Below are 70,602 nucleotides of genomic sequence, written 5' to 3'. Positions count from 1 at the left end.
TTGAAGGGATAGAATCGATGCCCATTACAGATTGATGAGGCATTATTTCGTGAAGAATCCCACATACCCGGAGTCGTACTTTCGTCGCCGGTTTAGAATGAGCACCGAGTTGTTCAAGCGCATTGCAGAGAAACTAACGAGCCATGACCGGTTTTTCAGCAAAGGAGGAATGCCACCAGAGAGCTCGGGCATATCACCTTTCAGAAGGTGACAGCCGCTTTGAGTATGTTGGCATATGGTATCCCGTCTGATCTAGTTGATGATCACTTGGCTATGGGTGAGAGCCAAGTCATCATGTGTGTCAAGCGCTTCGCAGTCGGAATTGTCCAAGTGTTCGTCCAGGAGTATTTAAGATCTCCCAATGCTGAAGACGCCGCAAGGCTATTGGAGATGAACAAAGCTCGTGGCTTCCCAGGTATGCTTGGCTCAATAGATTGCATGCATTGGAGTTGGAAGAATTGTCCAAAGGCATCGCATGGGCAATTCCACGGCCAAAAAAAGGGTTCCACTATAATCCTTGAAGCGGTGGCCGATCAAGAGACTTGGATTTGGCATGCTTTCTTTGGAATGCCTGGATCTTTGAATGACATCAACGTTATCAACCGGTCACCACTGATGAATAAGATTGCAAATGGTGATTTGCCACCAGTGCAGTTTGTAGCAAATGGCCGTACGTACAACTATGGCTACTATCTTACGGATGGCATCTACCCAAAGTGGCAAACATTTGTGAAGCCATTGAAAAAAACTGGAAGGTAAAAAAAAAATCTTGATTTCCACAATGCTCAGGCGGCGGCTAGAAAAGATGTGGAGAGAGCTTTTGGGATTTTGCAAGCCCAATTTGCTATTGTGAGAGGACCGGCTAGATTTTGGGATCAAAAGATGCTTTGGTACATCATGCACGCTTGTGTGATCATGCACAACATGATCATCGAGAATGAGCGTGGCCAAGATGTAGACTACTCTCTGTATGAGCTCTTGGGACATCCCGTGCGAGTGCGACGGAGGGCTGAAAGGATGGCCCGTTTTGTTGCCTCCTATCATGCCATTCGACGTCCCGCAGCGCATGATGATCTTCAGAAAGATCTCATTGAGGAGTGGTGGGCTTGGCATGGCCGACAATGAGCATCGTGATTTGTGCGTTTGATGTTGATTGTTGAACTATTTGTTATATTATTATTGAACTATTTGTTGTATTGAACGATAAACTATTTGTTTGTGAGTTGTAATAACAAAATTGAACTATTTTTGTTGATTTTTTTATTTGCGTTTGATCTTTTTGCTTGTGTTCTGAATACATATGTTGTTTGTGCGTGAGTCGCGCACGCTGTATTTTAGTGTGCTGCTGAAGCTACACGCGCGCTGTATTTTAGCGCGGCTGCTGGAGCCAGCGCTACCCGCCGCGCCAAACCAGGCGATGGGCGCACGTCAAAGTAGTTTTTAGCGCGCCACGCGTTCGGAGGCTGTTGGAGATGCTCTTAATCGCAGAAAAATGGCCTCGAAGGCATCTACAGGCCATCAGTCCCATAGTCCGACAATGTGTGATGTGGCATAATCTGCAGGTACAGGCATGCATTATGCCAGGTGGGTCCCGCAGGACAGGGTGATGTGGCAAGTAAAAAAAGTGTCAATTGCATCTTGATACAATTTTGTTTCGCAAAAGGACCCCTGAAAAAAGCAATCAGATCCTCCAGGACCTTCATCTTCCACCAGTTCGGCGGTGGACGCTGGCGGCCACTCCCTCCCCGTGCGCGGCCGGCGCATCTGCTGCTTGCTCCGGCAGCAGGGCACAAAGGAGGTCTGGCGTGGTCGGTGACGGGCAGGACGACTCGATTCCTTGGCTGGCGAGGGTGAGGAAGTGGTCGGGTTTGCTGGGCGGACCGTCAACGGGAGCCAATGGCTCGATTCCAGATCGGATCCCGTCGGAACCAATACGGGTCCGAGGAGGCTGGGGAGCGGCTGTTTTGGGCGCGAAGGAGACTGGGTTGGCGGCGTCGCCTCCTTGATCCAATCATCGACGACGGTGACGAGCACGACTAGACTGCGCCGGTGGAGCCAGGGTGCACGGCGACGGCGGTGGGTGCATCTGCGGCAACGGATGGCTCCGGTTTCCGGCTGTCCCGGTGGCCACGGCCCGCACGCCGGCTGCGGAGGCCGCTGCTGTTGCTGCTAGCCCTCCGTTCCAAACTCGCGATTCCCTCCTCTTTTTTTATGTATTTGTCTATACTTATATATATTTCTTTAAACAAAAAATATATAGGAAAAGAAAAAGGAACAACAAGAAAAAGAAGGTCTATATATAACAATAAAAACTAGACGATGCCCTGCGCTTTGTTGCGGTAATTTTGTTTAAAATGCATAAATAGTTGCTAAAAATAACTACATCTAATGAAAAGAAAATATATGCTTGATAATGAACAAAAAAAAGTGTATAAAAATAAAGCTTTTGAATTATAAATAATGTGAAGGATGACTAACATGCATGTGTGATGTGACGGCGTTACATGCATAGACTAATGCAAATATAATTGTAATTTACTGTGGACATCACGTTAGTCTGTGCATGAGCCCGTTTTGTCCCATGTTCCGTTGTCGTAGTGCGGCGGACAATAGAGGGATATGCTCTTAGAGAGTAGTGAATTGGTTAGTATCTGACTTGCACTATCTGTAAACGTGCATGTGTCGATACAAAATCTAGTGAAACCAGATGATATTCATTATATTTATAACCAAAATGATGAAATTTAATAAAGTTCAACCAAACAAAAGGAAATTACCAAACCAAAACTAAACCAAGTGAGGTACCAGATGATTACCTCATAGGCAGGGATGGCGGCACCACCTCCTTGCCATGCCGTAAACGGCGCGACAGGTGACGTCAGCTCCTCCTTGATGCGGTGGTGACATCGGCTCTTTCTTGGCGCGACTCTGATTTCAATGCCGCGGTTGGGCAACACCGCCCCGCGATTGGAGGGTGCCGCTTGAGCTACCGCGCGTACTCGTCATCTATCCAGGCGACCTCGGTAAGGAGAGCACCACCTCCATCTTGACCGTCGGGGCGGTGGTCACGGATGGGCCTTGGGACCGTGGGCGGCAGTCCCATGATTCGAAGCTTTCCGTGGATCCTCCTGCCAATGTGGACTTGGCTATCGTGATAGTGTGCGGTAGAGAGGAGAGGAGAGGAGAGACGAGGAGGTTATGTGGTAGCGCGGCCGACTTGATTAAATAATCGGGGTAGGTGGACCGGCGCTGCTTCAATGCCCATTATTATTAAGATATTTCATTCTGTCCATAATTTTGATCTTTACATTTTTGTACGGGCAAAAGAAACCACAATTTAGGGGCAAAATAGAAAATAATACCCTCGACGCTGCAGAACTGGGGGAGGATGACCAATCTAATCTGGCGCGTCGTCTGGAAAGCTCTGCTGTACAGGTTGGTTCTCTTCTCCCCTTCTTCCTCGCTCGCTCGCGCCGCCGCGCCGTCCTGCTCTGCGTCGACGTCCCGGATCTGCGCTGCTCTGGCGTGGATGCGGACGGGGAGCGAGAGTGAGTGCTCGCGCGCGCCGCCGCTCCCTTGCTCTGCCTGCCCCGGTCTGGGAGAAGGGGAGGTTGCAAGCCCGGCGGCTCGCGAAAGACAAGCCCGGCCGCCGCCTTGGTCTGCCTGCCCTGGTCGTGTCAGATGCTCCGCTTGTGCTGTGTGAGGGGCGGGAGAGCAGAGTGTGTGGTTTCAGATCTGTCTGCTGCTGCTGCCGCTTGATGCCTCTGCTGACAGGATAAGGAGTGGGAGATAATGAGGAGAAATTGATGCTGCTGCTGCTCTACTTGTTTCGATGTTCATGTTATTGTCCCTGATGCTCTTGTTTGTTTCTACTGATTCTGCAGCTTCTTTCTTCATCACAGCCAAATGATTGAGCCATCCACCTATTTTGTGTTTGGGGAGAGACAGACATACAGAGGTTTGATGGCTATATGGAATCAATTTGATAAAAATGTAGGTGTGTGACATCTGCTAAATGGGTTGGCCTGCACAAAGAAATAAAGGTGTGTGACCTATTTTGTGTTTGACGGCTATCTCTGGATGTTGGTGCTCGAATGAGTATTCAGTGAGTGAGATTTGGTGACTTGGTTGGAGTTGCTCTCAGCAACCATCATTCCGATAATTAAACGTCAACTACCATGGCGGGGGCTGTTGTCGGGCAGCTGGTGGTCTCCCTTGGTGCGGCGCTGGCGAAAGAGACAGCTATCTTTGGCGGGGCACTGCTCGGCAAGGAAGCCGCCGCCCTCAGGGGCCTCTTCGGCAAGATCCGCGACTCCAAGGTGGAGCTGGAGAGCATGCAGGCCTACCTGCAGGAGGCGGAGCGGTTCAAGGACACCGACAAGACCACAGCCATTTTTGTCGGCGAGGTCAGGGGCTTCGCCTTCCAGATCGAGGATGTCGTTGACGAGTTCACCTACAAGCTGGAGGAGTGCAAGCACGGAGGGTTCGCTGGCAAGATGAAGAAGAGGCTCAAGCATATCAAAACCTGGCACCGCCTAGCAGCCAAGCTCCAAGAAATCAAAGCCCAGCTGAAAGATGCCAAGAGGAGGAAGCAGGATTACGCCGTCACTGGCAGATTTGCTTCTTCTGCCAGATCGATAAATCAAGGTCAAGCTCTTCACTTCACCAGGGATGAGGACCTTGTGGGGATAGAGGAGAACAGGGACAGGTTGATACGGTGGCTGACCATCGGCGGTTGTAGTGGTCATGGTCTAGAGCAGAGCAGCAGCAAGGTTACCTCGGTGTGGGGGATGCCTGGTGTTGGTAAAACCACTCTGGTTGCTCATGTGTACAACACTGTAAAAGTGGATTTCGACGCGGCGGCGTGGCTAACTGTGTCGGAGAGTTACCGTATCAAGGATCTGCTGAAGAAAATTGCCGCCCAGTTCGGCATCACAGTCGACGTCGCCGACATTGAGATGAGAGACCTAGCAGAGTCCATCCACAACTACCTTCAAGGTAAAAAGTTCATCATGGTCCTGGATGATGTTTGGGCTGCGCGTGTGTGGTCCGAGATAAGGAATGTCTTCCCAACGTCTAACTGTACCGGCCGATTTGTTATCACATCAAGAAAGCATGAAGTGTCACTGTTGGCAACTAGGGAGTCTGCAATTCACTTGGAACCGTTACAACCACATCACTCCTGGGTGTTGTTTTGCAAAGGGGCCTTTTGGAATGATAATGTCAATGAGTGCCCGTTGGAATTGCAAGAATTGGCTGGGAAGTTCATAACAAAGTGTCAAGGCTTGCCTATTGCTATTGCTTGCATTGGCCGCCTACTCTCCTGCAAATCCCCAACTTCTGCTGAATGGGAGGATGTGTACAGGGGTTTGGATTCACAATTGGCGAAAGATGTGATCCCCGATGCTCATATGATCCTAAAAGTCAGCTTGGAGGACCTTCCGTATGATTTGAAGAATTGTTTCCTACACTGTGCATTGTCTCCAGAAGATTATGTATTAAAGAGGAGGAAGACAATGAGGCTCTGGATCGCTGCGGGGTTTATCAGGGAAAAAGATGAGAGCAAAACATTGGAGGAAGTGGCAGAGGGATACTTGGCTGAGCTTGTGAACCGAAGCCTTTTACAGGTAGTAGAAAGGAATTATGCCGGACGACTGAAATACTGCAGGATGCATGATGTCATACGCCTTCTTGCCCTCAACAAAGCCAAGGAGGAATGCTTCGGTAAAGTTTATAATGGCTCTGCTACTGGGGCATTCTCTGTAGACGGTGCACGTCGCATATCGGTCCATGGGGGAAATCTTGAACAACTGAGCCGATCTGGCACAACACATCTCCGTGCACTCTATGTATTTGGGAGGTATATCGAGGTCGATTTGCTGAAGCCTATCCTAACATCTTCGAAACTGCTGACGATGTTGGATCTTCAAGGTACCTGTATCAAAATGCTGCCCAGTGAGGTATTCAACTTGTTTAATCTGCGTTATTTGGGTCTTAGAGCTACTGGGATGGAAAGCCTGCCTGAAGCAGTAGTGAGGTTGCAAAACCTGGAAGTCTTGGATGCTTCCAAATCTAAGTTGACGTATTTGCCAAACAGTGTTGTAAAACTTAAGAAGCTGAGATACCTGTATGCATGGTCTGTTGTTACATCTGAGGAATTTGAAATTGGAAATCTAAGTGGAGTCAAGGTGCCCAATGGCATACAACAGTTGGCAGGACTGCAGGCTCTTCAGTCCGTCAAAGCTGCTCCAGAGTTTCTGCGTGAAGTTTCAGCTCTGACAGAGCTGAGAACATTTGGTGTCTGCAACGTGAGAAGTGAACAATCTGCTGATTTGAGCAATGCTATCACCAGAATGAGCCATCTTGTTCATCTCGAAATTGTTGCTGCAGCTGAGAATGAGGTATTGCAGTTTGAAGGTCTATATTTACCTCCAACCCTTTCTTCGTTTGGTTTAGCAGGGCAGCTAGAAAAAACATCGATACCTCAGCTTTTCTCTTCTTGGTCACACCTTAATAGCCTCACTCGATTGCACCTGGCATTCTCCAATATTGATGAGCAAACCTTTTCCTTTCTGCACATGTTACGTGGTCTACGCTTTCTTGAGGTAATGAAGGCTTTTGAAGGGAAGAGGTTGGAATTTTGCGCAGGGTCATTTCCTAAACTTCGATTTCTACACATATGGGGCGCAGCACAACTCAACCAAGTTAGAATAGAAGAGAGTGCGCTAAAAATCCTCGCTGAGCTATGGTTCACAGACTGCCCTGAGCTAAAGTTTCTTCCAGATGGCATCGAACACCTTTCAGCCCTTGAGAAATTAATTCTGAAAGACACGTCAGAAGTGCTGATAAAGAAGCTCCAGCAGAAGAGAGATTCAGATGAATGCAGCAAAGATGCAATGAAGATTAGCCACATAAGGAATGTTACAGTTGCACTGAGCCATAATGGATTTGAGGAAAGGATTAGGTGATCGTCAACATTCCCAAGGTCAGGGTTCACTGTTTTGTTTTCGTGCATATATATCATATGTTGGCAGAGTCAAATTAGCAATTGGTAGCTACTAATGACTGATGTGATTCTGTTACTGAATTTGCCTCCTCAAGCTACTTAATGTGATCCCCTTCTCCATGTTCATGTGTATCTTTTTCACCTAGGCTAGAATTATGCAACTATATAGCCTGTAACTGGTAGGACTGATCATGCTTAATATAAGTTCCAGTTCCTCCTATCAGCGTGCTATTCGGTTTAAAGTCTGGCAAAGAAAATGGATGTATGCTTACATACCTGTGCATGCACTCCCGTTTAAAAAGATCCATCCACTCTGTGATAATTACAGATTCTGTGCTGCAATGTCAAGCACAATTTGATCCCTCCTCTATTGGTCTGCCAGATTGCTCCGTATTAAGGCGCTGATGGGGCGAGCAGAATTCAAGCTGGGCAGGCCATGAGGTGTTGCACTTGTTGCTCAATGAAATTCTGGGCCATTCCTTCTTACTGTACTTGCTCTATATCAAAGACGACACAAGACAGATGGCTGCAAATATTCCTTCTTACCTGGGCGTTCTTGCTCTGCGATGTTGGTGTGATGTTCTTCCGCTCATCAGTTAGTGGTGGTTTCTGTTGCCTACCTATATCTACTTCCTTTGGCATGGTGAACTTTTGCTGCATGCAAATTATAAAGACCGTATTCAACTTTGTCAGTGTTGTGGTGGATCACATGTCCAGAGCAATTTTGTAAGTGAGCTGAATTTGTTGATTCAGTTTTATATACTGGCTCAGGAGTCTGAATATTTGAGTATTCGTGGGGCTTCTGAGGTTGTAATCAAACTGAGTTCATGGCAAGCAATTAGTGCTGTTGCTGTCCGAGTGTTGTCTATCCTAAATAAATATTTCTGATGTGGAAGCAGGCAACACGACTGAAGTGTTGTCAGTTGTTCCAGTGTCAGTATGTTTTCAGATGAACCAAGTGGATCATTACCTTCATTCTCCATGATGCATTTCACTGACTGAAGTTCAATTGAGGCGTTACATTTTCAGTTTGACTTCCATCATCACGATCGGTTGATTAAAGGCCGATCAAGTGAAGCATTACACTAGTTCAGAGCTGCCGATTGGGTTGGGACTGTTAATCCACTGATGAGGCGTTGCATTTTAATCTCTTATTGACACGAGTGCAGTGCCATCCTGAAGCCTTGGCTTTGATATGTAGTGTCATCGTTTCATCAAGAAAATACCACGTAAACATCTTCAACTCTACCAGCTCCAATGGCAAGGCCGCGTGTCCCTCCTGGTTTCCTATGGCAAGGCCAATTGTTTCTCAAAACGCATTTGTGGAGAAAAAGGTTCACATCTTGACATTGTTTCAGTTATATAGTTAGATGTCAGCAAATGCAGGCAATTATCGTCTAGAGTAAGTACCAACTCTGTAGTCTGTACCATTACCTGCTAACCTGTTTAATTAGAAAAAAAACTAGTTCACTGGTCTAAAAATTTTAGTTACACTGATCAAATAGTGTAGTGAAGTATGGGATGAAAAGTGTACTGAAGCTTGGCAGGTCCCATGATTGCTGTTGGTCTATGACTATGAGAATCTGGGAACAAGGCGGGAGACGAGATTGCAGAGGGAAAAGGCTGAACCTGAAAGACGATTGCGTCCCTTGCAGAGGAGAAAGGTCCACTGTTCGGCTCTGCCGGCCCAAGTCAGTCATTGTCGCGGCTAGCTGCCGGCCGAAGTATATATAATCTAGTACGGCAGACGTCCGAGTCAAGGGAAAATGTACTACCTTAGATCTCCCTAATTTTGTTTGAAAGGCCTCCAAGTGCTACTTAGAGCAGCATCAGGGATCGCTAATTAAGGTTGTACATCTTATTTGGATTCAAATTTGCTCCAGATGGCAAGGTCTTCAAATAGTCATTCTAGTCGTTCTTGTGACGTGATAATTTGAGTTAATAAAACACCCTTTATGGGGAAAAGGCCATTCTTCTCATCCTGTAATCAGTTGATGATGGTAAGCATTAGCATTCTTTATCCTTATCAAGACGAAGTGGCAAGGACTACCGATCAGCAGTTATTTAAGTAAATGTACGAGTTGCCATTTGGCGACCGTACACGGTTCTATTACCATTTGAGTATGCAGGTGTCTCCGTGATGAGGATTTCCGACCACAACGTTCCAGTTGCTCAATACCATATTATTCCACTTGCAACACAGCGCCTCTCTTCCACATTAGGCCGTGTGAGATGAGTATTCTGCTCATCAGTTAGTGGTAGTTCCTGTTGCCTGCATACTTCCTTCAGCATGGTCAACTTTGTTCTTGAGAGCATGGCCATGTGCTGTTGGAAACTCAATCTGGAAACGATGTAGCTGTAAATTACAAAGACTATTCAGTTTCATGATGAAACTGGGGAGCCAAGCTATATTCCTGTTATCGATTTGTTTTTGGTCTTATTTGTCACATCGGAAGCAGAGTTAATTGCCTTCAAGTGTTTGTTGATAGCATGAGTTGGACATTGATTGAAACAGTCGTTTTTATATACAGTATCATAGTTGAATATGAAACGTTTTTTCTAATACAGTATCATAGTTGAACCGCCTGCCATGATTGAAACAGTTTTTTATTTACAATATCGTATTTGAATATGTATTGATTGAGACAGTTTTTATATACTACAGTACTATTATATGCAGTTTTTTTATAGGTGAAGCTGTTTGTCACAAACTCTCTTCACCGTAACAGTGTACCACTGACCAAGTTTATGTTATGTTCTAAGATTATCATTCTCATGTTATGATATTATATTGAATGTTTTTTGATCTGTAGGTGGTTAGTTGCCCTGAAATGCCTAGCCTATTAACCTTCTTATTTGTTTAAACTTTGGATTGGTAAGTATAATTCCAGTTTTAAAATTTAACAGTGTGAAGAAGTATGTCATGAATTGCTTGCTGCTACTCATCTCTAATCATTCCATTGATTAGGTAAAAGTTCAGTTACAATCCTCCAAGGAAGCATGGGGTACAAAAAGAAGGAGCAAAATGAGTGAACATCCCAGGTTGTGGCAAGTACTGACATGAGTGAAGTGTTATCCAGAAGCAAGACAGTGTCGTTGAAGCCTCGGCCTTGGCATGCAGTGCCATCGATTTATCATGAAGGTACCACTTAAACATCTTCAGCGCTACCAGCTCCCAAGGCAAGGCCACCTGTCCCACCTGGTTTCTCAAACGCATTTGTGGAGATTTTTTTTTCAGTCTCAGTCGTCCAACGTTGCGCTTGAACCAAAGGTACATCTTGACATTGTTGTAGTTAGTTAGATTTCAGCAAATGCAGGCAATTATCATGTAACTAACTCCGTAGTTTGTACCATTAGCTGCTAAACAGTTTTATTAGGAAAAATACTACTTTACTTACTTCCATATTGTCTCTGATTGATGTTCGTTAGTCTAAAAAAGTGTAGTGAAGTATGGGATGAATTGCCGCTGACAGTTTTTACTCGCATCCAATGGATTCATCTCTTTTTATTCAATCTCTCATTTACATGTGCGCAACATATATAGCAAACTAATAGACTTATCCCTAAGCTTGTCCAACGGCCCAGCGCCTCCCTCCTTGTGGCGGCCCGTATAGTGCTGCCCCCAGCCCCACATGACAGAGACACTGTTTAACTGGGGTAGCCAGTGAAGGCGGATATTCAACTTGTGTTTGCAGGAATATATGTAATGTTGCTTCTCTGACTTCAAAAAGGGACTTCTATTGTTATTTTTAACATACGGGACTGATAGTGACATGTTGATTTTACTAGCGACAACAACAACAACAAAGCCTTTAGTCCCAAACAAGTTGGGGTAGGCTGTTGATTTTACTAGCCCGATCAAGAAATTTACAGTTTAAAGTATCAGCTCAATTAGCATCATTAGCCCTATTGAAGATGGAAAACAATAGAAAATCACTATTTTTTTACCCTCATCTGAAGTTTGTCATCCTAATTTAGAGTTTCATCGAGACTCCTCCACCTTGTGCCATCTCCATACAATGCTTACCCCGTCAGGTTAAATTTCCTACTTCAGCATGTAGTTCACAGATATAATTTTGGGCTACCAGAAGAGGTCGACTCGTACTCTGCAGATGAAAAGGTACGTGGTATACAGACTCACTGAACAAACAATGAAACATATATATTGGCCTGTAAATTTTCTTTTCAAGCTATTCAAAACATACTTCCAATGTACAGATAAGATAATATTTGAAAACAGTTACAAAAACCAAGTGTGTAATTAAGTTGGATGTCTTCTTCTCATTGGCCACTCATTTCACCTTGGTCCAGATAAAACTGATGCTTGAGGTTGAACTGAATATGCGGTCGGATTATCTTCCAGGGGCAAGACTGTATTTGTATTGAGAAATCTGTGAAGAATAGTGGTTTCTATGCTCATCCCACCCTCTAATACCTTTATCACCGTTGACATGGAAGGCCTTTGACCACCATCATTTAGCAGGCACCACATTCCAAGCTTCATCATTTCAATCACTTGCTCCTGGTGTGAGAGCATGTCTTGACTATGTTTGTCAATCAGATCACTCAATTGATTATCTCGAGCCTTTCCTCTGAACAAATTGATGAGGTGAGAACTCTCCTCAGGCAAAGAATTATCAATATTTTTTCTCCCACTTATTAGCTCCATGACAACTACACCAAAGCTGTAGACATCAACCTTTTCAGTAATTTGTGAGGTTAACCATTCAGGTGCCATATACCCAGGCGTGCCTCTCATCATCGTCATTACCTTGCTTTGATCCCTGTCTATTAGCTTAGATAGTCCAAAATCAGCCACTTTAGCATTGAAGTTCTCATCTAGGAGAATATTTTGTGGTTTGATGTCCAAATGAGCTATCTTTCTCCTGCACCCCTCATGAAGATAGCACATGCCTTTGGCAATATCCAGAATGATTCTACACCGCGTGCACCAATCGAGTGGTGCGTTGTTGTGGCGGTAATGAATCCACCTATCAAGTGACCCTCTAGGCATATATTCGTATACTAGAAGCCTCTGAGATTTCTCTGCACAAAAACCAATCAGCCTGACAAGATTGATGTGTTCGATGCTTCCAATAGTCTCCACCTCTGCCAAGAATTCTTTCATTCCTTGTCTAGCACCTTCCAAACGTTTCACGGCAACTCTCTCTTCACCTAATTTCCCTTCATAAACAGATCCAAATCCACCTTCTCCAAGCTTTTTATTGAACCCTTCAGTGCATTCTCTCAACTTCTGAAAAGGAAACCTGGTTGGCATTCTAGCAAATTGACCAAAATTTAATTCTTCATCTTTCTTAGCATACGCTCTCCTCCTCTCTAGATAAAGTGTGACAGCAATAGCAAGTAATACAATAATAATAATAGTGCCTAAAATGACCTTGCTGTTGTTCGCCGAAGGAGCAGAAGCAGCAGCTGAGTTGGAAGGGCTAAGCTGCACCTTGATGAAAACAGAGTTATTGTAACCAACGGGTTCAAGTTTTATTGATTGCATGGAGAAGACCTTGGTCACTGACCAGCAATAACCTTTGTTTTCAGTCTGGTGATTGTACTGTCTGAAGCTGACGGCCCTGCAGGAGCAGTTTTTCAAGCAGGCTTGTTTACAATCATCTTGGTTGGTTACATTCACAATGGGGTCGCTCAAATCGAAGTAAGAAACTTCGTTGAGGGTTAAGATCTGATGGCGTTGCATTTGTTAACAAGAGATTGGGCACACGGTTGGGAAAGCACACTCACCATTGTCTGGCTGCATTACATCATACACATCATGCCACATGTCTTCTGCAATATGCCATTCATACATCCTCAGGTGGCCATCAGACATTAGTCTCATGTGCTGGCCGGTGTTGGGTGTTGGCAATGAGATGCTATTCGAATCTGGATTTTTTGGTTCGAGAAAGATGCTGAGGCTGCCATTCATGAATGTAACCTTTGTTGTATAATTTCCTGTCTTTTCTTCGTTTGATCTCATCGCATAGTACAGCTGTGGTGGTGCGGATGCAATGCAAGCATATAAACCATCGGGGTGTACAGTGACATACAGTTGAGTCTCAGTCCAATTTGTATCAGAGGTACTTGCTGTGAGCCTCATGCCATCTACAAGTGACTGTCCAGGGACCAATGCATCGGTAGGATGATCAAATGACTGCCATATAGTTGCCTTCATCAGATCAAATAGCACCAGATTGCCGATGTTGGTGATCACCATGCCAGCTACCATCCTCCCTGAGCTACCGGTCGACCAGACCAGGCTACCATCAGCATCACAAAGGACCAATTCTCCATCTAAAGTTAGCTCAACGGTGGCATTCTCCCTAAGAGGATGAGCCCGGTTGGCAGACCAGACCACCTGTGGATTCCCTTCAACGATATTGTTGCTAGCGTCAGTTTGGACAATGAACACGCCAAAGTAGAACATGTCGCAAGGTGGGGCACAGAAGAACCCTGTGGCAAAGGAGGTACTTTGCGAACAGAGGAGAATGGGGCGCAAGACAAAACCTCCGACATAGCGAACATTGTGTAGGAGGGAGGCGTCGCTGTTGACCCACTGTGTTGAGAGGTTGGCTGTCGGATAGTCCAAGCCCTGTGCCACGGAGAGAAATGGCGCCGTGTTTGACACGAAAAAGGAAAGAACTCGCTCATACAAAAAGATTGAGGTTTCGTATAAGCGTCTCCCTTGACCCTAGGTATAATGTGTTGCGGGCGTGCCAGTGTACAAAGTACGCAAATACAAGAAGAGGAAAAGAAAATGTGTGGGGCCTGCTGGCGCGGCCAAAGTGATCAAATGATCATGGTCTCCTGGTCCCGGGGGCCTCGGAAAGCCCCCGGTTAATTACTCCCGCGGATAGTACCGCGGGACACCTCCAATTAAGCTGCACAGTCGTTGTCTTCGGTCTTTGCTTCGCGTTCCTCATGCATGGTGGTGGTGTGTGTATGGCGGCGACAGAGTCCATGTACTGAGTGGTACACGCGCCGTCGAAAACGTGGCCTTTGCTCCGGCCACGCCCGCCTACGCCGTCTTGCCTCGTCGGCCCTGAGCAGCGTCGATGTGGTTGTTGAAGTAGCATGCATGTTTTGGGCTTGGCTTGGACGTCGTCGATGACATTGTAGATTCGCCGGGAGTGTGAGGGGTATGCTCCGCGGGAGTAGATGTCGAAAGGAGAAGAAAGAATGGATGGACATGCGGCACATGGAGTGCACACATCCATCGATGACAGCATACACCGCTGCCCATGGCGGAGGAAGTCACCACCTTGCACCGCTCGGCACGGCCGGCGATGGCACAAGAGCCGCACGACAATGCACATGCCGCCGACACGGAGTGCCGGACCGGGAGCTGCTAGACATGAGCGGACCCCGACACGTGTGACACGTGTTCGTGCCGACGAAGAGGGAGGCCGCGAGATGCGCCTAAGCGTGTCTCGGCCCAAACCGGATGATGTCTCCGCCGCCATAGTCACGAAGAGTCATCGTGACTCGTCGAGAGCCGTGCCGCCTCCATGGTTACGACGAGTCGTCGTGACTCGTCGAGCGCCGCGCCGCCGCCGACGCATCGTCACCGAGTCCCGGCCAGCCCATGGCGCCTTCATGGACCGGCGAGGTGGCGGCGAGGAAGACCTCCATGTGATGGAGCCTTGCCCAGGCACCGCCGGTGGTGTAGGTAGAACAGGTGGCGCACTAGATTGAGCCGAGTCGGATGACGAATGTCGCCGAGTCCCGGCAAGCCCATGGCGCCTCTATGGACCTGGCGAGACGGGGGCGGGTAAGGCCTCGCGATGTGGCTGTGCCTCGCCTTGGCGCCGCCGATGGTGTAAGTAGGAGGGGGCACACTAGAGTGCGCCGAGTCGAACGATGTGTGCTGCCGAGTCCCGGCACAATGGCGTTGCCGGCGGACTCGGCGACGGAGGGTGCGCCGGAGGCCACGCATGGTCGGCGGCCCCGGGACGTCGTCGTCAGGTGCGGAGAGTGCGCCGAGTCGAACGATGTGTGTCGACGAGTCCCGGCCAGTCCATGGTGCCTCCATGGACCGGTGAGACGGGGGCGAGTAAGGCCTCGCGATGCGGTGGTGCCTGGCCCTGGCGCCACCGATGGTGTAAGTAGAACGGGGCGCATTAGAGTGCGCCGAGTCGAACGATCTGTGCCGCCGAGTCCCGGCATGATGGTGTTGCCAGCAAACTCGGCGACGGAGGGTGCGCCGGAGACCGCGCATGGTCGATGGCCCCGGTACGTCGTCGTCATGTGCGGAGAGTGCCGAGGGAGCCCAGCCCCGGCACGTCACCGTCGTGAGTGGCGGGCGCGCCGTAGGCCGCGCAAACACGGCGGTCCCGGCTCGTCGTCTCCAGCGGGGAGTGCACCGAGGGCGCACAGCCCCGGCACGTCGTCGTCGTGAGCGGCGGGCACGCCGGAGGCCGCGCAAACACGGCGGTCCCGGCTCGTCGTCGCCAGTGAAGAGTCTGGCATGATGGTGTTGTCGACGGACTGGGCGGCGCGGGGTGCACCGGGGACCGTGCGTGGACGGTGGCCCCGATACGTCGTCGTCCTGCGTGAAGGGTGCGCCGGGGGTCGCGCATGGGCGGCGCCCCGGCACGTCGTCGCCGTCTTCGCAGCAGTCGTTGGTGAAGGATGCGCCAAGGCCACACCCGAGCAGCAGCCTCGGCACATCGTTGTCGTCAGCGGTGAGAGGTGCAGCTAGCCGCCGGTCTGCTCTCCGACCGTGTGGGCACAGCTCCGGTGGCCACCATCAAGATGTGCGGAGAGAGAAGGGATGAAAGAGATTAGTACTGGATCTCACCTTGGGAGAAGATGATCGGCATAGTAGTCGTCGGGTGTTTGACGCACAGCTCGTCGTTGTGCTGCGCGCCGACTCGCCTTCCCTTCCCGGCCGCCTGCACGAGAAGGAAGACGAGCGCACGTCTGGCCGTCTCTCCCGATCAGATGCGATCTGAACGAGCTCCCGCCGCCTTCCGCGTACTCAGGCTCCTGCTGAGCGCCTGCCTGAGTTGTGACGAGAGATGGCTGGCGGATGGATGTTTGCGTGATGCCTGGAGGTGTGTGCGCCGTGGATGGCCAGCTTGTGAGTTGTGTGCGTGCCCTCCTTCCTCCTGGGATGGATGGACGGGGTACTCCCTCTGTTCCATAATATAGTGCCTATAGATTTTTGCAAAAGTCAAACATTACAAACTTTCATCATATAAAGAAAAGTAGGTACATCTAGAATACCGAATGCACATCATTGGATACATCATGAGTTATATTTTCAGAATGTACATGTTTAATATTGTAGATGTAGACTGTTTTTTCTATATACTTGATCAAAGTTGGCAAAGTTTGACTTCCTCAAAAATCTATAGGCACTACATTGTGGAATGGAGGGAGTAGTATTTATAGGGAATTGCAGAAGGGTAGGGCGCCGCCCCGGCCGCCGTCACGGTTCCGATATTTCTGGACGAGATATGGATTGTTAGCGTATACCCTGTGCGTACGGGTTGCAGACTCCTCGCCGTGCATACCCTGTGTGAGATGATGCCACGTGGTCTACCTTGCCATCCGACGATTCGCTGCTCATCCGCTCGCTTCGTTGGTTCTCTCGGCTCAAGCGCCCCTGCGTTCGGCTCCAAAACTGCCCCGCAGCCTCTAAAGCTTCGGCTCGGCTGGACTGAGCGCACGATCTACCGGCCGATCTGGACTGGAATCAGCTCAGGTGCCGCCGCATCCCTTGTCGCAGTTGCCGCCGTTGCTGCCGTAGTTGTCTCTGTCGTTCGCCACCGGCCGATCTTCTGCTTCCGCCGTTATCTCCTTAGTCCCCCTCTTGCCCCTTGTCCGGCACGGCATAGCAGGAGTTCGGCCGCCAGCCAGACGACGCAGGTACGTCTTCAATTCCCTTTTTCTTCTGCTAGCAGCTGCTCCCCTTTTCTCATGTTCATTGTTTTTTGTTTCTAGTGTCAATCTATTTCGTTCTAGTGGAAGTGGTGACCAAGCTGTCAGGAATCGTAGGTGTTCAGGTTTATGTTCAGTATCTAAGCTGAACATAAGCTGATGTTCACTACCTAAGCTATTCGTTATGTTCAGTACCTACGCTGAACCTAATTGTAGGTGTCAGGAAGTGGTGACCAAACCTTTGATTAATCACTGTTCAGTATGTTCAGTACCTAAGCTATCAGGAATCGTGGTGTCAGCAGAACAACCTTGATGATGCAAATAATGGCAACACAAAGGATTGTCTCACCCTCGACCAAGTCTCCTCCATGTTTTTTACTTGTCAAGTTGCGATGTCATGGATACCACATGCATACTTCACTGTCTAACTGAACAAACTTGATAATTCATTCTTTGCAGAAGAATTCGGAACTACTTTAGCATTGAAGAAAAGGAGGCTGAGAGGAAACCATTGGAGAAGATGGCATAAGAGATCACTTAGGATATATACAAGTAGCCAGAAGGTGCAATTAATGTTGATCAAGTGGAAAAATATGCAACTAGCTAAAGGTTTAGCTATAAGACTTGCTCTGAACTTTGCAACACAAGCATGTTTTCAGAAAATGGAAATACCATCAGATTGCTTGTCGTCGATCAACAAGATGAAGAGCGCAAAGCAAGACAGATTCCATACTAGCATCATTATTGATGATATCATATGTAAAACCCTGAAATTTGTCGTGTAGCTTTCGTCATGTAGATATGTCTTGCAAGGAAGCATCTCATGTTCTGGCAAAATCAGCCAAACATGATATAGGTTCCTGCTGGTATAGTAAGTACCCTGAGATTGTAAGGACCAAATGATGTAAATAATAGCTAGTGGAATGTCTCTTGATTTCGTGCAAAAAGAAAAATCTGCATGTGCTATTTGGATGTCTTCATAAATCTGTAGTTAAAAATTATAATTGTTTCTCTACTTTCTCTCATTTGCTATTCAACCACAGCGAAGATGCTATCTTTTTTTGTCTAGGCCTAAACTTCAGTTGAAGTCAGGCCTGAATGCGTCATCTTGCTGGCCTCCTTCTCCTGTCATGGTGGCCGTGTCCTCCTCCTGACATGACTTGGGCAGATCCATAGTACATGCCGTGGCGTGACATCATAGACGTCGAAAGATACAAGGTTGAGGAGCAATTGTTCTCATCAACGAGGTTTATCGTTTATGTGCTGCAAGCCAGAAGAAGAACCACCATGGTCGTCCTTGGAGGCGACGGTGTCAGATTCCGGCATGGCCACTCCCAACCTTCTCCACGCTGAGATGCCGATCAGACTGTTGCAGCACGACCCGTGGCGGCCGCGGCTGTTGCTCCGGCCCGATCCAGTTATGGGAGGGAGAAGAAAATTCATGATCTAATCGCCGCTGCACCGAAAAAGCAAAAGCTACCCGTATCTGTCGGAATCAATCGCTGCGAAATTGACGGAAGCCGGGATCGCACGTAGATGGGCAATTTTGGAGCCGAACGTAGGGGCGCTTGAGCCGAGAGAACCAACGAAGCGAGCGGGTGAGCAGCGAATCGTCGGATGGCGAGGTGGACCACGTGGCATCATCTCACACAGGGTACGCACGGCGAGGAGTCTGCAACCCGTACGCACAGAATTTTTTTCCTGTTGTTTCAGCCCCTCGTCCAAGTAGAGAAGCCGTTTAAATCTTTATCTCCTGTGGAGTCTTTAGCCGATACAAAAATTCTTGACCGAGGCCTTTTTGAGTTCCCACATGGATGGGCTAGCCGGCTGGCCTGTTATCTATACGTACGTACACACGCCACACTTGCCGGCCGGCCCGGGTATTTTGTTACGTACACATACGCTAACACTCAGAGCGAATACATGCATTCCAGCTCTGTACGACCCGGCAGGTACACATACGCATGTTGCCCGCCCCAATCAAATGTACGTATGTGTTAGTACGTAGCTCTCCTTGGTATATCTGCATGTGCATTGGTCATGCATGGGCCATGCAAGCACATGCACTAAGGGCATGCACGTAAGTAAACATCTAAACACACACACGAGGAGCTTGTGCACTTCGAAAATTCATTCATTTTCCCAGAATAATTTCATTTGCTAAATCACGTACAAAAGTACGTCAAACACGCCACAGTTGCAAATAGGAGGAAGAAGAGATTGGCAGGGCGACCCATGGTGCTTGAAGTTTTGCGGAAGTACAGAACTGCTTGCATGAGAAGCCAATAAGAAACTGAAGAGATGATGGGATGAGCTTGCAGAGGGGAAAGAAGAAGATATGATACCAGTCAATGGAGCTTGATATCTGAACGACGATCTTGAGGGCGCGGTGGTACTTGGACTCCTTAGTGCTCAACTGATCGATTATCGTCCCCCTCTTACAGTTTATAGTATTCAGGACCATAAATTAGACACACCTATCTAGGCGGTCCCACTAGTTCCAAAAGGCCACAAATATCCTCATCGTAGTGGATCACCCACTACTCTTCTTTATTCAAAACAGAACTAGGCGTGGATGTTAACATAAATATTTTCATAAGAATCTTTGATAGTACCAAGGAAGATGCTGCATACGATGTCTTTGATTTGCACTAAATAATGGCAAGTACGATGTTCTTTAGATCAAGTTATGGTTATCAACTTTTCATCCAAGAAAACAACGTTGTCTTTTCATGTACTTCCTCTGTATACTAATATAAGAGCGTTTAGATCACTAAAATAGTGATCTAAACGCTCTAATATTAGTTTACGGTGGGAGTAATAAATAATATTTGCCCCCGACACAAAAAGTTATAATATCAACGGCTTCCTGTTAGAACTAAATTGATGGACGAGTTTCCATTTGGGCGTACTGCCTGCTGCTGATCTTGTTGGGCTGCTGTGGCTGCCCAATATTTTCTATTGTAAATGGTGCTGCTGGAAGTGCCGTTCTTTCTGCACTTACCACAGACTCGCCTTGGAGCTGCAATGCAGGCGCATCAAAATTTCTTTCTACCAGGCACCTTAGTATGCAAGTTCAAGTTCCACTGGGTCCATATATATATAAATCTTCTTGAGAATTGTGGGGGTCAGAAATTGCATTTCGGCATGGATCTTTTTTAAGAGAGGGTTGGCATGGATCTTTTACTTGTTGAGGAAGGTGTGTAAAAAGAAAGAGAAGCCATTTTTTATGTTAGATATGCAAATTTTAAGTTCAATTTTCATCCACTGGCTTACTAGAATTATCTAGAAGAACTGAGGTGTGGAATCAGATAATTAGGCAATCCTAGTTCAATGGTATCCACTGTTTTACTTTTCGTGCTGAATTCAGTGTGGTATTCATGGCTGATAGATCATATTGTTGTAATGCAGAAGTACATAGTTTGTCAGAAGTAGAATATTGTGTTGCGAAATAACTTGACATTGTTTATTGGTGCAAACTGAAGATACTAATGCTTACCATTGTTTACAGGTGGAAACACGACAGTTGGCGAAAACGGCAAATAAGGTCTTTGGGCGGAAACACGGCTGGACCCCTGTGATCAGGAAGCTGGCCATGTAGTTTTGTGGGTCGGTAGAGAACTCGAGCCTCGCCTGCTGTGGTCCAAATTCTGTTGCCGTTTCTAATTTAGCTGAATGCGACAATCCTCCCCCTCCACTCTAAGGCTTAACTATGCAAACTTGAATGAACAGATATAATATATTCCTAGCCTGTGTAGTTTATCTGAAAATAACAATTGTTCTCGTACATTTTCCCCAGATGATTATGGCAGTTTTTTCATACATATACCACCAACAGTTCATCTCACCCCACAATTTCTCTGTTGACGCAATCTTGGATCAGGTCCATATCTACTGCACCTTGTTGGTTTTCGTTTGATCTTATTATTGTCCTGTGTATCGCGTGTGGTTCTCATCCACCCACGTCGTACCTTCTTTCGCCATCATCCAGATCTTAAGAAACCTGACGTACAAGGAGCAAGCACCACATGACATGGAAGGCCTTTGACAGCCGTGACTTAGCAAGCACCACATTGCAAAGCTTAATCATTTGAATCACTTGCTCCTGGTGTGAGACCATGTAGTCACTATGCCTATCAGTCAGATATTCAGATCACTCAATTGATTATCTCGAGCATTTTCTCATAACAAATTTACATTGTTTATTGATACGAATCGAAAATACTAACCAATGCAATTGCTTACAGGATGACAAAACTAAGTACAGTTTGCTTACTGCATAGAGATCTAATCTGGTATTCTGGTGGTACTGATGACTACCTGAAAGATGGGCTTGCAGTTGCCGGCATGTCATTTAATTTTGACTCCCTTGATACCACAAGCTCACAACCATACCAGGCACTGCTTCGACATTTCTGCCGACGACTTTTTAGACCGCTCTCTCGATGTCAGAAATTCCAAAAGGTTAAGTCTTTTGTCTTGGTAGGTGTCCGCCGAAGTAATCTAGTACAGTAGACGTCTGACTCAAGGAAAAACTACCTTAGATGTCCCTAATCTTGCTGTAAACGCCTGCAAGAGTGCTATTTAGAGTACTATTAGGGGTTGCTAATTAAGCTTGTATATCTTATCTGGATTCAAATTTGCTTCTGATGTCTAGGTCCCGAAATCGTCATTCTAGTTGTTTTCGTCATCCTTGTAAGCATCTACACTGGTAAGCATTAGTAGTCCAGTTGACCAATAAACATTGTCAAGAAAGACTTCCAATCAGCAGTCAAGAAACACTAGGATAATTACCTTTTCTGGACGTTGTGGAAAACATGAAATAAATATTGTTGTAAAGGTATTAGACCTAGAGATCCTACTACTGACGTGATTTTCCTATGTTCATGATCTGTAAACTTGGGCAAGACTTCAGGAAGGTGCTTTGCAGAAACTTCTGTGGCAGGGAGCTAGTGCGATGGTGAAAACGGCGAAGGAGATCTTCAGGCGGCAACACGGCTGGACCCTGTGATCAGGAGGCTGGCCATGTAGTTTTGTGCATCGGTAGAGAAATCGAGCCTCGCCTGTTGTGGGCTAATTTCTGCTGCTGTTTCTAATTTAGCTGAATGTGCAAAGTTGAATGAACTTGTTTATGATTTGATATATTCCTAGGCTGTGCAGTTTAGCTGAAAATAACAACTCTTCTTGTGCATTTTTCCCAGATGGTTGTGGCAGTTTTTGCATACATGTACCACCAATCGCCATCTTGCCCCACAATTTCTCTGTCCACGCAATCTTGGATCAGGTCTGTCGTATCTACTGCACCTTGTTGGTTTTCATCTGGTCTTACTATTGCCCTGAGTATCACGCGTGGTTCTCATCCACACACGTCGTACCTTCTTTTGCCATCATCCAGATCTTAAGAAACCTGATGTACGAGGAGCAGAGGAACTTGTATGAGCAACTCTGGGAGATGATGTTAGGCAAGTTATGCAAAGCTGAGAAATTGTCTGCTTGCTTATGAAAAACACACAATCCAATGCAGTATGCTGGCGGTGTACGTATTTATTTATTTGAGTGCTCCCTCGGTTCGCTGTCATGAATGTAGCTCTAGATTCACCGTGTACAGCATCGTCATCGCCGCGGCTCTCCCCTGTACCCTTGTGAGTCGTGATGGAGTGATGGTGTCCTTGTCGAAAACATTGCACATAATGAATGTATGGACTGTGGATGATAGGGCTAACTAATTAATTAGGTGCTTGACTCCCCTGCTGCTGATTGATTTATTTATCCTCTGCACTAATTCCCCTGCATAAATTGCCGCTTTGTGTTTTTTTGGATCGCCTCAAATATTTTGAGAATGCACATGATATCAGTAATCACCACCTTGCATCTGTCGGTTTGTTTGTCTCATGTTATATGATAGACCTTAGCTACATATGTAGTTATGCCTCTCATATACCCGGCCCATACATGGCATGGCAAATTTATTTGATGTTTGCCTTTGTGCATGTCCTAGATTCACAAAAATACTGCAAGTATCTGGGAAGGATGCACTAATTGGAGTATAAGTATTAGGTATTTGACTTGTTCAGACTAGTATTAGGTACTTGATCATTCTCATGGATGCATGCTTGAAGTTAGTGCGACTAACTAGTATTATATGTTTCATGTCCTTATCTGATATCAATCTTAAAGTTAGTTAACGAGGACTGGCCAGCTGGGGATGTCAAGGACTCTGCTAATCTGTTTACTTCCCAGCCTTCTTCTCCAAGACAATGACTATTGTCTCGAGAAACTTGACATGAAAGTTAACTAATCCACAAGCAAACGACCTTGACTAATGTTGCTAAGCACTGAAGGCGTTGCCGTGGTGTTTCAAAACATGAAGATAAAATAAGTGATTATTGGTACATGTGTTAAAAATAGAGTAAGCAGGAAGTCTATTCAATGTCTGGATACTAAGTGATTGTGCAAAATAAGTGTCCTTGACGTTAGCACTTGCCTCATGGATGATGCATTGTTATTGCCTCCCATACCCTATATATATCACTCCACGCTCAGCCAAGCAAGCAAGCAAAACACAGTAGTTAACACTGAAGTTCAAGTCATATCCATAGGTATCACGCAAGGGAGAAATGGCCGGCGAAGACGAGCTGAAGCTGCTGGGTACGTGGGCGAGCCCCTGGGTTTCCAGGGTGAAACTCGCGCTCCACCTCAAGGGCTTGAGCTACGAGTACGTGGAGCAGGACCTCGACAACAAGAGCGACCTGCTCCTCACGTCAAACCCGGTGCATAAGAAGGTGCCAGTGCTCATCCACAACGGCAAGCCAATCTGTGAGTCGGTCGTCATTCTAGAGTACATCGATGAGGCCTACGGCACTACAGGCCCCTCCCTCCTGCCCACAGACCCCTACGAACGTGCCATTGCTCGGTTCTGGGTAGACTACATTGACCAGAAGGTTTACTCTTATAGTGTTCTGTGTTGTTGATTTCACATTTATGTATGTGGTGAGCTGATTAACATTGCCATTTGGTGCATGCAGCTAGTCATCCCGTGGAAAGTGGCGTTCACGGCCGACGGAGAGGAGGAGAAGACCGAGGGGATAAAGCAGATGTTGGCGGTGGTGCAGACGCTAGAGGGGGCTCTCAAGGAATGCTCCAAGGGGAAGCCCTTCTTTGGTGGTGATAGTGTTGGATACGTGGACATTGCACTGGGCGGTCTCTTGGCATTTTTGCAAGGAACTGAAGAGCTATGTGGTACCAAGCCCTTTGACATCGCCAACACCCCACTTCTGTTGGCGTGGGTGGAGCGCTTCACCGCGTTGGACGCCGCCAAGGTGGCCCTGCCGGACGTCACCAAGTTGGTTGAGTTTGCCAAGACGAAGCGGGCTCAGATGGCTTTGTCTATCAAGAAGTGAACTGAGCTGTCACCCGAATGGTTCAGATTGGCGAATATTTATTAAGTTATGTTTTCTAAAATACATGTACTAGTATAGTTGCGTATTATCTCTGTTGGTGTCTCTGTCAAACATTTCATGCATGGAATATTTTACTGAATAAAGAAGATTGAATGATTTGTTATAATATCTTCTTTCTTGTTAATATCCTTCGACAATCAGGGTGAAAACCTTTGTCCACTTTGGCAAACACCACGGTGGCGGTGTTTACCGTTGTGTCCCTCTTGTGTGTGTGTGTGGGGGGGGGGGGGGGGGGGGGCGTCTACGAGTGTGGAGCTCCCCCAGGCGTGATGGCGTGTCTCATGTTCTTCTTTCTCGGTGACACACTTGATGCGTTTAATTGTGTATGGTTTTGCATTTTTAGCATTCTCCACTAGTTCTGTCGTGTCTTTATGTTTGATTAGCTTATGAGGTTTTCCTCAATAGCATGTATCGTTTGTCTCGGCTTTATTAATATAAAACAGGGAGAAAGCGTGTTACAAGGATGGAATTGGACTCTTCCTCCGTGATTCCAGGTATTTTTGTAAAATGACTGAATTGGTCTCTAATTTTTCGTTCTTCAGTGACCCTTATCTTAAATGTATTCTCGTGCTTATCTAATGGACGTTTGGGTCCTGGAAGATCCCTCCTTAGTTTGATTTTTCTAGTAGAGGACTTTATTTAAAAGACCTTTTAAAATGTTTTTTAAAAACCTTTATTTTTTTAAGGATAGAAATGGTTTAGGGGACTAGCGTTTTCTCTCTCCTTCCCACAATGTTAGCTGTTTATTTAAGGGAAAATTAATATTTTTTCATCCCTCAACTTAGCAATAGTTTAGAAATGATTTCTCAACTACAGAACCAAATAAGGCTAGTCCCCCAACACTCAAAGCCAGATACTTTTCGTCGCTTCTGCTGTTTTAGACGGTTTTGTGCTGATGTGGCATGGTTTTAACCATTGACCTCACCACATCATTGTCCACCTCGCAACAGCTCAACCACCTTTCACCTCTATATGAGAACGGGACCCAACAAAGCCTAGCATTCAACACACCATGCATGGCGTCCCACGTCCAAGAAGATGAGCTCACCATGAGCAGCGATGAGTTGCTCCAAGCTCAGCTCGAGCTCTACCACCATTGCTTCGTCTATGTCAAGTCCATGGCGCTCGGTGCCGCCACCGAATTGACCGCGTGCCATTTATACTGTCGACAATGTCCAACCCTTTTCTTAGATGGTCCAACCCTTTTGTTTGTTTGTTATATTATTATTTTTTTTGAGGGAGAAATTTAGAAAAAGGAGGGTTTCTATTTTTTTTCGCAACCTTATTATTTTCAGGAAAGTAGAGTAGTGCTCAATCACAGCCGTGGGATCCTGATCCAGCGGTGACTATGTATAGCATAGCAGTAGCAGCGCCACTCTCATTCGCCTGCCCCCAATCCCCCTCCCATCCGAGCACTCATCTGCCCCAGGCACTCTAGCGGAGGATCCTCACATCTCCTCCCTTGGCCGCATGGCTTGCGCTGCCCCCTCACTCAATCTCAGTCCGGCCGTCAACGCTCTCCACCGTTGGCGCTGCCGCTAGAGGAGAGCGTCAATCATCGCGGTCGTGCGTGAGACCCAGCACAACACAGGTAGGCGACATCCCCCCTTTTCTCTGTGCTGGTTGTATTGTACCTTCAGTTCAGTTTTGTGTGTAGACAAAATTCAGTTCAGTTCAGTTTTTTGTGTAGACAAAATTTAGTTGAGTTGAGAGTAAAATCCCCCGTTTCTGTATCTTAATTGGGCCGATAAACTGCATATGTACTACTCCCTCCGTCCCATAATGTAAGACGTTTTTTGACACTATACTAGACACAAGAAATGTCTTACATTATTAGACGGAGGGAGTATATACTAAAGGTGAATGTTTTCTGTGCTGGAACTATTTCCTGGGTTTCTTTTATTGCCCTTCAGAGTTGAAGACTTTCAATTCCTGATGTAAATCTATCTATCTGTCTATATCTATGCTTGTACCATTTCATGGTCAAACTCTAAAACTAGAGAAACTGAGGAGAGGCCTCAAGTAGGGGATCGTTGATAGCTAGTCTCTTCACTTCTTATTTTCTTAAGCATCGACATTAGCCAAAGGCTCTGTGGTTATTGAACAAAGCAAAAACTGAATTTGTTGCACAATATATTTACACATGAGCGAAAGAAACTGATTCACTGATTCTATCGCGATTCGCAGGACCCTTCTGATTCACTGATTCTACCTCCTTGGAGTTGGCGGCATGGCGTGCACTGTCCACTCACTATCGCGCTTCAATCTCAGTCCGTCCGTCGAAACTCTCCTTCCCCGCTGCCGCTGGAGGAGAACTTCATCAGGCCCAGCAAAGGTAGGTGACATCCTTACACCCGGCCCCTTAAGTTCAGTTGAGTAAAATCCCCCGTTTCTGCATCTTTATTGGGGCGATTACTGAGGTGAATACTTTCCGTGCCTGTGATTGAGCACCAACCAGCTTAATTAGCCGAGTCCCTCTGCTTGTGTCTTTATCTGATTTTATTTAAGATGCTGAATCGGATTCTTGTTGGCATTGAAGCCCCTGCACTTAGTGGTTGATAAGTAGTAAGCATGATGCAGAGAGATGACAGCGATGATGAACAGACAGCTGGTGCTCCCTTCCCTCGGTCTCACTTTTCACTCACATGTGAAATATCTGAAGCTGAGGAGGGAGCTAGGTTGTCTGCCCTCTCTCGGTTACCGAGGTTCATTTCACTTCCTCTCATCCATGAGAAAAGATGGTCCTTAATTTGGCTCAAATTTGCCTGGACATGCTGCTATTATGCTTTGGATCCCCTCTTGACTGACTGTTCCTACTAAATTCTTCCTACGTTCTTTCATCTGTTCTGTGACCGTGTGCTTCTAGGAGTTAACAAATACTAGATGTGCTTTCATCTTGGAGGGGCCTTCATGCAACCATGGCGCAGGAACCTTTTGTTGTATCTGTTCACTGGATGTACTATTCTTTCACTCCGATCTGGAAAACCAGATCTTAGGGTTTCCCCCAGAGCAGCACGAGTGAGTCGACAGTAGTTATAGGACAATGCCTTCCTCAAAGTAACGGCGCAGAACACCGTCATCGTCCGTCGTCGGCTCGGTTCTCACCGGCAACTATGTCTCCCCGACTCGCAACCGGGACTAGATTTCACATCTCGAGATCCGATGTAGGAGATGACCACCCAGCCTCAGGTCGACCACCTCCGATGTAGGAGATGACCACCACCGCCATTATCCTCGTGTTGCGATGCAAACCCGGAGTACTTCAGCGAGCCGTCACCGAATCCGATGAGATGCAGCAATTTGAGGACGTAATGGCAGCCTCCCGCCTAGACCCGAAGGTCCTAGATCAAGCTCGGGACGCGCCCCGGCCACCGCTGCCGCCACCTCTTGCTAATCCCCCCGGCTGCAGCCAAGCGCCCCATCGCGCACCGGCCGCCGCTGCCCGCCATCCTCATCGCAAGGAGATCCAAGTCAGGCTGCCGCCGCTTCAAATCTCGGGGCGCCAGAGGTGGTACGCCGCCCCCGCGCCACAGGGCCTGTGCCCAGCGACGTTGCCGGCGGCGGCGGCGGCAGGAGGGAGTTGTGCGGTTCCACTATGGCCAGTCTTATCTCAATATCTTGATGAGGCCACATACTTTTCCGGTACAACTAATTATTGGGACCGAGCTAGCTTTTGTACTGATGGAGCTGTACTGTTTGATTTGAATGGTTACCTATAATACTCCTATATATATATGTGGTGGTTGGAATGTCTAACAGTGGAGCATTATTTTTTAATTCATGCCTAGTGTGAAATCTATATAGAATAAAGATAGAGCAAGCTTTAGCTGCGAGCCCCTACATACACCGTGCACACGTTGGTCTGATCGCCATGACTTCCTCCTATATGTTGCTTTCCCTCGTCTTCCTCCTGGCTACCTCGTCGGCGCGCGCCGGCGGGTTCAAGCACCTCCACCTGTACATGCACGAGACCTTCACGGGCCCAAACGCCACGTTGTTTTCGGTGGTGCCGCCCCTGCACCGGGGCGACAACGCAAGGTTCGGGATGGTTGGAGTGCTCGACGACGAGCTGCGCGACGGCCCGGACCCGAGAAACTCGTCTCTGGTCGGCCGGTTCCAGTCCCTCTTCGCCTTCGCGGGGCTAGTGACGCCGCCGGGCATGCAGACGGCGACCAGCCTCGTGTTCACGGCCGGGGAGCACGCCGGGAGCACGCTGGTCATGGTGGGCAGCATCGTGAGCTCCGAGGGCCCCTACGAGACCGCCGTGGTGGGCGGCACCGGCGCGTTTAGGATGGCGCGCGGGTACTGCGTTCTGACGGCCGTGTGGAGCCCGACGCCGGAGTCCACCGTGTACGAGGTAAACCTGTTGTTGAAGCTGGGAGGAAACCTGTTGGCAAAGATGGACGCCTGGAAACGTACGTATGCACTGTGAAATGTTCAACTGTTAAATGTTACTGGGAACTATGTAGATTAAACTGTACTTATGTGATCAATCTCCGGAGCTGGAGGCCTTCCTGCCCCAAGAGCTGGCAGATCCAAGCACAGTAGATCATTGTTCCCTGGAATAAGCACAGTAGATCTAATCAGTTTCTTCATTTAATTTAGATCTTCTTCAAACTATTAAGTACTCACTTCCTGTTAATTCATATGTTCCAAAGAGATTTTCTTTTTGTGTATCACTACTTCAAGTTGATATGTTAGGTTGAAATGTTCAGGTCAATACGGCCGGGTTCATTTTCACCGACTTAAATAAATGTTTGAGCTCAACCAGGCTAAGTTTCCTGCAACAAGGGTTCATTTTCCTGAAACTTGAATATAAAGCCTTCTTTGAAAGGAGAAGAGCCCGCTGTACATATGGCATCGTCATATGTCTCCTGGCATCCATATAATATTAAATCATGAATGTGCATCCTTTTCCAGGTTGCCAGTACAATAATTGAAGTCATAAGATTCATAATTGAAGTGATAAGATTCCCACTCATGCATGTCCTTCAAAGTTTCTTTTTTATTTGTGTCACTAGCTAGCACTTACTAGTTTATATAGCACGAGAGCATATCCTGTACTCCCAAGCATGCAGTACTCCAGCTGCACCAACCACATCACAGCCGTTGGATGGAACATGTAGGTACAGGATGAAGTGTGGACGCCCCATCCGCGAAGTTTGCAGAAAACCCCCTATAAAAGTATAGAATAATTGTAACAGTCCCATATCTAGCTCTAAAAGATGTGCTTCCCAGGTTTGGAACAGAAAAAAAACAGACAGGTCATGTATTTGTTTCATGCTGACACCACTATAAGGATTCCATTCTATTGCAACAACCATGTTTTGTTGAAATAAAAGACATATTGCCATAACTTAGTATTGTCACGATAAATACTAAATTTGTTGCAATAGAGGCCTGATATTGCAACGAACCGTGTCGGTGTTGCAATATGGTGGCGGTATTGCGACAAAAAAATCTGTTGCGCGAGGGCAGTTATTTTGTTGTGATAGAGACTACGTATTTCATCAGAATAACTATTTGTGGCAATATTCAGAAATATATTGCAACATCAACGTGACGTTGAATTAGTTACACATATTGTTGCAAGAAAGTGGCTACCTATTGCAACAAACTGTATCGGCGTTGCAATATGACAGTGATATTGCAACAAACAAATTCCGTTGCGCGAGGCAGCCATTTTGTTGTAATAGAGACTAGGTATTTCAACAGAATAACTATGTGTGCTAGTATTCGAAAAGATATTGCAACATCGGTGTGACGTTGCATTAGTTACAAGTGAAACAGTGAGAAAATATATTATTTGAATTTATAGATATTAAGTTATGAATTTTGCAAGCTTTAAGAAAATATTTTTAATTGCACCGATTTCAATTTAACCAAAACATTGGGAAAATTTTATAAATGGATAGAACACACTTTCTTAATAGAAATACATATTTAATTTGTTAAATTTGAATTTGAAATGGGCAAGTTGTTGCCATTTTCAAACTACTGTATTTGGGAAAGTAGTACTAAATGGCTAGTTTTTCAGTTGGGCCTTGTGTCGCTAGTTAAAAGTAAGACTGCCAGGTTCCAACACTGACCTCTAAATTGAGGTAATCACTTACCCGCGGTGCTCACCTGAAAATAAAACTTGCCCGTGATGCTAGCGAAGGTATGGTTTATCAACTGAAATTTTACGAATTTTGTACACTTAGTACTACTTTCTCCTCGCATATAGACCAATTCTGTCTATTGCTCGCCTCGCATATATTTGGGCGGCCCTGTACGCGAACCGGGTGGTTTTCTACTGGATTTCTTTTTTATTTTGTGCAAGTTCATGTTTAATTTCCCTTTTTATTTTTTAATTTATGTTCCCTATATATAAAAGTTTCAATAATTATTAGTGTACAATTATTGTGTATTCTAAATCTCTATTCTATTTTTGTTATTTTGTACCTTGAAGAGGTAAACATGAACTAATTTTTTTACACAATAATCTTTTAATGCACGTCAAACATTTTCTAAAAACACGTTGAACAATTTCTAAAAACACATTGATAATTGTGTAATAATAATAAATTTTAGAAATGTACTAATAATGTTAAGCATGTTTGTAAATATCTAAGAATAATTTTAAACAATAATATTGGAATGCACATTGAACATTTTCTAAAAATATGTTGAACATTTTTTTAAATACACTTGAATTTCGTTGGCCGCCCTAGCCATCGGCGGCTGCAGAACGGGCGGCGGCCTCGCCGGCTGGCCCTTCTTGCCGTTCTTGTAGCTAGCCACCACAAAAGCATCCACCTGCTACCCTGCCTGCTTAGCTTGTAGCGGCTGCTGCGTACGTACGTGCACCGGCGGAAAGTACTCGTCCGGAGTGACGTCCGACGCGGGCCTGTGGCCAACAGCGGGTGGGTTCCGGCATAGTTCCATCGACGTAGCCGAAGAGCCCAGCTCCCCTCAGCTGCGGCGTAACTTGTGTTCGCCACAGGACGTAGTTCGTCCGGGAGAGTTTCTCCGTGACCTGGCCGCTGAGATTGGTTTGGGCGGCGCTGGAGGAAGACATGGCTTGGGACGCACCTCCCCGACAATGTGCGAATAGGCGGCGCTGGAGGGTTTGGAAGAGGAGGCTCTGATTACCATGTGCGAATAGGCTAAAGCGTCTTACGCTCGATGTGAGGGGGCGCGTTACATGTTATAGGCTGCAGGGGCGCACCTCCCCGACAATAGCGCATACAAGTTTGTTGGAGGAGATTACAACTTGGAAAGGAAGAGATAAAGAGATAAGAGGTTTACAAGATATTGAAGGACTTGTCTAACAACCTAGTCTATCTCCTGTACGTCTCCTGTGCGCCAACTCTGATGTCCAATGTAACATGTATATGTGGTTAACAGGACACTGTTTGAAACAGTTTTTTATATACAGTATCATAATTGAATATGAAACACTTTTCTTATACAGTATCATAGTTGAACCCCCTGCCATTGATTGAAACAGTTTCTTATTTAGAGTATCGTATTTGAATATCTATTGATTCAAACAGTTTTATATACTGTATTATACACAGTTTTCTTTTACAGGTGAAGCTGTTTGTCACAATCTCTGTACACCGTAACAGTGTATCACTGACCAAGTGATGGCTATGTAAGATTATCATCTCATATTATGATAATTATATATAAAGGTTTTTGGTCTGTAGGTGGTTAGTTGTTTGAAATGCCTAACCTATTAAACTTTTTATTTGGTCAAACTTTAGTTTGATAAGTATAATTCTGGTTTTTTAATTTCAGTGTAATGGAGTCTGGAATGAGTTGTTGTTGACAATTTTTACTCGTCTCTAATGAATTCATTTTCTTATTCTCTTATTGACATGAGTGCAGTGTCATTGAAGCCTTGGCATTGATATGCACTGACCTCGATTTATTAACAAGACACCCCTTAAACATTTTCAACTCTACCATCTCCCACGGCAAGGGCATCTTCAAATACATTTGTGGAGAAAAAGGTTCAGTTCCAGTCGACTTACATTGCGCTTGAACCAAAGGTGCACATCTTGACATTATTTCAGTTTGATTAGAAAAGAAATTTTCATCGAAGTACCAACTCTGGAGTCGGCACCATTACCTACTAACCAGTTTTATTACAAAAGAAATTAGTTTAGTTACTTCACTGCTGGACTCCTACATATTAATGTCAGAAGGATCACAGTGTAGTGAAGTGTCGGATGAATTGCGGCCGTCAGCTTTTATTCGACTCTAATGGATTCATTCGTCTTTTATCTTTTAATCTCATTGACATGGGCGCAACAAACCAGTGGACTTATCCCAAAGCCTGGCCAGCGCCCCCTCCCCTCACCCTGTGGCGTGCCATATAGTAATGGCCCCACGCCCACATATGAAGGAGGATAGTCAACTTTTGTTTGCAAGAATATATGTAGTGTTGCTGCTGAATTAAAAAAAAAAGATTGGTATTATTATTTTGAGATATGAGACTGACATAGTGACATGTTCATTTTACTGGCCTGGCCTGGCCTAGAAATTTACAATTTAATGTACCAGCTCTATTAGCATCATTAATCCTTTAGTATTGACTGTGGAAAACTTTAGAAAAATCACATAATTTTTCTTTTGTCTAAAGTTTGTCATCCTGGTCTATACTCCCATCTTTCTCCTTAGATCCCTACGGTGCTCATCCCCATCGGGTTCATAAAGTTATTTGCAAAATTCTGGAATTCAATGTTCCATATATTTATAGTGTTAGTTACATCACAGGTAATTTCCTTGTTTACCAGTTGACAAATATATTTTTGGCTACCAGATGAGGTGACTGGTACTCCGCAGATGAAAATCTATGCGGTACAACTTCACCAAACAATCAAACATATATATTTTCTGGGAATTATTCTTTTCACACTGTTTAAAACACACTTCCAAACTACAAAATGGATAAGATTTAAAAACAATTACAAACCAAGTTAATAAACGAAGTTGGATGTCTTCTTCTTATTAGGCGCCCATTTCACCTTGGTCCCGATAAGGTTGATGCTTGAGGTTGAACTGAATATGCGGATATATTATCTTGAACAGGCATGACTGAATTTGCATCGATAAATCTATGAAGAATTGCAGTTTCTATGCTTGTCACACCCTCCAGTACCTTGATCACTGTTGACATGGAAGGCCTTTGACAGCCATCATTTAGCAAGCACCACATTGCAAACTTCATCATTTGAATCACTTGCTCATGGTGTGAGAGCATGTCTTCACTATGCTTGTCAATCAGATCACTCAATTGATTATCTCGAGCCTTTCCTCGTAACAAATTGGTGAGGTTGGAACTCGCCTCAGGCAGAGAATTATCAATATTTTTTCTCCCACTTATTAGCTCCATGACAACAACTCCAAAGCTGTAGACGTCAACTTTTTCAGTGATTTGCGAGGTTAACCATTCTGGTGCCAGATACCCAGGCGTGCCTCTCATCACCGTCACTACCTTGCTTTGATCCCTATCTATTAGCTTAGATAATCCGAAATCAGCCACTTTGGCATTGAAGTTCTCATCTAATAGAATATTTTGCGGTTTGATATCTAAATGAGCCATCTTTCGTCTGCACTCCTCGTGAAGATAACATAGGCCTTTGGCAATATCCAGAATGATTCTAGACCGCGTGCCCCAATTGAGTGGGGCATTGTTGTGGCGGTAATGGATCCACCTATCAAGTGACCCTCTCGGCATGTATTCATATACTAGAAGCCTCTGAGATTTCTCTGCACAAAAGCCAATCAGCCTGACAAGATTGATGTGTTCGATGCTTCCAATTGTCTCTACCTCTGCCAAGAATTCTTTCTTTCCTTGTCTAGCACTTTCCAGACGTTTCACTGCGACTCTCTCTTCACCTAATTTCCCCTCATAAACAGATCCAAATCCACCTTCTCCAAGTTTTTTACTGAACCCCTGAGTGCATTCTCTCAGCTTCTGAAAAGAAAACCTGGCTGGCATTCTAGCAAATTGATCAAAACTGAAGTCCTCATCTTTCTTGTCATAATATGCTCTCCTCCTCTGTAGATAAAGGGTGACAACAATAGCGAGTAATACAACAATAACAATAGCTGGAATTGCAGTGCCTAAGATGAGGTTGCTGTTGTTTGTGGAACGAGCAGAAGCAGCAGCTGAGTTGGAAGGGCCAAGCTGCACCTTGATGAAAACTGAGCTCTTGTAATTAACAGATTCAAGTTTTATTGATTGCAAGGAGAAGACCTTGGTTACCCACAAGCAATGGCCGTCGGTTCCAGTCTGGCCATAGTATTGTCTGAAGTTGACGGCCCTGCAGGAGCAGTTTTTCAAGCAGGCTTGTTTACAATCATCTGGGGTTGTTGCATTCTCAACGGGGTAGTTTACATCGAAGTAGGAAACTTCGTCGAGGGTTAAGAGCTGATGGTGTTGCATTTCTTGACAAGAGATTGGGGTCAGGGGTGTGCAACCAAGATTGTCCTTGGGATCACCAATCGGCTTGAAGTAGCCTGAACTATAATTATCCTGAAGGGGACAGGTGCACTTCCTGCCTGTGCATATTCCATACTCCCCGCACACAGTTGGGAAACCACAGTCACCAAAGTTTGGCTTCATTACCTCCTCCACAGCAGGCCAAGTTTCTTCTGCCATATCCCATTCATGCATCCTCAGGTGACCATCATATCCTAGTCTTATGAACTGGGCGGACGTAGTTGTTGGCCATGATATGCTATTCGGATCTTTAAATGTTGAGTTGAGAAAGATGCAGAGGCTGCTATTCATGAATGTAACCCTTGTTGTTTCATTTCCCGTCTTGTCTTCGTTTGATGTCAGCATATAGTAGTTTTGTGGTGGTGCAGATGCAACATAAGCATACAAACCATCCGAGAGTACAGTGGCATACAGCTGATTCTCTGTCCAATTTGTTGCAGATGTACTTGCTGTGAGCTTCATGCCCTCCAGAAGTGATTGTCCAGGGACCAATGCGTCGGTAGGATGATCAAATGACTGCCATACAGTTGCATTCATCAGATCAAACAGCACCAGATTGCCGATGTTGGTGATCACCATGCCAGCTACCGACCGCCCTGAGCTACCGGTCGACCAGACCAGGCTACCATCAGCATCACGAAGGATCAATTCTCCATCTGAAGTCAGCTCAACGGTGGCATTCTCCCTAACAGGACGAGCCCGGTTGGCCGACCAGACCACGGGTGGATTCCCACCAATGATACGGGTGTCAGGGTCGGTTTGGACAATGAACACGCCAAAGTAGAACATGTCGTAAGGTGGGGCACAGAAGAATCCCGTACCAAAGGACTGGCTATAGTATTTACTTTGTGAACGGAGGAGGATGGGGCGCACAACTAAACCTCCTTTGTAGTGGACGTGCGGGAGGGAGGCGTCGTTGTTGATCCACAGCGTCGAGAGGTTGGCTGTCGGATAGCCAAAGCTTTGTGCCGCGGAGAACAACGGTGCTGCAGTTGCAAGTACGAGGAAGAAGAGTCTGACAGGACCCATGGTGCTTGAAGTTGAATGGTAACGGAGACTGCATACATGGAAAGCCAGTAAGCAACCGAAGAGATGCAGGGATGAGCTTGCAGAGGGGAGAGGTAGTATACCGAGTCGATGGAGCTTGATCGCTGGAAAGATTATCTCGGAGACGCGGTGGTGCCTGGACTCCCGAGTGGTCAACCGATCAAAGATTGTCTCCCTCTCACAGTATCTAACCATACAGTAGACAGTATCATGATAACATCCCAGGTCTCAATAGTCACTAGTTCCAAAAGGTCACTATCTTGGTCTGCTGGCACAGGTCATTTTCGTGGTAGTTGCTCGCCTACTGCGCACTACTCTTCCTTATTCAAAACAAAACTAGGTGTGGATGTTAACATAAATATTTTCATAAGAAGCTTGACATATAGTACCAATTAAGAGGTCCCTGACTTGCACTAAAAAAAATGGCAAGCACGACGATCTTCAGATCAAGTCATATATAGTTGTCATCCAGCATTGTCTTTTCATGTAATAATATTTGCTGTTGGCACAAAGAACATTGACAGCTTTGTTGATGGACGAGCTGCCATTTGGACCTAGTGCCGGTTGCTGATCTTACTGGCCGGCTCTGTTGGCCCAGTCCCGACGTCGAGTACTTCCGACGATGAGATACGACCGACGACGAACGACAACGAAGCGAAGCAACACTGATTTCCGAACTTGGTTCCTGCCCCAAGCTGGCTCGATCTCTCCCGATCGATTATTCCGCTGCGCGTACGTAGCTAAACTAGCTAGCTAATCTCGCCGGATACACAATCCACGTACGCACGCAACACAGAGGCTGGCTTGATTGCCAAAGGCTCGTATCGAGCCTTTTCCTTTCTTTATTGCTTCTCCACGGTCGAGCGCATGCAGCAATCGCTGCTTCCGCTCCAGCAAAGTTAGCACTTATGCCCGTGAGATCGTCGTAAGTTTCGGAATCACCCCCCGCATCTGTAGTATCGACACGAGTTTCCGAATCATGATCATGAAGATGAACTTTTTCTTCCACGAGCGCGACAATTTCTTTAGCCGGCACTCGAAGAACTGGATCCTCCTCGTCCACGAGTTCAGTCATCAACATCATGTCACCATCGTCACCTTGCTGGGCCATGAGCGCCTTCTGCTTCGGTGCTTCCTCGCAGTCAGCCTTAAAGTGGCCAAGGAGGCCACAGTTATAACACCTCACTTTCCTGATGTCAAACTTTCTCCTCGGTGGTGGTGCAGCCTCATCGTCTGAGTCGTCCTCCGAGTCGGCGAAGTTCTTTCTCGCCGAGCGCTGCTTTCCCTTCTTCTTGCTGCTGCTCGTGGATCCGCCTTGCTTTTTGAGGGCGATCCACTGCGCCTTTGTGAGCATCACAAGCTCGTCGTTCCTCCCGTCCCCAAGACTGTACCGCATCCGCTCATCGTGAGCCTTGTACCGTCCGACAAGATCGTCGATGAAGAGAGTCGCGAGATCGACGCACTGCTCGATCGCCGTGACAATTTGCAGGTACCGGGGAGGGGCTGCGCGTAAGAACCGCCGGACAACCGAGGCCTCCGTGAGGTTTTCACCAAGCGCGCGGATCCGATTGACGAGAGTAGCCACCCGTGAAGCGAACGCATCCACGGACTCATTGTCGCCCTTGACCAAAGTCTCATAGTTCCTTAGGAGAGTTTGGAGATTGGCTTGCTTGACGCGGGTGTGTCCCTCGAACATGAGCTTCAAGGTATCCCACGCTTCCTTCGCTGTTTCTTTGGCAATCAGGTGTTGGAGGACATCCATCGGCATCACCGAGTAAATCGCCGACGCCGCCTGCCGATCCTTCCGGTGCTCGGCTCCCTCCTTCTTGAATGCGTTGCCTCCTGGGTCGACCGCGTCCCAAAGCTCGTTGGCGCGGAGACCACACTCCATGAGGGCCTTCCAGACCCCGAAGTTCTCGCGATCAAATCGTGGGTACGACGAATTCGCCGGAGCAGCAAATACTTTAGCCGCACCGGAGTATTCTGCCAGTTGCTTGTTCTTATCGTCGTCCGCCATGATCCTCCGTTACTAGAAGACCAACCTTGCTCTAGATACCAATTGTTGGGACTGGCCCCGGACGATGCGACGCCCACGAGTACTTTCCGCGGAGACGCGTACGTAGGCAGCAGCGGTAGCTAACCAGGCACGCAAGAGACAATCCGGCGAGACGCACGCGTATGCTCGAAGCTAACGCCTTAAGCAGCTGGATCGATTCTACGCTAGTACACGGCGAGTTGATGGCAAACAGGGCCGTGTCGGTCCTGTGCTTTTTATTGCTTTGATTGATCTTGCCTTGGTTACACGGGGTACAGCAGTATATATATTAGCTAAGCTAGTCCTACTAGTCCTAGTCCTAGTCCAAATACAAATCCTACCTGATGACTGTACCAAGTCCGTACCGGACTGGTCACACTACGTGGTTGATTCCAACAGGCTCGTCAATTGCCGCCCAAGCCCAATGGTAAATGGTGCTGCTGGAAGTGCCATTTTTTCTGCACTTTTCAGAGACTCGCCTCGGAGGTGCAATGCAGGCGCATCAGATACCAGGTAATTTAATGAATGAGTTGCCATTTGGCGCCCATGGATGGTTGCGGTTCCTATGGATGCCGGTGGAACGTGCACTTCCCTCTTGATTTGGGCGGGGGTTGCTATTATGTAGGTGCAGGTGTTTGTCGGCGTGATGAGAATTTTTAACATCAACATTCCTGAAGAAGAGTGGGCACAACACACATTTGCATTGATCTTGCTGAGCCGTATATTATACAGGAGAGAGCCTCAGGTGCCGAGCACCACTACTGTTTCTAACTGCACCACTACATGCCGTACGTGGGTGATCATGGGAACATGGGCGCTGTGTTCTTTGACTAGGCACAGAGGCACACAGCGCCCTATATTCTACTTTGCACAAACTAATTACCTTCTCGGGACGTCGTTTAAAAAATGAAATAAATCTTCTTTTAAGGTATTAGACCTGGTGATCCTACTACTAATGTGATTTTCCTGCTCTGCAGCCCGGCCATGGTGTGGTTCTGTACTGCTTGAAGAGGAGGGGGATGCCACGAGCTCCAGTCTTGTCGATGCCGAGCTTCTTGGACATATAATCCGAGCCATACAGAATCAAACAACAAGATAGCACATCAACACCAGACAGAAAAACCAACTATTCTTCTCCCACCTGCAAACTGACTGATACTAGCATAGACAGTGGCGTAGCCAGGCCTCAGGCTTGATCCTGGCTACGCAACTGAGTATAGATATTTACTAGAACGAGCAGAGTTTGGTTTATGCATGTAGCTAGGAACTGGGTGTTCTTCATGACATTAAGGTTGATGCATGATAAGGGGGTGCCAGGAGTCCCGGATGCTACCACACCTTTTCGTTACAACAAAACCAGGTTCCTTTGTTACAAGTTTGTCAAGTAAGCTAATTTGTTACGCGAATTTATTCCTTTCTCCATGTTCATGTCTATCTTACTCACCTATACTAGAAATAGAAGTACGCAAACACGGGATAACATGGGAGGTTCCACATTATATATGCATGTCATCTTATTCCACATTATATATGCTGTGTGAAATGAGTGCTCTGCTCGTCAGTTAATGGTGGTTTCTCATGCTAGTTCTGCCAATTCTTCAGCGCGTCTGCACGCCTGTACCTGATGCGACCGATTCTTCAGGAGGAGGAGCACTTCTTTGGTCTTCGTTGATCCGATCCATCTTTATGGCCTTCCAGTTTGTGTACTGCCGTCTGCCGTTGGCACTCGTAATCTATGTAAGCTGTAATCATTGCTGAGCTTTGCTAATTATTCAGCAGACATATGCTACAGCTTTGCTAATTATGCTGCTGGAAACTCAATCTGGAATTATGTTGCTGTAAATTAAATACTGCATTTGATGAATTCATGACGAAATTGGCGAGACGAGGTGTCTTCCTGTTATTGTTATTTTTCTTTGTCTATTCGTCGCATCTGAATCGGAATGTATGTAAGTTATCTTCTCAGTGATGTTGATGAATGTTCATCTAATAATGCAAAGTTCCATTTTTGTCTGAAAAAAATATAAATATTTGCTTCTCTCATCACGGAAATAAACAATCCTTCGAAGGACTGGTTCAAACATTTATTCCAACTGGAATTTGCACCTAAGAGCAATAGATAATTGTATATTTTAAATTTAACTTTCTCATCTTCTACGTACCTTGGAACATAAAAGCATGACTTTCACAAAGATTAGCAAGGAACAGTGGAGCATGGTGAACCTAATGATAAAAATCTACATCAAACTTATACAGAAACAAAGAAGCCCCTAAAAAACCTCAAGAGGGAAATAATGTTACTAAAAATGAAGCGACAAGGACATGAACAGTGCCAATGATTTGCAAATACATGGTCGCAGGTTGCATGTAGTGGCAGTGCAAAAATATCACATCATCCTGCCAAAACACTTCAGTCTGGCATATCCAGTTCAGTCACCAACCACTTCCACCACACTTCCACAGATCTCATAAATAAGTAGCCAGTAACATGTTTTGCTCTAAGGTGCTGCTGCTGCTGCTACGGTCCATGAATGAATTAGATTGAAAGAGAAGGCGTCATAATTCAGAGTTCAGCGTTTTTGTCCGAGAACACAAAAAGAGATTCTCAAATTCTGCATGAGCTTCTCTCTGCAGTTGACGTGCAGGGCTTGATCACCTCAGTTCCATCGCCTCCCTGCATACATCAGTTGATCAATCACACATTGTTAAAAGCACGACCAAATTCTGCTAATTAATGAGTTGATCACAACATGTTAAAGAAGTGTTGAATTCTACACAAATTCTGCTAACTAATGAGTTGATCAGAACACCTAGAATCTGCAGCTGCGCTGACAGTGCAGATCGAAACTCTTACCAGAACAAGTTCTCAGTCTCTTCGCTTTCAGGGTCCAACTCTAAAGCGCGTGAGAGTGAGTAGTGGGCTCTTTCATAGTCCTAAGGAAGGCAAGCGCGCATCAGAAACGAATAACAGGTATGAAAGGAGCAATGGAATTGTCAGTTTGAACTCGATCTCCTATTGCACCTTCATGAACATTAGAGCTGCTCCTTGCCGATAGTGCGCCTTTGCCCACTTTGGACGAAGCCTCTTGCATTTAGTTGCATCACCATAAGCCTTTTGTCCATCACCCATGCGAAGCCAGAAAAGACTCCTGTTTGACAGCAACTTAGGGTCAAAGTTATCCATCTTCAGTGCCTGCAGCAGACAAAGCAGTGAAAATTAGCAGCGTTATTGGCACATTCTAGAAACACTGCTCAGCTTAGGCCAAAAATTTGTCATCTGTTCTATAGGTACAAGGACCGAAACACAAAACTGTGAGAAAAGAGCAACTAACCACCTGAAATTCCTCCCAATGAAATGGAAGACGGATATTAATGTGTTTCAATTCTTATTTTACTTTTGAACATAATTGTTGCTATTTTCTGTTACGAGTAGCCATAGGAATGACACTTTTCTCTAGTCTACACTATTTGGCTAACACTTCGTGTATGCGACAAGATGCGCATCCACAATAGTGGCTTATCTTTCAACGGGGTCATGTGATTACAAGGTAACAGGTAACATTTACTCATCACCAAGATCAATTAATGCCAATGATAAATCAACTAATAAATTGTTATGGAGGAACATATTTCATGGCTGTACCACCAGTCTACAAAGAAAAGATAGTTCGGCAATGTACCTGTGTGTAGAGCACTGGCGCATTTACATAATCCTGCTTTCTGAATGCTTCATCCGCTTGTCGTTTCATGTCACACATCCTCTTTTTCACAAAATTACCATCCTAGGCAACTCATAGTAACATGAGTCAGATATTTTATATATATATATATATATATATATATATATATATATATATATATATATATATATATATATATATATATATATATATATAGGGTCGTGCTATTCGTCACCCTGGGTGAGGAATAGTTATTCTTCACCCCCTCTCTGTTTTGACATCAATGCATCGTATTTTTACGTTTTGTAAATTTTGTCTTATTTCATACATAAAAAAAGAACGTAAGAAAATATGTACTCGCCGTAAAAAATATTTTATGTTACATAAAATTACAAATGTAAAAACATATTGTAAAACATACATAAAATGTGATTTTTCTGATCTTATAACTTTTTTAGACCAAATTTTACATATTGAATTAATGTGCATGTAACTATTTATATTCTAAACGTAATTTATTTAGGAAGTGATCGTAAGATTACCTCGGGTGAAGAATAACTTATTCTGCATCCTGGGTGATGAATAGTAACACTATATATATATATATATATATATATATATATATATATATATATATATATATATATATATATATATTAAGAGCTCTGATGCATGTTTGGGAAAAACAGTGCTTAACTGCTGCGGCATGCATGATGGTAAGGTGAAGTGAATGAATACAAGAAACAATTTTTAATGAATGCAAGATTTGAAAATCCCCGTTCTCACTTGCTACCCAGACAGGAAATAAAGTAAGAGAGCTATTAAAAAACGAACTGGCTACCTGTATTTTATAACAAAATCAGATTTAATGAATTACCAATTGAGCAGATTAAGTTATCCAATAGAGCATTATAAAAAAAGTATTTTCCATTTAAAAAATAATAGATGAGTTTTCAGGAACAGAGATCAGACAGCGATGCAGATGCAAGAAAACACATGCGCACACCATGAGTGAGGAATAGGAGACTAAACTTTGGCAGTTCTCGATCTACAAGTGTTACACATCGACTTAACGCCTACACACTCAGAGTTAACATACACCAAAATTTCCAAGGGTGTGCAAGAAAATTTGCAGCGATGCACCTCAAGTTGCTTGATTTCCATCTTCACATGACTAATGATTCCATCAACGCTCCAATTTGCCACAGTTGAAATGGGTGAGGTGAACGGAAAGAGAATCTCAACATCTTCCCGTGTACCATACTCAGCAGCCCACTCTATTGGCAATCTATCAAACTGTCAAGGAACGATGAAAGCTTTAAAAAGGAAATACTCAACATTAAGAAATAACCAATGCTCTAGACATGATAAATGCAAACCATATCAATTCACTACCACCATAATAGGTCGTCGTAGTGTTGGTGTGCCACATGTATATATACCTGACCAAATTAAAGACATGGCCCAAAGTGGACAACTCAAAGCACTAACAAGTATATGCAAAAAGTAAAGGTAACTAATCCTTCTATTTTTATTTTACAGACATCATCATGTATGTGTACTTGCGTCATAACTCATACGATTGTTGCATATCTTTATAAGACAAGTCTGCTGAAACTATAGAGCCAAGCAAGACACAAGAATGTGTCAAGAAGATCATTCACCGTGTCAGAAACATTTGGGTTTGCACCAGCTTCCGATAAGCACTTGATAGCTTCAGTTAAGCCCTTCTCTGCAGCCTTTACCAGTAGATAATCAAGAGTACTATCACCACTGACATTAGCTCCACCCTATCAGATGCAAATGTATAGCCAATCAAATATCAGTCTAAAGAATCATGCATTTCTAATGCAAAAGCAGAGGATACTATACCTGAATCAATAGCTTCACACAGGATACAGAAGATTCTTGTAATGCCATGCTTAAAGGTACAAACTTAAAAATAGCCTTGTTGTTGTTGGGCTGGAAAATAAATAAAGGACTTCATTTTCGTGCCAAAATATGACAGTTTCGACATAAAAACGGAGCAATTGGAGAACTTTGGGTTTAGTCTCCAACTAAAAAAAATCCTCAAATGCAGGTGGGAACAATTGGAGGAAGTAGCAGAAACTGAGCAAAAGGAAGAATTAGAGTCAAAAGATAACATATAAAGAAAGAATTTGAATAGTACATCTGCATTGTGCTCCAGAAGGATCTTGACAATACTAGCAAACCCTCTAAGAGCAGCAATCGAGAGTGGTGTCCCAAGATCTGATATGGCATCGACATCAGCTCCTCTAGAAAGCAGAAACTTTACTATTTCAGAGTACCCTGAAGAAAAGAAGAAGAAAAAGGTCATAATACTATTGCCAGTACATGAATGGAACGTTTTTTTGCGCAATAACGTTTTAATAACTAGTGTGGGGAAGGATTTTTGTTGGTTCACATTTCTCTGAATATGCATAGAGAAAGAATTACCATAATCAGTTACTATAAGAAGATGATTGCGTAAATAAATATTCATTTGGATGCGGGAGGATGTGGGGCAATAGCTAACACTGTATGAACTATTAAGTAGATACCCCCAAGAATGCATATAATACTAAGTAGACAAACAATTTCCGCAGAACTAGTTCCAATGGCTGGACTAAAATGATTGATAGCAATACAATGACACATGGATTTTTCACGTAATAACCGAGAGCCGGAATTTAAGAAATTCTTATCCACTAAAGATTCTTCGCCGCAATAATTAAAAGTCCATCTGTCTCTCATGGACACTTTAGAGTGCCTAGAAGCTGCACAATCTACTTCTTGTTCTCTCCAATCTCGGCATTCTTTTTTCAATACATAAGAAACTAGTACGAGAAAAGCCAGCTATCACTCCTCTGAGACGGCTAACTCATAGATTGGTTGCCCTGTTTATACGCTGATGAACATGAGAAGCAAATAAGATCAGGCTATTTTTAATTTATGGCAACATGAAAATCGTTTACTAGGCTAGCGTAGCTCTTGGTAAAGTAAATCCACTTTTTATCACCATGGCATTCCTCTCCCTCCGACCTACACTGTAGAGTAACATCTGATGCTAGGTCCAGCAGAAAACAAATTTGAAAATGAAACAGATCCAGCACAAAACAAAAACGCTTGGACTGAGCATGAAACCAACACATATTCTTACGGCAGGGGAAAGTAAAAATCAAGAGAAGTTACTTTCATACCATGAACTGTAGCTGCATGAAGAAGAGTGATGCTTCCACGCTGCTGATGCAGATCGGCGCCACGATCCACAAGGTACCTGACAGCGGGGAGGTGGCCATTGGTGACGGCATGCGCCACAGGTGTGAACTCTAGCAATAGGAGACAGAGTAGCCATCTGAAGTTGGTGATCAAGTCATAAAACTATGCATGCTTTAGGATCTGAAAGGCGTGGACGAATTACCCTGGGCGGTGTCGGGGATGTCGACCTCCATCTTGACCTCCTCCACGAGATACTGGTAGACCGGCAGCTTGAAGAGCATTTTTAGTGGAGCGCGTTCATGCCCATGTAGGTGGTGTTGGCCACTGTCGCCGGGATCCCATGCCCATGCACGTCCAGCTCACACAGAGCATTTTTAGTTAGAAATCATGACACATATATATTATACTTGTACTGCAATGAGAATCAGAGAGAAATCGCCACTGATTGTCAGCAAGGGGATCAAGAATTTGGTCCGAAACCCCCGATTTGCAGCTTGAAAAACGCCCAAGGTCAAGCCGGCTGTGATGGAGCAAGGCAGACGGATGGAAGGTTCTGGAGTGAGTGGGAGAGGTGGGGGAATACAAAGGGCGGGAAATGGGAGTGAGTGCGGGTTCTTCCGGGTTTTTTTAAGAAAAAAAGTCCATTTTACTCCCTTAAACAAAATTTTATCCAACATTGTTTCTTTCTTTTTTTTGAATTTTTTTTTCTAGTCTATTCATCATGAATCATGGCAGTACAACGAAAACTAGAAATTATAAAAATTACGTCCAGATCCGGGCAAAGCGAGGCGAAGGCGCGCCGCCGTCATCGGCCCTTCCTCGCCGGAGCCGGGCAAACCGTAGACAGTTAGGAAGTCGCCGTGCTAAGGCCCCATAGGACCAGCGCAACAGAACAACAACCATCGCCGATGAAAAATATCGTAGATAGGAAGGATCCAACCTGAAGACAGATGAATGTAGACGAACGACGACCAGATCTGAGCAGATAGACCTAAGGCAGATCCACCGGAGACATACCTCCACATTCTCACCGATGACAGGATGGGGGCTAGGTGGGAAGAACCTTATTCTATCTTCAGAGAGTTGTCGTCATGTCGCTTTCCTGAGCAGGACACAAGTGTTAACAGAACTCGAAGAAACGTCTAAAAACAAAGCCCTGCCGCCAGCAAGTGCCGGGATCCACCGTGCCCCCATGGCCCTAAGGCGACAGGAGACGAAGCGGGCTGGCGACGATGCCTGCGGGAGGCAGGGGAACCCTAAGTTTTCTAGGGACAGCAGCCGGCTGATGTGATTGTGAAACGTGCCCTAAGCTCTTGCTCATTTCTTTTTTCTGATGTGTAGGTAGTCAAATCGGTATTTGAGCAGTGGGGCCCTCTTATCAGGTGGGGCTCCTTGACCTGTCGTCAATGTTCCTCCCCCGCGTGGCGGCCGTGCTAGTGCATGCGCATGCAGCCGGAGCCGCGAAAAAGAACGTGTCGGGCTTCAACACCAACATCGGAGGCCATACAGTCATCAGGTTCTACTTCGCCAGGGCACTCCTTGCGGCGGGGCATGCACTCATTGTGATCACCATCCGCAACGAGGGATCCGAGAAGATGAAGAAGCCGCCCTTCTCCCGCCTCACGATGGGTGTGATACAGTGACCTGACCACTGGGTTTGTGTTTGTAATGGGAGCCCTGATCTAATGGATTCGTGAAGGAGCTAGCGAATGACTGGGCGAAGACAATGTGGGGTGAGCTAGCGGAGGCCGACGGGGCATGCGAAAGCGGCCGATGCCGATCCCGTGGTCGTTTAAGATGATGTATGAACCACATAGGATAGACTAGGGGGTTAAGAGAACGGGGAAAAAGTTCCATCGATAAGGGACCGCGGCCTCTTCCATTGATTCAAAGGATTTTGAAATGAATTTAAATCCTTAGGATTTTAACATCCTATTTTTTATCCATTGTGGAAAATAGTCTGTAACTGGTAGAAAACCGCAAAGACTATATATCGCTCTCCTCGAGTAATATCCAACGGTCGCCCGCGCTTGCTCTTACCTAGGCCGACTTGTAAAACGTTACTTTTACTAGTAGTGGTTTGTCCACGTTACTCATGCCCTTCGGAGCATGTTCTTGTGGTCTGCATCGATTGACCGACTCTGACTCTAGCACTGCAAACTTAAAGATACATATGCACCAGTCATTGTGTGCATCTGCAAGGAAAGTTCATTCTGATGCAGAAAAGGCAGGGTGCATAAGCAGCCTTGAAAGAATTCTGCCACAGTGTTTCAAAGCTAGCGTCTTGTTACACATGTACTCTAGCTAGAGTGTACGATGTTTCTGGAAAAAGTTCTACATAATAGGTATAAAAAGATTAATTGGTAAGTTCTTTCTATTGAAGTCAACAAAATATCCCAACCAAAAAATAAAACAAAATATCAATCTAGAATTCAGGATCAGATCTAATTTCTCGTAATGGTTAAACCAGGCATATGATTTTCCTGGAAGAACTTTGAAAGAGGTTCCTAGTTGCAGACATCATGCATGACATCATTTGACATGAACACCGTGTCCGAACAAGAGATGTACGTTGCGTTTTTTAGTATGGTTAGAAAATAATATATAAAAAGATTAATTGGAAAGTTTTCCCAACCAACAAATAAGACAAAATATCAATCTAGAATTCATCAGATCTAATTTCACGTAATGGTTAAACCAGGCATATGATTTTCCTAGAAGAACTTTGAAAGAGGTTCCTAGTTGCTGACATCATACATGACATGAACACTGTGTCCAAAAAAGCGATGTATGTTCCCTTTTTTTAATATGGTTAGAAAACAATATATAGAAGAAAAATATATACAAGCGATGTATGTTCCCTTTTTTTAATATGGTTAGAAAACAATATATAGAAGAAAAATATATACATGCAATGCGTCTAGTTCCCGATGTTATTGGTGATGTCATTACATGCACACCATGTCCGAACAGGACAGCAAGCAACCTATGTTTAGTAACCGCTTCCTCTCAGCTTCAATTGCTAATATATATTTTCTCTATTTTAGGTTTAAATTTGAACCCTTATAGCTAGGACCCACCATTAGGTTGATGCATAGGGTAACATAGCTTATGTAGAGGGTTGACCTGACTCACTTGCCTCTTATTATATTTGTATCCACTTGATGCTACATAATAAGTCAGCAAAAAGCGCCCTCTACGGAGAAAAACGCTTGTACATTAAAGAAATTGGCTTCTATCGTCGCTTTAGAACTTTTTCCTTCCTGACATCTTTTTGGAATTAGCAATTATATCCTACTCCCTCCATCCCATAATGTAACACGCTCTTTTTTTACACTACACAAGTGTCAAACATTATGGGATAGAGAGAGTACTTACTAAGAGAGGCTAGCGTAACTTTTTGTGCACGCTCGAAGAAAATATTGTCTTCTAAACCACGATCGATACACGTTCTTGTAGAATTTTTTTGTAGATATTGTTTATTCTTGGTATTGGCGATCAGGTTCAGCAGGGGGTGTAACTCCAAGGCTCTGTAACGAGCACACAGCGGAGCACCCAAGAATGTGCAACACCGTCACATCATACTCATAGACAAAACAACTACATTTAGTCCGCGTATAAGTCCACAGATTTGCCAGCTTCAATTTAAAACAACACAAAGCAAAGCAAATTAGCAAAGAAGCCGAGATGGCCAGTCAATCTTGCGCACCTCTCAAATTATAGTGCACTAAAATGGATCGTATACGTTACACACTAATAATTAATTAGTGATCAGTTGGCCCGGTAAATCCTCTAAGTGTCACCATCAAGAAAAGCTCGCAGTTTCTCCAAAGTAAGAGTAACACTATATAAACGGCAAAGAGCTTGGTTAGTTGCAGTCCATCACAAACATACACAGTGGGAGAAGCAACACAAGCAGACACACATGGCCCCTCACGCTCTCTCTTGGATTAGTGTGCCTCTGCTTGTCTTGTTGGCCGCGTCGACATCCTTTGCGGCGTCGAGGGGGGCTTGGGCACCCAAAACCGCCGACCCGGACGATGGGTTCACGGCGGTGAGCCTCCACGAGAGCAACTTTGTGCTGCAGCGGCCGTTCGACGAGGCGAGCGGCGCACGGTACAGTTTCAACGGCACCGTGCGGAAGCTGTGGGTGCTGTCCTCAGACAAGCCACATGCCCGGCAGAGCCATACCAGCCCAAGAACTGAGATCAGGATGGCAGTAAGTTTATCATCACTACTAGACCTTATGTATTTGGGTTTAATAAAATTTGAGTGATCTTACAGCTGATTGCTTCTACCTGCAGGGATACGACTACAGCTCCGGTGTGTGGCAGTTCGAAGGCTACGGTTACGTCCCCTCCGGCACGACGGGGGTGTCCATCATGCAGGTGTTCGGCGCCGGCGAGACGGCCACCACGCTCATGCTGCACGTCTACGACGGCGCGCTGCGGTACTACGACCGGCAGATCGTCGAGGATGCCATCTATGACAGGTGGTTCCGGCTGAACGTGGTCCACGACGTGGAGGGGTCGACCCTCACCGTGTACATCGACGGGCAGCAGAGGCTGCACGTCGACGGCCGCGGGGGCGACTCGCACTACTTCAAGTTCGGCGTGTACGCACAGAACCACGACTCGAGCTGCATGGAGTCTCGCTGGAAGGGAGTCAGGATTCTCAAGAAAGACACGTCACACTGATTCAGACTTTACGTACGGACGATTAATTATTCTTTTTCTTGTATATATATATGTATAGTGTCGCCTTGTCGGAATGAGTATGTACTATTGTTTGTGCCTGTGTATGGAGTATGGACTTTATGACTTGTTAGCGGCAGGTTGAGTATATGTATATATTTTATTATTTTTCAGGGATGTCGGAACATAATTCTAGATGTGTATAAGCTTAGTGCACAGCATTGCAAAATTCTTTGCGAAGTTTTGGCAAAAAGGGTGGCACCATACTTAAAAGATCTTATTTCCCTGTGTCAAAGTGCGTTCCTGAAAAATAGGTGCATCCAGGACAACTTCTTATATGTAAACAATGGCATTAAAGAGGCTCACAGGAAGCAACAACAGCCGATATTCTTGAAGCTGGACATCATAAAAGCTTTCGATTCCATTGGCTGGTCATATTCCTGAAAGTAATGAAGGCCTTTAGATTCGTCAAGAGATAGTGTGATTTGATCTCCTTACTTTTGGCATCTGCAACTTTGAGGGTCCTTTTGAACGGAATCCCAAGGAAGTCCTTCCACCACATAGAGGCTTGACGCAAGGGGACCCCTTGTCTCTGATGCTCTTTACCTTGGTAATGGAGCCACCGTAAAGAATGCTTGAGATAGCAACACAGAGGTGGATTCTACCTCGACCCACCACAAAAGTAGCAAAGATTGGAGTGAATTTCTACATAGATGACGCTATGATTTTGTAGTAATCCATTAAAAGGAGAGGTCAAGGCCATAAAAGGATATCAGGCAATGTTTTGAAAAGGTGTCGGGGCTGAAGGTCAATATACACAAGTGCACTGCATATACCATCAGATGTGATGCAATAAATTTAGAGGTGTTCCTAGAGGCTTTTGGAGGAAATGCTGCTAATCTACCATGCAAGTACTTAGGACTATCACTGAGCATCAGAAAGCTAAGGAGAATGGAAATCCAGTCGCTTCTGGACAAAGCGTCTGCAAGTTTAAATCCTTGGAAAGGTAAACTGACCATAAGAGGCCGGGGAGGTTGCTGGTAGTCAACTCGGTGATCACTGCTATGGCAACATACTAGCTTTTCCCCGCGCGGCGGCACGCCGCGCCCATCGATACGGTACATGTATAGTATATGCTACTTTTGGCTCATGTGATGGAAAATATAGATGAACAACATAGTTGGGCATTGCCAGTGATTGGAGATGGAGAAGATAAAGATAGATTAATTTTAATTATGGGTTGTATGATAATTTTCTTCCTTTTTTCTTGTGTTTTAATAGTTGTATTGATTGATATGTTTTGAGAATCGTAGATATGGGGCATGTTGAATGTAGAGATCTCCTTGTGGATATTCCGTAAACTTTTGGTGGAAGAAAACTCATTTTTGAAAGTAGTCATCTTGGTGAGGAGAAATATAGTAGGAGATGTTACATTTGTAGGGTGGAAGTCCTGTTATCGGATGATAACACGTTTGATTAACTCGCGTCCCGATAAAATACATAAACTGAAATACAAAGTCGGAGACATAACAGTGAAGAATCACTTCTTAAATTCTTCAAAGAAGGAAACACATAACCAGATATTTGAAAATCGTATCACACTAACAATAAATCCGTATAAAAAATTGTTTAAAATACTACTTTTTATTTCAATTAAAACTGGTTGCACTTTTTGGCATTCATTCATTATGCTTAACAAACATATTTGAACTTTGTACATTTCAATGTGTCAATGATAATATATTTTATATAAAAAAGGAAAAACAATGCAGAATAAACTTATAAATATACAAAATTGTTTGAATTTTCAGGAGATAATATTTTATTGATATGAAAAATATCAAGGCTAACATAAATTCATTCGAAATATGAAAAAAAAACCGGATTCAACTATTAAAAAGAGAGCACATGTAGTGTAGCCAAATCGGACATGGCACAGAAATCAGGAACTGCATGTCAACCGTGCAATAATTTAGGAACCCACCGCCCTACAAAAGCGGACACGCATACACCAGACAAAAGGAATGTCTAACAGCAACCAACAATTGTAGATACATCCAGAGTTGTACCCGGCCAAATCCCACACTAATTAGCGTGTTGATTGGCCCAATTTACTGCAAGAAAAACTCAAAATACTCAGAAAAGAAAATCCTAGCTCAATCAGGTCAGCGAATCAGCATGGCCCACGCACACACGAACACGCAAATTCTCAGGTTGCTATTGACCAAGTGGTGAAACCTGCAAGCGTATCAGAATGCTAATATATTGATAGACACTCAAACATGCCACGCATACAATTTTAACATAGCTCCCAGGAGTTATATTCATTAGCCTGAATAATTTCTTGTTTAGTCTTGATGCCTGCATACAACAAATATGAGAAGGGGGTAAAACCATATTGTTTAGTAAGCATACAGAACTGTTGAAAACTGAGTTACAGCAAGTGCTGAACATGTATAAACAGTTTTGACTGGAATTGCACCATCCCCCTTGAACCACGAACTGTTTTTTAGAATATATAACATCAATCATACGTTCATAACTGGTTCTCATCCAATCCTAGTGGGCAGCTCTGAGCCAGAGGTCACCCATCGGCGACCCCCGGCCCTGCCCCCGCCGCTCCTAGGCGACACCCTCGCCGGCAGTGAAGAGAGAACCCAGATTAAGGAGCTTTAGAGAGAAATTTAAGTAGCAGATGGACGTGGCTGCTGCTCACCTGCGAGCCGCATCAAGGATGTCGCGCGCGCGATGCAGCCTCCTATGCTTTGCCAACCAGGACTGCTTGTCGCTTCGGAGATATTCTCGACGCCAAACCTGTAGTGGATACGGCACACATTGCACAGCTTCCGCCGTCTGCCGGCCCGCCGTTGTGGCGTGTCCTTCGCGCGGCATCGACCGCACGTCCTCGTCTCCCGCCGGCTACGCTGCTGCGCGACGGAATCGTTGCACTTGCCGCGTGCGAGACGGACCTCCCAGCTGTCGTCACGCGCACTGCTGCCGCCTCCCGCTCCAAAAGCCAAACTTTCGCCGCCTCGTTGCCGACCTGGTGGTGCTAGAAGGAAGCGGCACACCGCCGTAGGATGTCACGCTCGTCTCCTATCTCACGGCGGCGGGCAGTTTGCTATCCTCCTTGAGCGGCTCCATGCCCGCGTGGAGCTCCATGACGTAGGCCGCACCATCCGCGAGGAGGGAGGCCTTATGCTCGTTGGACGTGATGGGCATGGCGATGCGGAGGTCGCAGAAGCAACAATTCAACTTGTCGCGGAGCTGTCGCTCGGCCTCCGGATGCATGTCCACCTCCATATTTGGGCCCGGCGACCGAGGCCGTCGAGGCACGGACCAGGAGGGAGGTAGGAAGGAGAGGACAGGCTTCGACGAGATTAGGGAGACGTGCGACGGAAAGAGAAAGGCGCGTCCTTTTATAGGGGCTTGAGCGGTGACTGAGGCGTGTACGTTTTTAACTGGGAGATCGCTGAGGCTAAAATGGATGTGGAGCGAATGGCAAGAGGAGGACAAATCCTAGAAAGGGACAGTCATTCCCTGTGACATGATTGATAGACAACTGTTTGCTACTTCCACCACAATTATCATCGGTGATGGTTCGATAGCTCATTTTTTAAGGATAAATGGTTGTTGGGTCAGGCGCCAAAGGAGATTTCCCCAAGGATGTTTTGCCTAGCGCGCCGGAAAAACTCACTGGTTGAAGATGGATGAACGAACTGCAACGAGTTGTGTCTTCAGAGGACATTGATCAGTTCATAAATCTTTGGGAGCTACTCGACAGTGTCCAGTTAACGACTGAAAGAGACGACATCAAATGGAACCTATTAAATATACTATCATTGAGAGATAATTTTAATTATATGATGCTTTTGAAAGTTATGTATTCTGATATATGCATTTTTTTCTTCAGTAAATCAGTTGTAACTATAATCGTATCCTAAGTTGAAGGTGTGATAATGAATCTAAAAAAAAAAAAATTCTCGGAGTGCACAACTAGTAGTGTTTTGTCTATGTCCTCCCACTGAGTAAGTTGTTATTCTCTTGGGGCACTCATGCCCTTCGGAGCATGTTCATGTGGTCTGCATCGATTGTCCGACTCTGACTCAAGCACTGCAAACTTAAAGATACATATGCACCGGGTATCTCTCATCTTTTATTTGCCGATGATTGCCTTATGTTTTTCAAGGGGTCCATTGATCAAGCGTTGACAATTAAAAATATCATTTCAACTTACGAGAAGGGGACTGGACAGTTATTGAGCGCTGATAAATGCTCTATTATGTTCGGTAAGAAGTGTAGTATGGAAAACCAAGTGTCTGTCATGGTAATCTTAAATATTACCGCTGAAGGTTTTGAGGACAAATATCTTGGGCTTCCGGTGCCACAAGGAAGAATGAAGGCGGGTAAATTTCAATCTACTAAAGAAAAAGCTCTTAAAATTTTATCGGATTGGATTGAAAAATATGCATCTAGTGGGGCGCAGGAAACGTTGATCAAAGCAGTTCTTCAGTATCTTCCAGTTTATGCCATGGGTATCTTTAAATTCCCGGCATCGCTTTGTGAGGAGCTATCTCATATTATAAGGAACTTTTGGTGGGCTCACGAGGATGATAGGAGGAAAACTCACTGGTTGGCTTGGGACAAACTGACTAGGCCTTAAGGTGAGGGAGGTATGGGTTTCCGTGATCTTAGATTATTTAACCAAGCTCTGCTAGCTAAGCAGGCTTGGAGATTGGTGGTTAACCCTGAGTCCTTATGCGCAAAGGTGATGAAGACGAAATATTATCCCTAGGGGCATATCCTTGACACTGTTTTTCCACAATCAGCTTCGCTTCCTTGGCAAGGTATTCTGCATGGTTTGGACCTGCTTAAATTGGGTGTTATTTGGCGAGTATGTGATGGATCTAATATTAATATTTGTAGAGATAATTGGCTACCAAGAATCTCTGGTCTTAAGGTTACTGCAAAGAAGATTAGGACCAGGATCAAATGGGTGTGTGACTTAATTTTGAGTGGACAGAGGAGATGGGATGAGAATTTGGTTAGGCACTTATTTTATCCACATGATGCAGAGGAGATTTTAAGTCTACGTCTTCAGTCGTCAAGGGAAGCTGATTTTATAGCTTGGCATTTTGAGAAGAATGATTTATTCTCGGTTAAAAGCGCGTACATGCTTGCGCTTAATCTAAAGGAACGTAAAGAAGATGAAGGGCAATACAGTGGCACGGTGTTGGGGGAGAGGAAGATTTGGGATATTATTTGGAAGGCAAATGTTCCTCAGAAGATTCGTATTTTTACTTGGCGTGTCGCTACGAATAGCTTGGCCGTCTAGGTAAACAGAGTCCTGCACCACCAAGCCACTCTTAGTACATGTTCTATTTGTGGAATGGAAGATGAAAATATGTTTCATGCGCTAGTCAAGTTCCCTAAGGCATATGCGTTGCGTATGGCAATGAGGGATATATGGGATCTTCCTGCGGAGGAGGTTTTTAAGCATTCGGGGTCTAATTGGTTTCTTATTCTTTTGGACCAATCGAATGCTACTCTCCGTGACCAAATTATTTTCATTTTCTGGAGAGCCTGACACTTGAGGAATGACTTGATATTTGGTACGGGGAAGAAACTTGTCTCGGCCTCTGTTAATTTTGTGGAGAATTATTGGTCGTCATTTGTCGCAATTCAATCCTGCCCAGAGGTGGACTCGAAAAATAAACGTAAAGGTCTGCTGTCTGGATTAAAAATTGTTTCTAATCCTATGGAAACTCGGGTGTTATGGCAACCCCCTCCTTCGGAGTATATTAAGATCAATGTTGATGCAAGCTTTGTGGAGAGCATTAGCGCTACAAGTGTGGGTGTGGTGGTCAGGGACTCTTCGGGGAAGGTCCTCGTCTCTTCCTGGGATTACATTGGGCTTTGTAAAAGCATGGAGGAGTCGGAACTCCGAGCATGCACTGCGGGTCTATATATAGGTATTACCTTTTACAATCCTATAATTTTGGAGACTGATTGTGCGTTTGTTGTTGCGTCCCTTCCAAATGAAACAATGGCTGATTTGAAAAAGGAAGCGAGGAATTTATCAAAGCTTATAAATAATTTTAAATACTCCAAGATTAATCGTTCGGCTAATGTTGTGGGCCATACGATTGCAAAGTTTAGTTTCAATAATAGATCGGATGGTGTCCTTGTTAACGATGTTCCGCCCTGCCTGGTGAATCTTGTAATGAATGATTGTAATAACAATCTTGGTTAATCAATATATGTGGTGGTTTTAAAAAAAGATACATATGCACCACTCAATTTGTGCATTTGCAAGGAAAGTTCATTCTGATGCGGAAAATTCATAGGGCAGGGTGCATAATCAGCCTTGAAAGACTTCTGCCAGAGTGTTTCAAAGCTAGCGTCTTGTTACACATATGTACTCTAGAGTGTACGATGTTTCTGTAAAAAGTGCTACCGTGGCCAAACAATTGATCTACGTTGCCTTTTTTTAGTATGGTTAGAAAACAATATATAGAAGAAAAATATATACATGCAACGCGCCTAGTTGCCGATGTTATTGATGGTGTCATTACATGCACACCATGTCCGAACCGGACAGCAAGCAACCTAGGTTTAGTAACCGCTTCCTCTCAGCTTCAATTGCTAATATAATTTTGCTGTACTTTAGATTTAGATATGAACCCTTATTGTTAGGACCCACCATTAGGTTGATGCATAGGGTAACATTGCTATGTGGATGGTTGACGTGCCTCACTTGCCTGTAATACTAGTAGAATGCACGTGCATTGCCACGGTCATTTTAAAAAACTTAATGGTTGTATATATAATCATAATGATCATGTTCTACAAGAAAAAACATTTCAGGCTGATGGATATATGATATTCGTCATTACAATTAATGTCACTAAATTTTTAGATCCATCAAGGGATGGGTGAGTGCAAAAGTAAATTAATCTGGGTTGAGTGGAATAAGGAAGGATAAAATGAATGAATAGATGAATCGCACTCATACCGTTCATCCGTTCTTCTCCAGCTGGAAATGGAACCCAATACGATGTTGCCGCACATGGCATTGCTCCATGAGAAGTCGGGAACATATCGGGAACATATCGGGAACCCCATTTGCCCATTTCTTGCGCCGTCAACCTCAACACGACCCCATAACATCTCTCCACCAAGCCATGTCCGCCATGTTACACTTCATCTTATGTTACTCCTCACGTAACATAAGTACTATGTTCAACCATTCATATCAGTAAAATATAGGCACTATCCACACAACAAAAATTATTTTGCCGAGCAACTTGAATGCTTGCCTTCTCTAAAACAATTAACCAATCAACCACATGCTGACCGAACACTTTTGTCCATACACAAATTATAGTAATTCTGCTCTCAAAAGGAGAATTGCAGAGATAAAGCGATATATAATTCAGCCGGCTCAACTGTACATGTGAAAGATGATGGTGAAAAACAAAAGCATGGCTTAAACATGTTGGTGCTTCTACTAACTTTGATATGGCTCAAGTCCACTGAGCTGCCTTTGTAGGAGAGAAAGACTTTTCAAGACAACAGTTTCTTCGGTAGCACATGTTTTGAGGGAATTTGACAATTATTTGAACTAACATACATATAAAGTGGAAGTTATTCAGCTAGAAAACCTAGAAATGACATCGCCTTTTAGTTAAGCTTAACAACTGAGTTCTACTTCTTGCCATTTCTAGTAATGCAGTTTACATGTACATGTGTTTGTGTTGTACTGCAAGTTATATTTGTGGCCGCAACTGAACTTTCTATTCTATGTGTCCTACTGCAACATGGCAAATAATAACATATAAGATGACTGGAAACCAAAGACTAACTAAAGCTTGCACCCACTTAAGATTATTTGAGCTCGGTTTCAGACACTACAATAGTCATGTATTTTTCAAGTTCAAATAAAATTGCAAACAAAAACATGAGAGATTACTATGTAACCTAAATTAATTTGGCATCTGCTATTCAGAAACATGACTGCCTCGCCAGACGCTACGGCCAATAGATTCAACCAATTTATCTTTATGAAAGGAATACGCCTCATCTTCCGAAAAAAGAACGCCATGCCAACCTTTGGCATTCTTTCATTAGTATAATCTGTCCCGTTGCTGCTTGCACGATCTTGCACATCCTGTATGTATTAGAGTTCACTTTTGTTAGTCCATGATGCATAGGAGACTGTGCTGGAATCAAACGCATCAAATCATGCTAAATTGTACCCCTGGTTACATTCAAGAGATCACTGCACTTAGAACTATAGCTATCTCGCAAATGGTTGGATGCATCATGTCTGATGGCTAGGCTATAGACAATCTCTTCAGCAAGTCTAAAAAACAAAAGAACTAAGTTAATATGTCATGTTCGATGCCTAGCCTACAGATAACATTGTGCAACACTGGGTGATAACTCTGTACTTCTACGCTGGTGGGGTTGGGTCCAATATACTCTGGCCGTCAAGCTCGAAGTAGAGTTGGGTCCAATATACTCTCCGGTTAAAGGAGTGCACGGCTTGAGCATGGAGAAGAGGTGGTGGAGCCGAACCACGCCTGCACTTCTTCGGTGAAGATCGCCTGCTTCATCCCATCGCTGATGCATGCTCCAACCCCGTCGGAGATTCTGGCCTTGCATAGGATAGCTGGGAGCAACCACGCTACAACTGGAACCGGATAAGAAAGATGGCTGAACACAAAAAATAGTCCACTACAGCATCTTCTCTCATTAGCCCTTCTATACTCGAGACAACCTACATTCACATTTTTCTTCATTAAGAAGCAAAACAAAATTTGGCCACTGAAAAGATTCCGCTAAATAAATATGGAACACCTTCACTAAAATAATAATCAGCATTTGCAACTTTAGATAAAATGCTTTTGATGATTTGATGCTGCATAAAACTCACTAACAGTAGCTTTTAATACAAGCTTATGCAAATAAGGGGTGGAGCTTCATCCTAATAAAGTTCTTGATGTGCCATGACAGCTAAATGTCCGTACGTTGCCACAGAACAATAAACTTAGATACAAAGACATTATTGTAAACATAATTGTCATTCTTGATGTGCACATCACATCTGTTCTTGATTGTGTTGCAACAAATATTACTTATGCATTTACTATTCGAAAAAGCAAGCAACTCATACTCAAATTATAGCTGGACATATACATCACCATGAGTCAATCTGAAAAACAGGCTCCTAACAAAATCTTATATGAATTGACTGATATCACAATCTTGTCCTCATACGTTAGCAAGTGTACCAACATGGTACAACTGGTTTTGTAGGGCATGCTCCTCATGCACGTGCATTGTATATCACTATCATGAGGAGTCCATATCTGCAGTAAACATGCATGCTCCATGTAGACTGCTCACTGAGACAATTGGTTCGGCTTCTATACACTCCATTGCTTAAACTTTAAAATCACAAATCCAAATAGATTGTTGTAGATATGTATGCTTTATTAGAAGAAAAACCTATGTTTCTTTATGTTCCTATCTAAACACTTTAAATAATACAAACTTCCTTGTTACCAGTTTTAATACTCCATCACACATGATGCCAATTCAAAATAGCTTCACACGCGATGTTCTCTGGGCAATCAGTGCACGCCAAAATAATCCAGCGGTCGTTCCTCCTTGGTGGAGTAGATTCCTACGCTGGATTTGATCGCCATCTGCAAATCGTCCAAGTATTGTCCTCCGCATTGCATTATTCGTGCCAATTTGATTCTTGGAAAAGCACTTAATTATCCTACATGTTCAGAGACCAAATATAATGGCGGATTTTGAACAGAGACGCAATTTATGTATCTTGTGATGAGGAAAAATGAAGTGTAATGATGAGTGGCAAATAACAGTGTGATGCATGGCAAACAACCTCTTAATCATGTTCCCCCATAAATTCTGGAGCAAGTGTCTATTTTTAGCGCTTCCAGCTCAGCCATTGTACCAGGCAGAGCCGCAGCTTCATTCTGCCAGTTTACACATGCAAGAAATTTATTCAATTCGCACCCCTATAGATGATTAATAATAATGTAGTTGATTCACAAGGATTTACTTGATCCATCAGTTTTACTACATTACTGAATTGGCAATAGTGTGAGTGATTTCCATGCTAACCCCTATAGGACAAAGTATTGACAAAACACAAATTAATACTAATACATTCCCAACGAGAAGAGTCCACGCTCTCACGTCTGTAGCACAAATAGTACAATAAAATCATTATTAGAGAGGAAAAGAGAATACTGTCGGAACTTAATGCTATATCAACAGTTCTGGGATAGACATTTTGTTAGAAAATCTTATTAGAGGAAGGCATTATGTTACTATTAGCGAAAAGATCCACAGACTTCTTGTTCCAAGACATGATCATTTGCTAATTTAGAACAACATAAGCCAAAGATCTACATCAGATTAGAGGCACATGGTAGGCAAAACGTAGGTGTTACTTATGCCTAAAATACCTAAATATGGACCAAGAGAACACATACATGATGTATAACACTACTAGGGAAAACCTTATACACAGAATCTTAGCAGTAGCGCGGCACAAAAAGAGGCGCTGCCGCTAATTAGCAGTAGCGAGGTTAAGAAAAGCGCGCTGCAGATGAAAATTTAGCAGTAGCGCGTGATGGATAAACCGCGCTCCTACAAAAATGTACCGACAGTACCCAACAACCTAAGTTTACCAGCAGCGCGGTGTCACGACGCGCGCTACTGCTAAAGCAATAGTAGTAGCGCGCTTTTTAGTCACGTCGCTGCTGCTAATTTTGAAATTGTCCACACGGTTGGCCCGTTTAGCAGTAGCGCGTGTGAGAAAAGAGCGCTGCTGCTACTCCCGCGCTACTGCTAAGGCGCATCACCCCACAACCTTTTCCCACCCGTCCTCCCCTCCCCCATCTCCTCTCCTCCCTTTCCCCTACCTCCCACATCCTCCCTCTCCCACTGTTCTTCTTCCTCAAGACTTCTCCCCCCATTATTCTCCCTCTTCTACCTACCTTTCTCTCTCTTCATTACTCCTAGCTAACTACACCACCTCCATTAATGCATCTCCTTTTTCTTTTTCCTTCCCCTCCACTAGTTGAAGTTGTCTCCTCCCAAATTAGCTAGCTAGGTAGATGTAGCATTTAGTCAAGTGACCTATTTGCCCCTAACTAGATATATCTTTGTCAAGAAGAGCTTTCTGCACTTTTGATCTCCCTACATCATCATCTCCACCGTGTGCTCGATCTCGAGATAGATGTGATTAAAATTTCATGCTTTTGCAAAATGGAAATATGTGTATGTGTGTGTGATATGATAATTGGGCAATATGATGGAAATTGTGTGTGTGGCATGTGTTGACGCCAAATTGTGCTTTTGAGTTGCCTATGTTTTGCCGAAATGTCGATTTATTTCCGTTTCGGCGAATTCTGGACAAACTCTAGATCTATATATGTCCTATTTTTAGGGAAGGTCATGCCGAATTTTTGTATGACTTTGATGCATGCACGCATTTTTATAATCAATTTGTTTATTATTACCGTGCAGACGTTCATGCATGAAGGGTTTATGCAGGGTGGAGAGGGGAAAGGGAAAGAACAGAGCGAGTTCGGGTGGACGAAGGGTTTATGTAGGACGACCTTTAGCACCGGTTCGTGCCACGAACCGGTACTAAAGATGCTGGAGGGGCCCCGGACTGACAACATCCTGCCACCACTCACTTTAGTACCGGTCCGTGGCACGAACCGGTGCTAAAGGTCGGCCACGAACCGGTACTAATGAAAGCGGCCGGCTAGCCGTTGGAACCGGCACTAATGCACACATTAGTGCTGGCTCAAAAGCAAACCGGCACTAATGTGCTTGACATTTGACCCTTTTTCTACTAGTGATGATGATTAGTGGAACGATGGTGGACAGCTGGTTGCGGTCGGCGGTGCAGGACATGAAAGAAAATAATCGGACAGAGGTTTTATGTCTGTGTTGAAAATGCAAAGGAATAGTTTGGCTCGACCCCTATGACGATGGTCGTGTCGAAGCGCACCTGCTCATGACTGGTTTCATGGATGGCTATACTCGGTGGATAATTGAAGATGAGGATGACGATGTTGAGGACGCCGACGGAGCAGGCAATGATGACACGGGGCAAGACGAAGAGATGATCGATAATGGCGGCGGGGAAGAGGCCGGACATGGCGGCGGAGAAGGGGCCGGGCATGGCGGAGTAGAAGGGGACGGACATGGCGGCGGAGAGAACGTGGACTCCACGCAGCAGAGTTCGTCGGTACTAAGTTCAATCGTGCAGGACCCTCATGTTCAGGCACTACTTCGCAAGGAGACGATTACTGAGAGAGCTGCTTCTAGAGAGGAGGCTAAGCTGGAGCAACTGGTGGTAGACTCGAACACTCCATTGTATGATGGTTGCAATCCTGAGGTGACCCGCTTGAGTTTCACGCTCCAACTCCTGAAGATGAAGGCTAAAAACAAATGGACCGACACTAGCCTCGATGAGCATCTCAAGTACCTACGGGGAATATATGTCCTACTAGTGTTGATGAGGCCAAGAAGATCGTGTGCCCTCTTGATCTGCCGCATGTTAGATACCATGCATGCATCAACGATTGCATGATTTATCGGAAGGAGCACGCGGAAAAAACAAGCTGTCCGGTGTGCAATGCTTCTCGATACAAGAAGGCCGGGAAGAAATGTCCCCAGAAAGTTGTATGGTACTTACCGATCACTCCCCGTCTCCCGCGGTATTTCGTAGATCCCAAGGAAGCAAAGTTAATGCGCTGGCACGCGGAGAGGAAGAAGCCCGACGATGGAGATGATCCGAAGCTGAGACACGTCAAGGATGGAAGCCAGTGGAGAGCGTTGAATAGCTTCTATCGGTATTTCGAATGTGATGCAAGGAACATCGTGCTCGGCCCGTGTACCGATGGCATGAATCCGTTTGGCAACCAGAACACCAACCATAGCACATGGCCCGTGTTTGTATGGATGTACAACCTCCCCCCTGGTTGTGCATGAAGTCGAAGTACATTCACATGAGCATGCTTATTCAAGGGCCCAAACAACCAGGAAATAATATTAATTTGTATCTGGGGCTACTTCAAGAGGAGTTAGACACTTTATGGAAAACACCGGCCAAGACATGGGACGCCAGCAAAGGCGAGTATTTCTACATGCGAGCCGCGCTGATCACGACGATGCACGACTATCTCGGTTACGGATATGTCGCAGGCCAGGTGTGCCATGGATATTGCGGATGCACGCGATGCATGGATGATACGACGTCTCAGCAGCTAACGTCAAGGAAAGATGGCGGGTCTGGGAAAATCGTGTACATGGGGCATCGAAGATGGCTCGAACAGGACGACCCGTGGAGAAACCGTGGAGATCTATTCAATGGTCACGCTGAGCATCGAGGACCTCCACGTAAGCGGAGCGGTGCCGAAATCGATGAGCTGTTGAAAAACTGGAAGGAGTGCCCCGCGCCGGGAAAGACGATGAAAAAGGCGCCGGAGCCGCTGCTGAAGGTATGGAAGACGAGGTTTGTGTTCTGGGACTTGGAGTACTGGCACAAACTCGATACACCTCATTGCCTTGATCAAATGCACATATGTAAGAATGTCTTTGAGAGTTTGCTCGCGACATTGATGAACATGCCGGATAAGACCAAGGATGGGCCGAAGGCAAGAAAAGACTTGCAAGATTTGCACATGCCGCCCCGTAAATAGTCAGACGAGACCGAGACGGAGACAGATGCAAGATAAGCAGATATCTAGACACGGACAAGAAAAGGTTCAGCGGGATGAAGTCCCATGACTGTCTTGTGATGATGACGCAGATACTACCTGTTGCCCTTAGAGGGATAATGGACAAGCACGTCCGTGACACGCTTATTGGTCTCTGCAACTTTTTCGACGTCATTTCTCGAAAGTCGATCAGTCTGAAGCAGCTCCGAAGGCTACAGGAAGAGATCGTTGTGATACTGAATGAGCTTGAGATGTACTTCTCGCCCGCGTTCTTTGACGTGATGGTGCATCTGTGTGTCCATATTGTGGACGACATAATAGACTTGGGCCGTCATTTCTGCACAACATGATGCCGTTTCAGAGGATGAATGGGATCATCAAAGGATTCGTTCGTAACATGTCCTGTCCGGATGGAAGCATCGTCCAGGGCTATCTGACACAAGAGTGCATCTCTTTCTGCAAGAATTTTCTATAAGGCACAGACCAGCCGCCTGATGTTAGTGTTGGTTTGCCCGTTAACAAGCACGATGGGAGGCTCGAAGGAGAAGGTCACTCCAACGGTCGCAGGGAACTGCACGTGGCATACTCAGATCGACGCAGCGACTTTGACATAGCAAACTTGGTAGTGCTACAACACCTATACGAGGTAGATCCTTTCGTGGCACTGCATAAAGAAATTATCGCAAAGAAGTATCGTGACCGGGGGGTATGCAGGACAGATGCCGAAGTTACTAGAGAACACAACTCCACTTTCCTGGTTTGGTTCAAAGAGCATATTATTGCTAATCCCCCGGAGGAGGGCTCTAAGGACGGATTGCTCATATACGCCTTAGCACATGGCCCCTCGCCCAACCTCCTAACCTATCAGGCATACGATATCAACGGATACACGTTCTACACGGAGGCCAAAGATATGGATAGTGATGATCAGAACTCAGGGGTGACGATGGAATGCATGACCGGCAGTGACAACGGCGCAACTGAAAGATTTTACGGAAGGGTCCAGGAGATCTGGGAGCTTGACTACTCTGGACTGCATAACATGAGGATGTTTCGTGTCAGATGGGCTAAGAATGTTGAAAGAGAAAACTGGAATTTCACTACCATGACTATACCCGACGCCAAGATCGCTACCGTGAATGCTATCGCAAAAAATGAGCCATGGGTACACGCTAAGCACGTGACACAATGCTTCTTCATAACCGACCCGCGCAATCCCAGCCGTGTTGTCGTGAGGAGAGGCAAAAGGAACATCATTGGAATGGATGCAGTCGCCAACGAGGAAGACTATGATCAGTACCGCAACCCAATGAGGGAAGATGACGATGATGATGAAGTATACGTCAAAAGAAGAATCAATACTACATTACCTAAGAAAAATCATACTCCATGGAAAAGGCAAAGTCACAATGAGGGGCTCAATTATTCTTCAACGAACAAGAAGGGAAAGAAGCTGACTCGAAAACGAAAACGTCAACGCTGAGGAACCGTATGTTATCGGTCAAATGATGTAATATATATATATATATATGTTCCTATTTTGTATACACACTTAGCCATTATTATGCATGGGTCCAATGATGTAATATATATGTTCCTATTTTGTATACATAATTAACCGTCAAATGATGCAATATATATCGCCTTCCCTTCGTTCACTGCTCTCGGAAAAAAAGAAAAGAAAAGTGAGAGAAAATAAAGGAAAAGAAAAAGGAAAACTGTTATAGTTGTAGCGCTTTACTGAAAAAGAGCTACAGCTAGTCAAGTAGCAGTAGCGCTTTCCGTACAAAACCGCTATAGCTACCTGTAATAGTAGCAGTGCTTTTTCGCTAAACGCGCTACTGCTACGTCCACTTAACCCAAAATCCTCACTCTCTCTGGTTCATCCCGCCTCTTTTCCCCCCAAATCCCGCCGGATCCCTGCCCTCGCCGCGCCCCTGCGCTCGCCCCCTCCCTCGCCGCGCCCCTGCGCTCGCCCCGCCCTCACCGCGCCCCTGCGCTCGCCCCCGACCCCGGCCCCGACTCCGGCCTCGGCTCCGACCCCGGCGCTCGCCCCCGACCCCGACGCGCCACGCCTCCCTCCTCTGCTTCCTCCCCTCCCAACCTCGGCCGTCGTCGGGCCGGCCTCCTCGCCCCTGCACCCTCTGTAAACCCCCCTAGCGCTCCTCCTCTCTCTGCTAGCTAGGGTTCTTCGGTTAATTTACTTAGGTTTTAGTTAGGGCAGTAGGTTAATTAGGTTATCTATTTAGTTATGAATTTAGCTAGGTTTTTATGAACCGTACGTTTTAAAATAGGACAGAAATTTAGGGTTAAGCAATTGTAGTTAAAAGAAAAGGCAGCATTTAAGCAATTCTCCAAATCAACATCCCTTGTTAAAGCAAATTTAGGTAGGCTGAATTTATATGCAAAATTTGAACTGGACATGTGATGTTTTGGACAAGTCATGTCTGGAATTTGGACATGTGATGTTTTGGACATGTCATATTTGGAAAATGATGATTATGTGCAGGGTAAATGATCCGAGTGGCCTATGTTACGCCGGAATGTTGATTCATTTCCGTTCTGGTGAATTTCAGGCGCTCGATATGTCCATTTTTTAGCAAAGGTCATGCCAAAATTTTCCGTGAATTTTGGCATGATTTGTGCTAGATAGTAGGCATATCGAGTGCTGGGAGTTGCTGGGAAACGACATTCCGGCAAACATAGATTTCTTTTTTATGTCATTTCTCATTTTTTTCATACTTTTAGAATTAAACGAGGAGACTTAATCACAGGAAACATATCGAACAACGAAGAAACTGGGCCTTCTAACCAAGATGCAGACGAGATGGATTATGAGGGTGAACAAGAGTACCTCGACTATTTGACTGCTAAGCAAGGTTTGTAGGTCGGCCTCGATGATGGTACTGATGCCGACATCGACACCGACGGCGCCGGCACCGATGGCGGAGCTGAGATCGATGGCGGCGCCGAGACCGATTGCGGCGCCGAGATCGGCGGGGAAGGTACCGGCGGGGAAGATACCGGTGCCGATGCCGCTACCGAAAAGAAGAAGTAGAAGAAGCAGAGGATACGAAAACCTAACAAACTAGGGATTGGACGACTAGCGATCACAAAGATGGCACCTGGCAAGTTTGAGCCATGCATTAGAGCCGGAAGAACCTCGCAAGTGCTATGGGAACCAAGTAGGATGCATCCTACGGGAATGCGCGAGCATCAACGACGATGACTTAAGGAGTATAGAACATTTGACGCAGTTGCTCCTGACGAAGTTGCACAAGAGATTCAAGTTCCCCGACCGGGATGATAACATAGAACAACCGTGGGATGATCCGAAGATGAAAAAGATTAACAATCTCGCCATGCGCATGTTCAGCAATGATTTGGCCTCCTGGAAAGGGAGGGTGAAACGAGCTATTGAGGCTGAGGAACCCCTGTCCAAGATTCTGGAGGAAAATCCGACACTTACGGAAGAGGAGTTCGAATAGTTCAAGGACACTTGCGCTACCGAGGCAGCCAAGGCTAAGGCTGCGAAATTCAAGAGCCTTCATCAAAGGAACACGGGGAAGCATCGCCTCGGAAGCCGTGGCTACCTCGGTAAAAGGCCATTATGGTATAAGGAGGACGCGGAACGTGAAGCCGCGGGTATCCCAAACCCCTTCGCGAAGTTCACCAACCCCTTGGAGCGTGACTTCATTAGGGCCCGCTACAAGTGGGGCAAGGAAAAGAAGGTTTTTTACACGGACCAGATCACGAGGAAATTGATTAGACTACTGGTAATTATTCTTTTACCACCTTACATTTAGCTCCATATCTAGTCGACTACACATTCCTAAACGGTTCACGCTCCTTCTGCAGGAGAAGCAACACCAGCTTGCAGCCGAAAGCCCTACTTCTCCGATGAGGCCCAAGTGGGACACCCTTCTCAACCGGGCCTTGAACGAACTTAAGGGACTCCCTTTGGGCCAGCGGCTCGTGTGCCTGAGGGGAGGTGCTACGTCGACACACGGCCCGCGGAGGTGTTCTTCCTGCGGTTTGACCATATCTTTGAGATGTTTTTGACAAGGCGGCTCGATTTTACAATCGTCCGCCTTTTTGCGCTACATATGAGCTCCGTCAAGAAGAGAGAAGAAGTCTCGCAAATCTGTGTGGCGGATCCGTACTACATGCACGAGTCTTTCTTGAGTCTCGGCGACTTTGAGCGTGAAACTGCTAGGCACTACCTCCAAAACTTCATGGTACAGAATAAGGACCAGGAAATTGTCCTCCTGCCTTATCATCCAAAGTAAGTCAGTTCTGGAAAACCCTTTCGTACATTTCAATCATTCCTTTTCACTCATATTGAGAATAATTTGAGGTGTCTTTTCCCCGCAGCAACGGGCGCGCCGTCCTTATCGTTCTTTACCCGCGAGTCTCCCACGCTGTGTATTTCGACCCTTCCAAAGACTACGAGAAAAAGGACTACACCCACGTAATGAATATTCTAGATGATGCTCTCCAAGGCTTCAGCATTAGAGGTGGCCACATGCAGATCAGGAAACAAAGGAACAAGAAGATGGGTTTCGCGCATAAAACTAACTTCTGCTGCATCCATGTCCCAAAACCAAGCAAGAAGGATGGATTCTACATCGTCCATCTCATGATTGAGTTCAGCAGGGATCACCAAAAGCTTCGCATGACAAGCAGAAATGATGATCATATCCACAAGTGGCTAGTATCTCATGGAGAAGCGGATTATAAACTTAGAGATGACTTCTTTCGCATCCAAAGGGACATTGCAACGATCATCATGAAAGAAGTCGTCGATGAGAAGGGGATGTTCCACCACGGCCCTATATCGCGAGCTCACGTCCGAACTCGCATAGGCATGCAACGTCTAGACCTCACGGCGTTCTAGAAGCTAGGGTCCATCCTCGATGATATGGAAGGATGGAACTTCTAGTGATTTACGATGCCGATGATGATGATATGTGTCGGCTGAACTTGTATACTTTGTGTAGCGATGAAACTTTGTGATGTCCACGGTCCCTGCCGAACTTGCGTAACGCTACTTTGTTAGTTTGCGTACCATGACCTGCGTACCTCTAGTTAATTAGTTTGCATATTGTATGTTGCATCTAGTTGCTAACCCTTTCTTTTTCATGTTGCTCTAGTATATTTTGTTGCATATGATTGTACATCCTCTTGATGAAGATGCATCTCTAACAGGTACCTAGTTTCTTGATGGCCAAGTGCTATGTCGTGTACGAAGGGAAGGTTCCGGGAGTGTATGACGAGTGACATGAGTGTCAGGCGCAAGTGCAGGGGATCTCGGGCGCCAGCCATAAAGGCTTCAAAAGCAGACAAGAAGCACAAGCTAGTTACTTGAGGTTCAGGCGAGCGCGAGAGAGGACTCATGACCGCCGCCTCATGTACTGCATAGTTCCACTATCACTCATAGTGATAGCACTTCTCGTGTATATCATTGTTTAGATGGATGACGTTGTAGTTGCATGTATTCGAGACTTGCATGTATCGCTATTTTTGAGATGATGACGAGATACCACTTTGTGTTAGATGATGATTATGATGAGACTATTTGTATGTATATGCTATGATTACATTTGTGGTCTCGCAGCCATTTGTATGTGTATGATGATGACATTTGTATGTGCTAAAGATTCTTGTATAAAGCCAGTTCAAATACAAAACAAATATGCAGAACAAAAATCAAAAACTACTAAAATTAGCAGTAGCGAGTGGAGGAAAGTTAGCAGCAGCGTGACTATAGCAGTAGCGCGTACGGCCAAAGCGCGCTAGAGCTATTAGCAGTAGCGAGCTTCCACGCAGAACGCTGCTGCTACACTTGTATAGCAGTAGCGCGGGTGGGCACGCGCTGCTGCTATGGGTTAGCTATAGCGCCTTATTAGTAGCGCCGGTCCCCGCGCTACTGATATTCCTAGAACCTACGCTGCTGCTAGGCTTTTCCCTAGTAGTGTAATGCTATTATTTGTAAAAACAAGTCAGGCTTATCGAGAATTTTCTTTTTGAAAGGCCACTTGTTGAAATTTTGCCATCTCAGTGTTAATAAATATCGATCTACCAAAATTCAGCAAACATGTAAACTGTCTCCATGCATGCTCTCTCCTTGAGAAATCCCCATTCCTGAAGGTGGTTCAGAGAAAACCACGCCAAGCAATTTCTACCGAAGACCAGAAAACTTGCTCAATTTCGACTCTTTACATGCATGGTTTGTTCTCAAGTGCACATAAAAAATCTGGCTTGGATGAAAACATGCGGCTAACAAAAAGCAAAGGAACAAGTTATGAGCTTACATCAGTCTTCACTTTTCCTGTAGTTATTAGCACATGTGACTAACATGAAATAAAGTGGCAGTGCACAATATTACAAAGAAAGTGATAAGAATCCATGCATGTTCTTGAGGAAGAACAGAAGGCATGATTGTTGCCTGATATTGAAACCCTAATTCTTCCTTCTACAACACACATGAACAACACGCACATTACTAATCGAACCAACCACAGCATAATAGGGCAAACTATGCACCCAAGCAAGAGCATTCTTACTGATAGGGAAAGCATGCACCGTGGCTGCCTAGGGTTTGCTCCCTTCAAGATCAAACACTTGTAGATCAGATGATGATGTGGCGTCGTCACGCTGCGGCCCTCGGCGACAATCGCCTTCATGTTGTAGTGATGTCCACGGGTTCCAAAAGATGTTCACATTTATAAAAAAACTAGAATTTCAAAAACTCATCACAAACTCCAAAAAAAGCACACTTTTCACAAATTGTTCATGATTTTCAAAATTTGTTTGTGAACTTTTTTTGTATTCATGTGAACATTGTGATTGACCATATTTAATGATTTTGATAAATATCATGTCGATAATTATTTTTAGAGAAAGCAAGTTTAGGCTTCAAATGGCCATAAACAATGTATGCATCACTGTTATGTGTCTCCATTCAAGCTCAAAATAAGCTTTCTGCATGGCTCCAGGTCAAGCAGTGAATGTGGGTTCTTCGACTGGGTTTCATCTGGTCATGGATCAACAACCATTATAAAGGGCCGCTACTCAAGCCGATCCATCGGAGATCTATCAGAAGGAACCATGCTCCTCATCAGTTTCTCCCACCGTATCGTGCCATCCCATCTTTCATGAACATTTTCTAAAAACTATGGGATCTTTTTACATTTCATTCAAACTTTTATAAACTTTCATTAATAATTTTAAAATTTTGAAAATTTAAATGGTAAGAATGTCTTTTAAAATTTCATGAATCTTGTATCAA

The 70,602-nt window shown here is 45.0% G+C and overlaps 7 protein-coding genes and 1 pseudogene across 9 annotated transcripts; 4 read left to right on the top strand and 4 right to left on the bottom strand.

Annotated features, from left to right (window-relative positions):
* The first annotated feature begins 3,346 nt into the window (after window positions 1-3,346).
* Window positions 3,347-8,032, top strand: LOC109756714 (disease resistance protein RPM1). Of its 3 annotated transcripts, XM_020315551.4 has the most exons (3): window positions 3,347-3,435; window positions 3,885-6,985; window positions 7,389-8,032. In XM_020315551.4, exon 2 carries the CDS (start codon window positions 4,179-4,181, stop codon window positions 6,966-6,968), a length of 2,790 nt encoding a protein of 929 aa, XP_020171140.1. In that variant the 5' UTR covers window positions 3,347-3,435; window positions 3,885-4,178; the 3' UTR covers window positions 6,969-6,985; window positions 7,389-8,032. The 3 variants fall into 3 exon arrangements, with proteins under 3 accessions (XP_020171140.1, XP_045089338.1, XP_020171139.1); XM_045233403.2 differs by having other exon boundaries at window positions 3,380-6,985; window positions 7,335-8,032; XM_020315550.4 differs by having other exon boundaries at window positions 3,381-6,985.
* A 3,166-nt stretch (window positions 8,033-11,198) lies between these two features.
* LOC109756721 (G-type lectin S-receptor-like serine/threonine-protein kinase SD2-5) lies at window positions 11,199-15,233 on the bottom strand. Its single transcript, XM_073506590.1, has 4 exons — window positions 14,769-15,233; window positions 12,761-13,607; window positions 12,551-12,594; window positions 11,199-12,464 (listed from the first exon to the last, which is right to left on the bottom strand). Exons 1-4 carry the CDS (start codon window positions 15,231-15,233, stop codon window positions 11,304-11,306), a joined length of 2,517 nt encoding a protein of 838 aa, XP_073362691.1. The 3' UTR covers window positions 11,199-11,303.
* Window positions 15,234-23,452: 8,219 nt separating this feature from the next.
* Window positions 23,453-24,458, top strand: LOC109756718 (probable glutathione S-transferase GSTU6). The gene is made up of 2 exons (XM_020315555.4): window positions 23,453-23,841; window positions 23,926-24,458. Exons 1-2 carry the CDS (start codon window positions 23,518-23,520, stop codon window positions 24,298-24,300), a joined length of 699 nt encoding a protein of 232 aa, XP_020171144.1. The 5' UTR covers window positions 23,453-23,517; the 3' UTR covers window positions 24,301-24,458.
* A 3,773-nt stretch (window positions 24,459-28,231) lies between these two features.
* LOC109756716 (dirigent protein 2-like) lies at window positions 28,232-28,928 on the top strand. The gene is made up of 2 exons (XM_073503419.1): window positions 28,232-28,717; window positions 28,830-28,928. Exons 1-2 carry the CDS (start codon window positions 28,232-28,234, stop codon window positions 28,926-28,928), a joined length of 585 nt encoding a protein of 194 aa, XP_073359520.1.
* Window positions 28,929-33,149: 4,221 nt separating this feature from the next.
* On the bottom strand, window positions 33,150-36,655 carry LOC109756715 (G-type lectin S-receptor-like serine/threonine-protein kinase SD2-5). Its single transcript, XM_020315553.3, has one exon. It carries the CDS (start codon window positions 36,098-36,100, stop codon window positions 33,374-33,376), a length of 2,727 nt encoding a protein of 908 aa, XP_020171142.1. The 5' UTR covers window positions 36,101-36,655; the 3' UTR covers window positions 33,150-33,373.
* On the bottom strand, window positions 36,651-37,922 carry LOC141026609 (uncharacterized). The gene has a single exon (XM_073503418.1). The coding sequence runs from the start codon at window positions 37,920-37,922 to the stop codon at window positions 36,651-36,653; it is 1,272 nt and encodes a 423-aa protein (XP_073359519.1).
* A 2,670-nt stretch (window positions 37,923-40,592) lies between these two features.
* Window positions 40,593-45,224, bottom strand: LOC109756720 (uncharacterized; annotated as a pseudogene).
* Window positions 45,225-48,764: 3,540 nt separating this feature from the next.
* On the top strand, window positions 48,765-49,536 carry LOC109756711 (citrate-binding protein-like). The gene is made up of 2 exons (XM_020315547.1): window positions 48,765-49,058; window positions 49,144-49,536. Exons 1-2 carry the CDS (start codon window positions 48,765-48,767, stop codon window positions 49,534-49,536), a joined length of 687 nt encoding a protein of 228 aa, XP_020171136.1.
* The last annotated feature ends 21,066 nt before the right edge of the window (window positions 49,537-70,602 follow it).

This window comes from Aegilops tauschii, chromosome 1, assembly GCF_002575655.3.
Source record: "Aegilops tauschii subsp. strangulata cultivar AL8/78 chromosome 1, Aet v6.0, whole genome shotgun sequence".
NCBI classification, from domain to species: Eukaryota; Viridiplantae; Streptophyta; class Magnoliopsida; order Poales; family Poaceae; genus Aegilops; species Aegilops tauschii.
Note: the sequence above shows the minus strand (reverse complement) of the source record. Positions and strands in the feature narration are given on the sequence as shown.

Excerpts from the sequence above, each read along its gene's own strand:
- LOC109756714 (XM_020315551.4), top strand. The coding sequence starts at position 4,179 with ATGGCGGGGGCTGTTGTCGGGCAGCTGGTGGTCTCCCTTGGTGCGGCG.
- LOC109756721 (XM_073506590.1), bottom strand. The coding sequence starts at position 15,233 with ATGCGCGGTCTCCGGCGCACCCTCCGTCGCCGAGTTTGCTGGCAACAC. Across the intron at positions 12,595-12,760 it reads TGTAATGCAGCCAGACAATG|GGCCGTCAGCTTCAGACAGT; the intron begins GTGAGTGTGCTT and ends CTGCTCCTGCAG. Across the intron at positions 12,465-12,550 it reads TCACCAGACTGAAAACAAAG|GTGCAGCTTAGCCCTTCCAA; the intron begins GTTATTGCTGGT and ends GTTTTCATCAAG.
- LOC109756716 (XM_073503419.1), top strand. The coding sequence starts at position 28,232 with ATGACTTCCTCCTATATGTTGCTTTCCCTCGTCTTCCTCCTGGCTACC. Across the intron at positions 28,718-28,829 it reads CGGAGTCCACCGTGTACGAG|ATTAAACTGTACTTATGTGA; the intron begins GTAAACCTGTTG and ends GGAACTATGTAG.
- LOC109756711 (XM_020315547.1), top strand. The coding sequence starts at position 48,765 with ATGGCCCCTCACGCTCTCTCTTGGATTAGTGTGCCTCTGCTTGTCTTG. Across the intron at positions 49,059-49,143 it reads GAACTGAGATCAGGATGGCA|GGATACGACTACAGCTCCGG; the intron begins GTAAGTTTATCA and ends TTCTACCTGCAG.
- LOC141026609 (XM_073503418.1), bottom strand. The coding sequence starts at position 37,922 with ATGGCGGACGACGATAAGAACAAGCAACTGGCAGAATACTCCGGTGCG.
- LOC109756718 (XM_020315555.4), top strand. The coding sequence starts at position 23,518 with ATGGCCGGCGAAGACGAGCTGAAGCTGCTGGGTACGTGGGCGAGCCCC. Across the intron at positions 23,842-23,925 it reads TAGACTACATTGACCAGAAG|CTAGTCATCCCGTGGAAAGT; the intron begins GTTTACTCTTAT and ends TGGTGCATGCAG.
- LOC109756715 (XM_020315553.3), bottom strand. The coding sequence starts at position 36,100 with ATGGTTAGATACTGTGAGAGGGAGACAATCTTTGATCGGTTGACCACT.